The following is a 60,948-nucleotide window of genomic DNA, read 5'->3' on the forward strand; positions in this document are numbered from 1 at the left end:
ATTCTTGATACACACAGAAAACTGTTGAGCGTGAAAAACCTCAGCAGCATTGCAATTCTTGACACACTCATACCGGTGTCCCTGGCATCTACTACCATAGCCTGTTCAAAGTTACTTCAATATTTTGTCTTGCCCATTCACCCTCTGAATGGCACACATACACAAGCCATGTCTCAATTGTCTCAAGGCTTAAAAATCCTTCTTTAACCTGTCTCCTCCTGTGTATGTACACTGATTAAAGTGGATTTAACAAGTGACATAAATAAGGGATCATAGCTTTCACATGGATTCACCGAGTCAATCTATGTCATGGAAAGAACATATTTAGTACACTGTGTATATACAGTATGATTGATGTTATGGTTGTAAATTGGTTTCCAATTCAGTCTATGACTGTGAGGAACCAATAACCTACTACTACTACAAAACACAGCATATGAGTGGTCTGCTAATGTACCTTTCTTGAAAGATTAGTGGAATATGTGTGGGTAGCTGGACAGGTAGGATGACTGACAGTGAACATGTGGTCACGTGTCAGGTGACAGAGGAATGGATGAGACTGAGGCAGGAATTCCTTTAACCATAAAGTGGTATATTTACTGAGTAGTGTGGATTCATGGACGCACAGAACTTCTGGAGCAGACAGAGTTAAGGAAGAGACAGCAGCGAGATCAGGCGATGGCGTTTTCCTCCTTTTATGGGGATGAGATCTGTCGGTCATTGCCACCTGACCTAATTAAAGCGCCCCTGGCCCAGCTGAGTAAGTGGCCATGAATTAAAGGATTATTCTACCAACTCCATGGGCCTTTTCTACATTTTTAGACCTTCAGAACTGTTAATAGCCCCATAACTGATCCAAATGGTTGCATAATGAGGCCTAGGCTGTATGCAGTTATTTCGGCATGACACAAAGCAGGATATTTGCGCGGTTATTCAAATTAGCCTTCATCACTGCAGTTCACGGCCTATAGACATTAATTGTGTACTCACTTGATAGCAATAATACATTCCTCATTGCACTGTGTTGTTGCCTTAGGTATTTTTTTTTTTTTTTAGGTAGTCATTTTCTTAAACGTTGGTCTATTCAATAGGCTAGTGGAACTTTGCGTGCCCGCAGAGTGCAGCCTGGAGGAGATCTCCAATTTCCTAATCTGTTTTTTCACTTTGACAAGTTAATATTTCTGGCCCTAATATATTGCTAGTGAATGGCCCAATATATAGCTAATAGCTTCTTACTACAGCTACACATAGGCTATAGCCTCCCTCTTCCAGCTATTCCCGTGCGCAATAGGCTATTCCTCTTCTCGTGAAATCCCAGGAAAAGCTGTGCTGTTTGTGCGACGCGATACTGTCCTATATCACATAGACTGTTAGGAATGATGTCACGGTTGTCGCAAGAACTGGACCAAGGCGCAGCGTCCGTAGAGTTCCACATCTTTATTTCCAAGTGAAACTTCGTCAAAACAAAAACAATAAACGAAACGTGACTAAGTGGTGCACAAACACAAAACAATATCCCACAAACACAGGTGGGAGAAATATCTACTTAAATATGATCCCCAATTAGAGATAACGATTACCAGCTGCCTCTAATTGGGAATCATACAAAACACCAACATAGAAAATATAAACTAGAACACAACATAGAAATTATAAACTAGAATACCCCCTAGTCCCGCTCTGACCTACTACACCATAGAGAAACAAGGGCTCTCTATGGTCAGGGCGTGACAAATGATCTGAGCAAACTGAACAGAATTCATACATTTTGTGTTTACTTAGAGAGCATCATAAAAACTATAGGACATTTTTGTTAAAACAAATTATACTATGCCTAATAGCCTATCTGAGGAACGAAGCAGGCTTGCTCGTGCTTATTGGTGTATATAAAACAAGGCTACAGCATAGGCCAAATTCAAGTTGAGGGGATAAAGTGCATTGGTGTTATGATCACTTTGGTCGGTTATGATAACATTGTTGCACTATTGAATTGCAAATAGTTGCAGACAGAGAGATGAGCACAGTGAAATATAGTGAAATATAATAATTGACAACCATTAATAATAATAGTAATAATAATAATAGATTTAATATATGTAGTGCTTTTCATTACAAACTGAATCTGTCACTTAAAAAAAAAAAAAAAATAGATGCGCAGGCTAAATGGCATTTGCTGTTGAATTGCTCCATTTAAATGCAAGTGTTTATATTATTATTCATTTTAAAAAGTATTCATACCCCTTGACTTATTCCACATTTCATTGTTGCAGCCTGAATTCAAAATGGATTCAATTTATTTTTTCTCTTGTCCAGAGCAACTTACAGTAGTGAGTGCATACAGTAGTGAGTGCATTTCATCATTTTTTGTTGTTGTACCTACTTAAGTATTCACACATCTGAGTCACTACAAATTAATATCAATTTTGGCAGCAATTACAGCTGTGAGTCTTTCTGGATAAGTCTCTAAGAGCTTTGCACATCTGGATTGTACAATATGTGCACATTATTATTTTTAAATTCTTCAAGCTCTGTCAAGTTGGTTGTTGATCGTTGCTAGTCAGCCATTTTCAAGTCTTTCCATAGATTTTCAAGTCGATTCAAGTCAAAACTGTAACTAGACCACTCAGGACTCAATGTCGTCTTGGTAAGTAACTCCAGGGTATATTTGTTTCAGCTTATTGTCCTGCTGAAAGGTGATCTTGTCTCCCAGAGTCTCTCTCTGAACCAGGTTTTCCTCTAGGATTTTGCCTGTGATTAGCTCTATACCGTTTATTTTTATCCTAAAAAACTCCCTAGTCCTTGCCGATGACAAACATACCCATAACATGATGCAGCCACCACCATGCTTGAACATGTGAAGAGTGGTACTCAGTGATTTGTTGTGTTGGATTTATCCCAAACATAATGTTTCTATTCAGGACATAAAGTTATTTTCTTTGCCAATTTTCTTTGCAGTTTTACTATAGTGCCTTACAGCAAACAGGATGCGTGTTTTGCAATATTTTTATTCTATACAGACATCCTTCTTTTCACTCTGTCATTTAGGTTAACTACAATGTTGTTGATCCATCCTCTGTTTTCTTCTATCACAGCCATTGTAACTGTTTTAAAGTCACCTTTGGCCTCATGGTGAAATCCTTGAGTGGTTTCCTTCCTCTCTGGCAACTGAGTTTGGAAGGACACCTGTATATTTGTAGTGACTGGGAGTATGCTCAAAGGGATATTCAATAGGTGTCCTTCTTTGAACCTCCCTGGTCTTTGTGGTTGATTCTGTGTTTGAAATTCACTGCTTGACTGAGGGACCTTACAGATAATTGTATGTGTGGGGTACAGAGATGAGGTAGTCATTCAAAAATCATGTTCAACACTATTATAGTACACATCGTTTTTATTGTACACAGTATTATGTGACTTGTTTAACAAATGTTTACTCTTGAACTTATTTTAGGCTTGCCATAACAAAGGGGTAAAATACTTATTTCAGCTTACATTTTTTTATTCGTTTGTATACATTTCTAAAAACATAATTCCACTTCAACATTATGGGTTATTGTGTTTAGGCCAATGACACAAAATCTCAATTGAATCCATTTTAAATTCAGGCTGTAACACTACAAAATGTGTAAAAAGTCAAGGGGTGTGAATACTTTCTTAAATATTATTTGCAGTTGTCACTATGACAATGAACACACCCTGAAAGCGCTGACTGATCTTGTGTTAACACCTTATTAATATGTCTACAACGTGTAGTAGTATGCGCTGATCAGTTGATTGACAGGTGTACTGTAGAATGATAAACGCTCTTATGGAAAAGTGTTTTTTTCACATCCATCTATGTCAACATTTGTAATTATCTGATGAAGAATTAGTTCCAGGATATAATCACTGCCACCTGTTGAGGTTAGCATAGGGCTAACATGTGCCATGGTATCTGATGGGACGAGCTACAATTTAGTGTTTTGTCACCAGCAAGTAAATTGATGATTTTAACTGGCTGATAAACATTTTGAGCCAGTGAAAATGGGTCCAGTGTGGCTCAGTTGGTAGAGCATGGCGCTTGCAACACCAGTGATGTGGGTTCAATTCCCATGGGGGATCCGTATGAAAATAGATGCATTCACTACTGAAAGTCACTTTGAATAAGAGCGTCTGGTAACTGTTTACATTTAAATGTTTGTAAGTATGGCCCCCTGGTGTGTTTTGCAGTGAGTTACTCACAAGGCACCGGTCTCTCATGTTTCATAATTTAAAATAATGTGACAGGTGAAATAAAGAACGCAATCTGCTGGTATTTACTTAAAAAGTAGCTACAAACATTCACATTTATAAAAAAAGGTCATATAAATAGTTTCAAAGGTATTGACGGTATTGAAAACCATCCCGTGGCAATTTTCAAATGCCCCGGTATACAGTATATATGGTATACCGCCCAAGCCTACCAAGGTGCATTGAAGCTGTTCTGGCTCGTGGTGGTCCAACTCCCTATTAAGGCGCTTGATGTTGACGTTTCCTTTATTTTGGCATGACTTGGCAGTATTTTACTGTAGTTGCCAGCTTGCAATACAATATTTCAACCACTAGCAGATGTGGTATGCATGTTCTGCAGGGAGGTGAGCACATTCTCATGTCTACTTAAATATACATTTTAGAAATGCCCACTTTTGCGTGAAAACTGGCACACGCACATTTTGGGGTATATTTTGTACGTTCGCACAGTTTATAAATCAGGCCCCTGCACACTGACTATGGTAAATTTGGTTAGACTTTTGATATCCCTATGGGGCTAGTTAGGGACCATCAGTAAATTACGCAAAGTACATGGGACAATATAAAACAAATTAATTAGCTCCAAATTTAAATTAAATAAAAACCTCAAACCAACTATAAATTGCAGAAATTCATATAGCTAGCCTAGGCTATTTCCAGACACAAGATCTGGTTAGACTGTTTCAAGTTATCTAGAAGGGTGAGTGGCTGTAACTGCGTAATGTTTTGGCAGAGTGATTGTACAAACGCTTCCCACGTACAAACACACACAAACAAGAGACACCCACATCAAAGCACGCTTCCAAGACCCAAATCTCATTCTCAGTTGCACTTCCTAATGAGTTTGATTGAAACCCAGGCTAAATCAGTAAGTTCAGCCCCCCTTTAAGACAATACATTACATATATCGTAAGACCTTACTTTGAAGGCCTATTTTTTCACATTACGCTAGCTTGCAAATATGTTTAAACCCTATAGGAATCCAGCCAGTGGGGATATCAGTTAGAACTTTTATTCACCCACAGCCTGAATTCAGAATGACTGCTAGGGCAAGAAAGATTACTAAATGAGTCTACCACCGTCTAAACTGGAACAACCATTTCAGTAATGGGTGCAATAAGTCCAACTAACAGATTAGATTCGTTTAGAAAAATGTATGTTATTTATCTTTGTGTAGCCTAAGATTCATTAATCAATCAAAGCACAAAATAATGAAACCAACAATTCAAAAAATAGAACTGCAAAGAGCATGCTGGGAAATATGATAATGATTGGTGCAGTTTTTGCCAGCTAGACCATGCTGGTCAGACCAGCTTGACCAGCTAGAAAAGCATGGACCAGCTTGGTCCCCAGCACCACCAGCTTGACCAGCTAGTCGACCAACATAACCAGCTAGACGATGCTGGTCAGACCAGCTAGATCATAATGGTTGGCCAACATATATAATAACAGTCAAAAGTTTGGACACACCTACTCATTCAAGGGTTTTTCTTTATTTTTACTATTTTCTACATTTGTAGAATAATAGTGAAAATATCAAAACTATGAAATAACACATATGGAATCATGTAGTAACCAAAAAGTTATATATTTTAGATTCTTCAAAGTAGCGACCCTTTGCCTTGACAGATTTGAACACCTTTGGCATTCTCTCAACCAGCTTCATGGCGAATGATTTCCCAACAGTCTTGAAGAAGTTCCCACATATGCTGAGCACTTGTTAGCTGCTTTTCCTTCACTCTGTGGTCCAACTCATCCCAAACCATCTCAATTGGGTTGAGGTCGGTTGATTGAGGAGCCCAGGTCATCTGATGCAGCACCATGACTCTCCTTCTTGGTCAAATAGCTCTTACACAGCCTGGTGGTGTGTTTTGGGTCATTGTCCTGTTAAAAAACAAATGATAATCCCACTAAGCACTAACCAGATGGAATGGCGTATCGCTGCAGAATGCTGTGGTAGCCATGCTGGTTAAGTGTGCCTTGAATTCTAAATAAATCACAGACAGTGTCACCAGCAAAGCACCCCCACACCTCCTCCTCCATGCTTCACGGTGGGAACCACACATACGAAGATCATCCGTTCACCTACTCTGCATCTCACAAAGACAAGGGGCGGTTGGAACCACAAATCTCAAATTTGGACTCACCAGACCAAAGGACAGATTTCCACTGGTCTAATGTCCATTGCTCATGTTTCTTGGCACAAGCAAGTCTCTTCTTTTTATTGGTGGTCTTTCGTAGTGGTTTCCTTGCAGAAATTCGACCATGAAGGCCTGATTCACGCAGTCTCCTCTGAACAGTTGATGTTGAGATGTTTCCGTAACTTGAACTCTGTGAAGCATTTATTTGGGCTGCAATCTGAGGAGCAGTTAACTCTAATGAACTTATCCTCTGCAGCAGAGGTAACTCTGGTTCTTCCTTTCCTGTGGCGGTACTGTATGTGATACAGTAGCTCAGAAGAGGAGTTTTATTGCCTCTATATCTCTGTTTTGTCTCTCTCTCTCTCTCTCCCTCTCTCTCTCTCTGTATTTCTCTCTCTGTATCTACTGTCTTTCTCATACTGACACACACACACACACGCGCACGCACACGCACACACACACACACACACACACACACACACACACACACACACACACACACACACACACACACACACACACACACACACACACACATCACTCTTTCCCTCTTCCCATGTTTAATGCTATATTTCAGAGATTTATAACGGTCGTTGATTCCTGTAGCAATGAGAAGCAGAGTCGCTCCATGGCGTCTACTGTCTGTGGCTCTGTCTCTGATATATATTCCGTTGACAGGACCCAAACAGCCACTGTTGCTTAAAAAAACAAACATATGGTCATGCTTAAAATATCAATCCCACAGAGATAGAGGATTTTCTTTACCACAACAACAATTACATCCCAACATCTCTATACAACAACAATTACATCCCAACATCTCTATACCAACACAGTGTGTATTGGTTAGGACACCCCAGGGTGGAGGACTGTGGAGAGACTAAGGTCCAGGGCTAAACAACTCCATTTCTGTTCCCTCAGCCTTCCTGCGTCCCCTTACAACCCTCATGCCTCCTGCATCTGGAGTATGTGCAAGTTAGACTGTAGGCCTATCTCTTCATTATAGCTGGTGTTGAAAGCTACAAGCGAAGATATGATAGCAGCATTGTTGAGGATTACAGATTTATTGCCCTGTTGTGATTTCAGTGGCAGTTTCCCTTAGGTTGAGCTGGTTTCAGTGGCGTTAGAATGAAATTGGGTCCCTGGCATTGCTAGCAAGTGACCATGCTGGGTCTTACAGTACACTAGGTGCCTGTGGCCTCTCAGTCCCTTGCCCTCCCCTGTGCCTACACTAGCTAGCTATTCCAACTCACACACTTAACACGGGGAGACGTTGCCCGGGCTACCATTTATTAATAGCAGGTAGGTAGGTTGATAGGTAGTTTGATAGGTAGCACCCCCTACTGTTTTGATAGGTAGAGGCAGGTAAGTAGGTAGGTTAAGAGGTAGCACTCCCTACTTTTTGTAGGTAGAGGCAGGTCATTTCAACCTGTATCATAGTTTACATGAGTCTAACAACTGAGGCAGAGCTGACCGGTTGACGTTTGTGGAAATGCATTTTGCCCTCATTACCATTAAACTTTTTTACTCCCTTTGCATTAAATACAAATTCATTATAACAAATGTAATAATGCAAGTAGGAGGAAACCTGTTATGCTTACTGTGTTTCTTTCCATGTGTGAAATAAGTATGGAGCAAATGTGCCCCCCTCTGGTCAGGTAATGGAATGGCTATATGCATAACACAAATACTGCCATACATGTCCCATTCAATTGTTTATGGCTGATTATCACTGCAGGTAATAACTCTGGGAGAGGGGTTGTCTACATTACCTTGTCTTTGTATGTTTGACCTTTTTGGCTTGTAGGCCCTAAAAATTGTCAAAGACTCCAGCCACTCTAGTCATAGACTGTTCTCTCTGCTACCGCACGGCAAGCGGTCCAAAAGGCTTCTAAACAGCTTCTACCCCCAAGCCATAAGACTCCTAAACAGCAAATCAAATGGCTACCCAGGCTATTTGCATTGACACCCCCCACCCCCGACACCGGTACCCCCGCACATTGACTCTGTACCGGTACCCGCTGTATATAGCCCAGCTATTGTTATTTACTGCTGTTCTTTAATTATTTGTTATTCTTATCTCTTTCTTTTTTTTAAATAATTTCTTAAAACTGCATTATTGGTCAAAGGCATGTACAGTGAGGGGGAAAAGTATTTGATCCCCTGCTGATTTTGTACGTTTGCCCACTGACAAAGAAATGATCAGTCTATAATTTTAATGGTAGGTTTATTTGAACAGTGAGAGACAGAATAACAACAAAAAAATCCAGAAAAATGCATGTCAAAAATTTTATAAATTGATTTGCATTTTAATGAGGGAAATAAGTATTTGACCCCTCTGCAAAACATGACTTAGTACCTGGTGGCAAAACCCTTGTTGGCAATCAGAGGTCAGATGTTTCTTGTAGTTGGCCACCAGGTTTGCACACATCTCAGGAGGGATTTTGTCCCACTCCTCTTTGCAGATTTTCTCCAAGTCATTAAGGTTTCGAGGCTGACGTTTGACAAGTCGAACCTTCAGCTCCCTCCACAGATTTTCTATGGGATTAAGGTCTGGAGACTGGCTAGGCCACTCCAGGACCTTAATGTGCTTCTTCTTGAGCTACTCCTTTGTTGCCTTGGCCGTGTGTTTTGGGTCATTGTCAAGCTGGAATACCCATCCACGACCCATTTTCAATGCCCTGGCTGAGGGAAGGAGGTTCTCACCCAAGATTTGACAGTACATGGCCCCGTCCATCGTCCCTTTGATGCGGTGAAGTTGTCCCGTCCCCTTAGCAGAAAAACACCCCCAAAGCATAATGTTTCCACCTCCATGTTTGACGGTGGGGATGGTGTTCTTGAGGTCATAGGCAGCATTCCTCCTCCTCCAAACACGGCGAGTTGAGTTGATGCCAAAGAGCTCCATTTTGGTCTCATCTGACCACAACACTTTCACCCAGTTGTCCTCTGAATCATTCAGATGTTCATTGGCAAACTTCAGACGGGCCTGTATATGTGCTTTCTTGAGCAGGGGGACCTTGCGGGCGCTGCAGGATTTCAGTCCTTCACGGCGTAGTGTGTTACCAATTGTTTTCTTGGTGACTATGGTCGCAGCTGCCTTTAGATCATTGACAAGATCCTCCCATGTAGTTCTGTGCTGATTCCTCACCGTTCTCATGATCATTGCAATTCCACAAGGTGAGATCTTGCATGGAGCCCCAGGCCAAGGGAGATTGACAGTTATTTTGTGTTTCCTCCATCTGCAAATAATCGCACCAACTGTTGTCACCTTCTCACCAAGCTGCTTGGCGATGGTCTTGTAGCCCATTCCAGCCTTGTGTAGGTCTACAATCTTGTCCCTGACATCCTTGGAGCGCTCTTTGGTCTTGGCCATGGTGGAGAGTTTGGAATCTGATTGATTGATTGATTGATTGCTTCTGTGGACAGGTGTCTTTTATACAGGTAACAAACTGAGATTAGGAGCACTCCCTTTAAGAGTGTGCTCCTAATCTCAGCTCGTTACCTGTATAAAAGACACCTGGGAGTCAGAAATATTTCTGATTGAGAGGGGGTCAAATACTTATTTCCCTCATTAAAATGCAAATCAATTTATAACATTTTTGACGTGTTTTTCTGGATTTTTTTGTTGTTATTCTGTCTCTCACTGTTCAAATAAACCTACCATTAAAATTATAGACTGATCATTTCTTTGTCAGTGGGCAAACGTACAAAATCAGCAGGGGATCAAGTACTTTTTTCCCTCACTGTAAGTGAGCATTTCACCGTAAGGTAACTACACCTGTTCTATTCGGCGCATGTGACAAATAAAATGTCATTTGATTTGATTTGTACACCTCAAAACAAGACAACAAGCTGAAACGAGCCACATACGATTCCCCACTTGGCAGCTTCTTGTCATACAGAATCATGTAATGCACACCTTCCGGCCACATCGATGCATGCACATTTGTTTCGAACGGCCATGATGGTGACAAACACACACACACACACACACACACACACACACACACACACACACACACACACACACACACACACACACACGCGCGCACGCGCACACGCACACGCACACACGCACACACACTCACACAGGCCCTGAGTGTAGTCTGCTCTGTTCAGATGGAAACACAAGGCTCCATGTTCCCTCTTTATAGACTAAGTCATCCACTGAGATGTGCTCTTATTAAGCCATAAAGTCTTACAACAGAGACGCTGGTGGCTCCAATAGCTCTGTCTGAGAGCAATCAGATGTCTTATCAGTTCATGGAAACGGCTGGACACGTCACAACACACATTATATAGGCATATAGGCTATTCACTGTAATACACTGCAAATAAAGACAACACAGCCACCAATTAGAGAAAAGCATGCCAGCATAACATTAAATAGGCTATAAAGTTATATTTGTCATAACTTCATGAAGTAACAAGAAAAAAACGTTAGGTGATTTAGGTGCTCTACATGATACACTTACAGAGCAAATGTGCCCCCTTCTGGTAACTTCCTGGATCACTTGTCTCTCTGTGTTGATACACTTGTCATTAGCTAATATATATATATATATACACACAGGCATTTATATATATTTATAAACTGGGTGGTTCGAGCCCTGAATGCTGATTGGCTGACAGCCATGGTATATCAGACCGTATACCACAGGTATGACAAAGCATTTATTTGTACTGCTCTAATTACGTTGGTAACCAGTTTATAATAGCAATAAGGCACCTCTGGGGTTTGTGGTGTATGGCCAATATACCACGGCTAAAGACTGTATCCAGGCACTCCACATTGCGTCCTGCTTAAGAACAGACCCTTGGGCCTTATTGCTTAAATATATCATATTCAGTTTTCATCACAAATTGCATGATGCTACTGTGGGCAGGTTGATGTCTGCCTATGTTATTGTGTGTTTAACAGTTGAGCAATGGTAAAACTTCAGTGCTCTCTGTGTGTTTTTATTGGCCAGTAAGGATCTTGGCTCCTGAGTGGCACAGTGGTCTAAGCCACTGCATCTCAGTGCAAGAGGTGTCACTGCAGTACCTGTTTTGAATCCAGGGTGCATCACATCCGGCCGGGATTGAGAGTCCAATAGGGCGGCTCACAAGTGGCCAAGCGTTGTCCGGGTTTGGCCGGGGTAGGCTGTCATTGTAAATAAGAATTTGTTCTTAACTGATTTGTCTAGTTAAGTAAAGGTTAAATAAATAAAACATATTAAAATCTTCCAGAGTACACAACAGATGTTGGTCATTGGCCAAACATTAACAGCTGCGTTTCATAACTCCGCCTCCCTGCTCTGATAGAGGCTATTTTGATCAAAGGCTGAAGTGCAGCTGATCTTCACAAGTTCATCTTTAACCTAACGGTGCTCCATTAGCTACCTCACCCACAGTGTAGACCTAGTCACTCAAAGTGGACCGTAGATATGTGGTTCTCCATGGCTATGTTCACTAGGCACCAAATGGAAGCAAGCGGCTGCATCAAGGCATACTATCTTAACGTGTCCAATAACAAGAAACTCTCGTTGATGTCGCAAAATGTTGTGCTACTGTTTGCTATGGTGTGTACTAATGAATACACCCCTGATTTCCATAACTTCAACAGCAGATCTTCCTTGTCGGCTTTTGAGGTGCCGCTGTTGCTAAGCAGTAATTGGCCGGGGAGCTGAGGAGTCTCCTGAATGGTTCTGTTCAGGCGATGGAATGGAACATTGTCTAATAGAGACTCCTCTCCTCTCTCCTATGCCCTCTGCTCACATCATAGTAGACACAAAGAGGTTGTATAAATCAAACACTGACTAGTAGTCTATGTTTTCCACTGAGACCTAGGAGGAATTACCTGAAGTGGTCTTGTATCTGTCAATCTGCACACATACTGCAGAAAGACGGACACACACATACACACTCATTATATTCTATGCACCTTAGACCATGTTTTTCATGGCATGTGTTGGCCGTGTACTGGAGGCTGGACTGAAAAGAAGATAAAATGTCTGGGTGTGTGAGAGGCATACATCCAGGAGCCCTGTGCACGATGACCACAGTGCTGCACTATTACATGCAGCAAGGCTTGGGTATCTCAGGCAGAACAGACCTCTATTACAAAATAGATTTTATTTCAAGAGAATAAATACCTGTGTTATCAGGTTCTTCGATTAATTATGTTATTTCTAACCAGGAAATGCAAATAAAAGGGAATCCTGAAGGGAATATTGTTTTATATGCCTCGGACTGCTAAGAGAGAAGGGCAACAAGCAGTGCAGCTGAGCGGCAACAGCAAAATGACACACTGGTTTTTATGGCATGGAGCAAAGAGAATTTATGGAATGGAGAAAAGAGATCCATACCTCATCCAAAGTTCCACCCTTTAAGCTGTTGTGGTTGATCTCTATCAGAAGAGGGGATAGTGCATGGTGTTTCATACAGACAAGAGGGAGGAGAAAGACGTGGCAACACACTCACTGACACACCGACACACGCACCTGTCTCACATACAGTACATTCATGCAGACATTGCCGTCACTCTCTCTGTGGAATCGCTGGTGGCAGACAGTTTGTGCCAAGATGCCCTTTTCTGACTGGCTCCTGGTTGGCACTCTTCTGGCACTTGGAGGTAAAAGTTTAGTTCTAACTTCCTGTGATGATTGATGTATCCATATTAATAAGTGCACAGTGCATGATTTCTGTGCGAAAGGCTATGCGAGAGGCTCTTGGTTGGTATAGGGTACATTAGAATTTGCCATCTGCTGTTTGTTTCATGCCTGTTGGATTATTCATTGGAATAGCTTTGAATGTAATTTGCCTGAGAATGAATCTAATGAGAATGACACTCTTATCAATGATGATGCATTCTGACATGTTGTTTAGAAGTCAATCTTTGGATTGCTTCTATTGTCTTGTTTGAGAGAACTATTGTGTTGCACTTGGATGTTATGAAAGGTATTATTATACACGATTTGTCTGGCTTCTCTCTTCTTTCTCTACTTGCAGAGGTTCTATAATTTGTAATTTTCTCACCATTGCATTTAGTCCTAATTTGCCCCTGGATGAAGTTACATAGATTTTTGGGGACAAATCACAGCGCTTACTGTAATGTCTGATTAAAATCAGTAACTGAACAACAACATTGATCTAGGAATGTGCTTACACAGCACTTTAATTGTCACATTCCAAGGTCTCTTCCTCATTTGTTTTTTTCTCATTTCAGGAAGCTGGAATGTCATTCATGCAGATGGTGGGTCTGAGAGGAACTGCTCTAAAATCCCGCCGGTATGATGATCTAGCCCAGATTTAGTGCTGTTATACCATGTGTCCTTGTATACCATGTCCCTTCTGGGGACTCAAATAAATGTGTAGTGAATGAGTGTCAGATCAGTCAATATGTAATCAGGTCAGACACACAGTATGCAGCCCTGTTTTTACAAATCTAAGGCTCACTCATTGGCATATTTAGCCTCGACCCATGTTTATAAAGAGACTCAGAGCAGGCGTTCTGGTTAGTATCAGGTCCTCCCTGTCCATATCATTTGATGAATTAATATTATTATTATCGAAAAAGGAAAAACTGATCCTAGATCAGCACACAGGAATCTACACTAAATATCACTCAATTCCACTGTTGTTTTACTTCACTCATTCAGTGTGGACATATATTGGGGAACTTGAGTTTTGGATCCCAGGAAACTCTCTATTTTGAGAAATCCACCCATCGTGACTCTGACTATCACGTTAATCATTTATTCATGTCAGTAGGTGATTCACATTTTAAGGTTGGAATTCAGCCCTCTGACTCTCTCCACTGTTTGTTCCAGTACCTGCCCTCCACCGTGGTCAACACTACCCTACGGCTGCAGGCCTTGAGGGAGGCTATGAGTTCCTTCAATGTCTCTGCCTATATCATCCCTGGGACAGACGCTCACCTGGTAGGAGTGTGTGTATGTACGCATATGTGTGCGCTTGGTGACCAAGTGTGTGTGTGTGTGTGTTGTGTGTGGTGCTGACAACATGTGTATCTCCTACAGAGTGAGTACATCGCCCCACGTGATGCACGGATGGCTTTTATGACGGGTTTCACAGGCTCTGCAGGTAGATCTCTAGATGTCCTTGCCTCCCTTATTTTTTCTCCCTTCCTTTCCTAATTCTCCTCCCCTCAGTTCTAAAATACCACACTCCCTTCCTCTCCTCCTGTCTCAGTTTTAGTCCTTCCCATTCATCTCACCGTTCTACTTCAGTTCATTTCTCACCCCCCCCCCCTCCTCTTCCCTCCTCCTCCTTAGCCTCTCCTACCTCCTAGTCCCACAATCATTCCACTCCCGTCCTCCTCTCCTGATACCCTCTCTTCCACTCCTCCATCTTCACTGCTTCTCCTTCGCACATCCATCAGCTCCCTGCCCCCTCCCCCACCCTCTCAGAGCCATTGCTGAGTGACAAATGAGCTGTGAATCAGGGAGCTTCCATAGACCGATCAGCCTGGTCTCATAGACTAGAAGTAACATAGTAAACTCAAATCTGGGACACTGAAATTAGTTTGAGATGTTACATTTGGTATGGTTACATAAGACAGAAGGTTACTTAAGGCAAAAATTAAAGGAGGGTGGTGGGTCAGGGTGGATAGGTGGGTATATAACGTGAACATCTAGAAACCCAAAGGTTGTCTGTTCAAATCCCATCAAGAACAACTTGAACAATTGAACAAATTAGCAACTTTTCAACTACTTACTTATTTTTAGCTACTTTGCAACTACTTAGCATGTTAGCTAACCCTTCCCCTGACCTCAACCCATTAACCTAACTCCTAACCTTAACCCTATCCTTAACCCCTAGCCTAGCTAACATTAGCAACCTAGCTAACGTTAGCTTTAGCCACCTAGCAAACATCAGCAACAACAACTTGGAATTCGTAACATATCATATGTATTGCAAATTCGTAACATATTGTACAAATTGCAATTTATAACATATCATACGAATTGTAATTTGTAAAATATCAAATTAAATGGTTGATGGACATCCACAAATTAATACATATCATACTAAATGGAGGGAGACAGATTTAGGTACACTACGTTAAGTCTACCCTTGAGACCAGGTTGGACAGATTGATGGGGAGATCTATTCCTGGACTATTGCACGGACATAAACGGATGATCAATGCCATTTCTGTACTAGAGCTCAGGCAGATGAATAGATCATTCCAAGCACAGTTAAAATTTCTCCCCTGTGAATAAGAAAAGGTATTTTATAGTATCTTTTTTTTTTATCCGGCAGATGTTCAGATTAGTCTGAGTCTGGCAGTTTGCGATATGTCAATAGAGGTCAACACCAGTATTACAAAGCTGTTATGATTGTGTTATGAAAATGCTTTGAATAATTTGGTACATTTTGTGATCATTGGTACTGTTGTACGTCCCTCTGGTATGTACTTGTCATATAAAGTGCCTTCGGAAAGTATTCAGACCCCTTGACTTTTTCCACATTTCGTTACGTTACAGCCTTATTCTAGAATTGATTAAATCGTCCCCCCCCCCCTCATCAATCTACAAACAACACCCAATAATGACAAAGCTAAAACAGTAAAAAAAATAATATTAGATTTACAAAAGTAATCAGACCGTTTACTCAGTACTTTGTTGAAGCACCTTTGGCAGTTGATTACAGCATTGAGTCTTCATAGGGATGCCACTACAAGCTTGGCACACCTATATTTGGGTAGTTTATCCCATTCTTTTCTGCAGATCCTCTCTAGCTCTGTCAGGTTGGATGGGGGAGTGTAGCTGCACAGCTATTTTCAGGTCTCTCCAAAGATGTTCGATCGGGTTCAAGTCCGAGCTCTGGCTGGGCCACTCAAGGACATTCAGAGACTTGTCCCGAAACCACTCCTGCGTTGTCTTGGCTGTGTGCTTAGGGTCGTTGTCCTGTTGGAAGGAGCACCTTCACCCCAGTATGAGGTCCTGAATGCTCTGGTGCAGGTTTTCATCTAAGATCTCTCTGTACTTTGCTCCGTTCATCTTGGCCTCGAACCTGACTAGTCTCCGAGTCCCTGCCGCTGAAAAACATTCCCACAGCATAATGCTGCCACCACCATAATTCACCGTAAGGATGGTGCCAGGTTTCCTCCAGACGTGACGCTTCGCATTCATGCCAAAGAGTTCAATCTTGGTTTCATCAGACCAGATAATCTTGTTTCTCATGGTCTGAGAGTCTTTAGGTGCCTTTTTGCCAAACTCCAAGCGTGCTGTCATGTGCCTTTCACTGAGGAGTGTCTTCCGTCTGGCCACTCTACTATAAAGGCCTGATTGGTGGAGTGCTGCAGAGATGGTTGTCCTTCTGGAAGGTTCTCCCATCTCCACAGATGAAATCTAGAGTTCTGTCAGAGTAACCATCGGATTCTTGGTCACCTCCCAAGGCCCTTCTCCCCCGATTGCTCAGTTTGGCCAGGTGGCCAGCTCTAGTAGGAGTCTTGGTCGTTTCAAACTTCTTCCATTTAAGAATGATGGAGGCCACTGTGTTCTTGGGGACCTTCAATGCTGCAGAAATGTTTTGGTATCCTTCCCCAGATTTGTGCCTTGACATAATCCTGTCTCGGAGCTCTACAGACAATTCCTTCGACCTCGGGGCTTCGTTTTTGCTCTGAAATGCACTGTCAACTGTGGGACCTTATATAGACAGGTGTGTGCCTTTCCAAATCATGTCCAATCAACTGAATCACCAGTCAAGTTGTAGAAACATCTCAAGGATGACAAATGGAATCAGGATGCACCTGAGCTCAATTTCGAGTCTCATAGCAAAGGGTCTGAATACGTATGTAAATACTGTAAGGTATTCTGTTTTTGAGGATTTAATAAATTTGAAAACATTTCTAAAATAGTGAGTGTGATAGGGACTGGGAGATTAGTCAAGATTCAGGGAAAGTTGAACGTAGCAAAGTACAGAGAGATCCTTGATCCAGAGCACTCAGGACCTCAGACTGGGGCAAAGGTTCACTTTCCAACAGGACAACGACCATAAGCACATAGCCAAGACAATGCAGAAGTGGCTTCGGGACAAGTCTCTAAATGTCCTTGAGTGACCCAGCCAGGGGACAGAGCTTGAAAGGATCTGCAGAGAAGAATGGGAGAAACTCCCCAAATACAGGTGTGCCAAGCTTGTAGCGTCAAACCCAAGAAGACTCAAGGCTGTAATCGCTGCCAAAGGTGCTTCAACAAAGTACTGAGTAAAGGGTCTGAAAACGTATGTAAATGTGATATTTCAGTTTAGGTTTTTATACATTTGCAAAAATTTCTAAAAACCTGTTTTCGCTTTGTCATTATGGGGTATTGGGTGAAGATGGTTAAGATTTTTTTTATATTGAATCAATTTTAGAACAAGGCTGTAACTTAACAAAATGTTGAAAAAGTCAAGGGGTCTCAATACTTTGTGAATGCACTGTAAGTTGCCTATGCATAAAAGAGTACAATAACTCTGACATGACCACACATCATTGAAACTGAACACAACCCTCCATGATGTGTAATGTAACCCTCCCTCCCCAGGCACAGCAGTGGTGACCCTGAACAAGGCGGTCCTCTGGACAGACAGTCGCTACTGGGTCCAGGCTGAACGCCAAATGGACTGCAACTGGGAGCTGGAGAGAGATGGTAAGATGCTTTGATGTGATTCATTAACCGATGCCAATGGAGACAGCTCGTCTTACTGGGGTCCGACATATAACCAAAAATACGTTACAGACAAAAGTCTTTACAATTGACATACATTTACAAGCATTAACATGTCCTTTGTGTGTGTCGTTTGTGTGCATGAGACTGTATTGCAAAGAAGAGCTGCAGACTGTGTTGACTAGACTAGAGCTGCAGACTGTGTTGACTAGACTAGAGCTGCAGACTGTGTTGCTTTCCTGTCTGCCTGATCCTTTCATTTCAAATCCCCATCTCTATCTGATGAAACTACGAAAGGAGAAAGGAATTACAGTCACAAACACATACACAAAAAAAAGTGTGATAGGCATGCAAGCCATCAAATAATCAATCAAATTAATTTTATGAAGCCCTTTTGATATCACCAGCAGCACAACGTTCTTTACAGAAACTGTACCCAGCCTACAACCCCAAAGAGCAAGCAATGCAGATGCAGAAGCACAGTGTCTAGGAAAAACTCCCTAGGACGCAATAACCTAGGAGAAACCTAGAAACCGAGTCTTCTTCTGGCTGTACCAGGTGGAGATTTATGGGTACATGCTGTAAGACCAGATCTTTTTTTTCAAAACGCTCAAACGTTCATAGATGACCAGCTGGGTCAGATAATAACCATGGTGACTGTAGGGGTGCAACAATTCAACACCTCAGGAGTCAATGTTAGTTGGCTTTTCATAAACAAGCATTCAAAGTTTCAAAGTGAAAGGTGCGGAGGGGGGTTAGCAGGAAGCAGCAGCAGGTAGGAAGTGAGGGGGTTGAGCAGCAGGTCTGGGACAAGGTAGCGCGAGCGCACCCGGTGTATTATCAAATATAAGTCTGAACAAAAACATAAATTCAACATGTCAAGTGCTGGTCCCATGTTTCATGACCTGAAATAAAATATCCCAGAAATGTTCCATACACACAAAAAGCTTATTTCTCTCAAATGTCGTGCACAAATTTGTTTACATCCCTGTTAGTGAGCATTTTATCCTTTGTCAAGGTAATCCATCCACCTGAAAGGTGTGGCATATCAAGAAGCTGACTTAACAGCATGGCCATTACACAGGTGCACCTTGTGCTGGGTGGGGGACAATAAAAAGACACTCTAAAATGTGCAGTTTTGTCACAACACAATGCCACAGATGTCTCAAGTTGTGAGGGAACCTGCAATATACATGCTGACTGCTGGAATGTAAACCAGAGCTGTTGCCAGATAATTTAATCTACCATAAACAAATTATGATTGGTTGCGCCCCTGCCCAGTCATGCGAAATCCATAGATTAGGGCCTAATGAATGTATTTCAATTGACTGTTTCCTTATATGAACTGTAACTCAACAAAATATTAGAAATTGCTGCATGTTGTGTTCTTTTTTATTATCAGTATATTATTATAATAGAGCTATGATAGAGGTAACCTTAAACAAACACATTGCCACGGCTCCCAAATGTCAAACATTCGTTTATGCAATCTGAACAAATGAAACTGTCTCGGCAAGGAAGATGACTGTTGTGACAATGTTTACTCAAGCAATTGCCTGGTCTGTCCTATTGTTGCTTCTGCTCCACAGTGTCCATCAGCAGTATAACTGACTGGCTGATTCGGGAGGTCTCGGACACTGACAACATCGGCTTTGACCCCTTCCTCTTCTCTATCCGTAAGGCAGCCCATAAAGATCCATGTCATACTTGACAGACTATGGCACTTTGGTTTAGCAAATAAGTATTCATGTACTATCAAATACATGGCACTATATATGCCACTTAGCAGATGCTTTTATCCAAAGTGATTTAAAGTACAGTAAATGCATACAGTATATGCTGTGTATGTGATCCCTGCAGGATGTACTACTGTATAATGGTTGTCTTTTCCAACCCCACAGAAACCTATGAGTCCTACAGCTACAACCTAGTTCCAGCCAAGCTAATGCTGAAGTCCATCCCTGACAACCTGGTGGACCGAGTGTGGACAGACAGACCCCTCATCCCTCCTGATAACCTCATCCGCCTGCCCGACAGAGTCGTAGGTGTGTGTGTGTGTGTCACTGTCTATCCATGTGTGTGTGAGCGTGTGCGTGTGATGAGTGTGTGAATGAGCGAGTAAGTTACTGTGCAGTTCCCTTATCTCTGGGCTGATGAATAGATAAATACCGGCAAACAGTGCAGAAAGCCATAGGCTCACAAACTGTCATAAACATCCCCTTTAACTGCTTATGGCTGGTAATCATTGCAGATTATTACTCTGTGGAAGGGGGAAATGAATGGGGTTGTTTCCATTAGTCTTGTCTCTGTGTGTTTCCCCTGATAATAAACACTTATAGTCCATGCCTGACTTGGTTCAGAGCTGTCCTGAACGTGTACCAGCAAATCTAATTGTTGGGGAATTGCGTACCAGCTCCTCTATTTCAAACAAAGCAACCTATCCCTGTCCCGGATTCACACACTGAAGCAAAACATGTTGATCAAATTGGAATGAAGACAAGATCTTCATTGAGTAGGAGCGTGGGCATTCATTTACAGATTTCGCTTTGTTCTACTTTATTTGACGCTAGTGTGTGAATCTGAGAGTGACAGTAGGCTGTCCTGGGTGTGCAGGCTTTTGTTCAAGCCCTGGTATAACCGCATTGTAGGCTAAACGTCATCTGCTCGACAGGACCTTGATAAGCAGACTTGAGTGTTTCAGGGCTGGATCATAAGCCGAGCCTGCACACCCAGGAGCTCTCCAGATGGAGGGTTGACCACATGTGGACAACATGTGACTAACTGTGCAGTTCTATGTGGGGGGCTAAGTGCCTTTATCAAGGGAACAATGCCAGGTGGTGGTAGGTCTACACGGGAGCAGACACAGCAGCTTCCCAGTGTCAATAATGCTTACTTTTGAACGTAGGCTATAATAATAGTCATGAAAATTTGGTGAAAATGGAGAAGTCGTGGAAAATGTGTTTAAACCATTAACAGTGAATAATCAGAGAGCTCTATAGCATAATGTAATTGGTGAATTTTGGTAATCGTAGTCTAATGGACCGATTTGGAAAAAGACAGCTCCTGCACTTATTCCATCCCAAGACATACACTGCTGAGAGTTCTGTTTTACCTTTTTGTTTTCTATTATCATGATTAGACAGCAGTAGGGATGTGTGAGTAAAATCACTGGGGGAAGCCAAACCAGGGGAAAAAGCCATATTACAACCTATGTGTTGTGATAATTGCGTTGTTTGCTCTATAACCTGGTAGTTCATATGCCTTTCAACCGTGATATACTGTATAGGCCTAAGGCGGAGAGAATAAGAAGACATTGGCAGAATAAATTCAACCACACCTTTGTTTCATCACTAAACCGGAGAGCAACATCTGTCTGGTGAAGTCCACAAAGCATATTGCATGTAATAGACAGTTACATGACCTGCAGCATGGTCAAGCAAGTTAATGTTTCCAACATTGTTGGACCACGAATTTCAATTTCAACATCATCAAATCACGTACGCTTAATCTAATGCAGTGACAACTAAAATATACCAAAAGCAATTTAGTCCAATCAACGTAAGCTAAATATGATGTGGCTGTTCGTGGTTCTGATTTCTCTGTGTGTGGGTGCGTGCGTGCAAGTAGAAAAAACACGTCGACCCACCCTACTTGTAGAGAAACGCGAATGCCACCCTCCTCTCTTTCGTGTTGCCGAAACGATCTGTCACTCTGTCATACAGTACACGCTTTTATTTTTTTGTTGTCCTAGGGTATATCTGGCTAAAATGCTTGCTCGCTAGCCTAACTTCCTTTCATGGGCAACGTTAGCTAGTTAGCATTAGCCTTCTACATTTCAATTTGAGTAATTTAGCAGACACTCTTATCCAGAGCGACTTACATCTAGCTACATATTCAACATCCATCCTCTCAGGCCAGGGGCACATTGTATGAATGTATGGTTGGATCAGAATCACCGTTATAATCATTTGCCAGTACGGAGAATTAAAGGTTAAACATTTCTTTTAATTATTAAGTAAAACCACAAGTCCAAATCCCTATCTCCATCTATTGCTAATTTAGGAAAGGGCCTATTTTAGCTAGCTAGCTAGCCAGTTTACTTTAGCTCAACGCTGATAGGCTATTATTTTATACTTTTTTTTTTATCAAGGAAGGCCAAAGCTCGCTGGCTTCCCTTGCATTCAATGCTACAGGCGGCAACAATGTCATACTCTTTTTGACCAGACAGAATCAGATAGATGGCCTACAAATACAGAAAAAGAGGGGCACTATTTCACTATCTCGGATGCTTTCCCCGGTGAGATAGATTCAGCCTCTTAGAAATTGAAGGAAAATCATGAAACACAGAGAGATGAAAAATAAATATATTGGTCAATTTGTTGGGGAAACCTGGCTTCCCTTGGCATCCATGAATACACTCCACTGTTAGACAGTAATTTTATGGAGGGATCATAAAACAAACGGCCTTTATGGTGACCCAGAGTCTGATTGTGTTTTCTCATCTGGCGCCGACACACACCTGTTTGACAGAGAGGACCTGGCAGATGAAAGTGGAACACATACGGACTCAGATGACAGACAATCCTTACAAGCCCACCGCGGTCCTGCTCTCTGCTCTTGATGAGACTGCCTGTAAGAATGTCAAACCTGGAAACTCCTTATTCATATTCATTCCCTTAACATTTCATTATTTGAAGTCCTCATTTAAGTCTTTTTATCTGCTCGGTTTCAGGGCTGTTTAATCTGCGTGGTAATGATGTCCCCTACAACCCCTTCTTCTACTCCTATACACTACTGACCTTGAATGAGATCTGGTGAGTCTGAAGTCCTAGTCCGCACGTGCTCAAACGTGCTCAAACGTGCCCCTTGAGTACCATAAAAGTTGTTAATTAATTTGTCTCTCCCTCTCAGGTTGTTTGTACACAAAGACAGAGTGACAGAAGACTTGAAGTTATACCTGAACGCCACTTGTTACCTGGCACACTGTGTGCAGTTGTTAGAATATGAACAGGTGCGGGTAATGCTGAAGAACTACATGACCACACCTGGTGTGAAAGTGTGGATTGGAACAGAGTACACCAACTATGCCCTGTATGAGCTCATCACTCCAGAGGTGAGGACAGGGGTGGGATATAACCTATTATTATACTCCTCACTGACTGGTAATGGTCCATTCAATGTGTGGTATATTCATTTATCACACCTCCCTACACTTTACTGTGGAAGAAAGTTGTTGTTGTGTCGCATTTCATGTACATGAGTATGAACTGAGAGTATTAAAACCATATCGCTCTACCCCTTTGTTTTAGGAGAAGTTACTGACCAGTGCCTACTCTCCGGTGCTGACCACTAAAGCGGTGAAGGACGAGACAGAGCAGCGCATCCTGAGAGATGCTCATGTATGTGACTCACACACCATTCAAAATCCTATTTTTCCTCACCCCTAACCCTAACCCTTAACCACAAATCCTAAACCTAACCCTTAAGCCTAAAATAGCATTTTAACAAATTCAAGACATGAAAAAAGTCCTGACTTTTCAAAACTATTCTTGTTTTCCTACCTTGTCAGGACATTATGGTCCTGATAAGGTAGGAGAACATGTACGCATGCACACACACACACACACACACACACACACACACACACACACACACACACACACACACACACACACAGAGAGAGAGAGAGAGCTGGAAACTCAAGACTCCCTATTCCCTCTCTTTATTGAGTTGTGCTCTTATTAAGCCATAAAGTCTTACAACAGACACGCTGGTGGCTCCAATAGCTCTTCAGATGTGTTATCAGTTCATCTCGACAAGCCATACTTTTCCATATCGGGATTGTTATATTGGAGGCAAGATTGCATACGTTAGCATTAGTGCTTTCAATACCCTTCATGGGACATCCTGTCTAAGATACCCTGATTTTCTGTCTTCTATCCATGACCAATAAAGTCAGTTTTTATGATTGGCACCAATAAAGCCCTTAAATGTATGGTTCTTACAAGGGTGTGTTATTATAAATTCTTCCGTTCCTGCCGTCATGGCTTTCAGCTAATGGGGATCCAGATAAAGATACAGATCTGAGCGCGGCAGTAAGATATGACAGACTGTTGGCATTCACATTTAATATGGGCCAAAATGTCAATGTGTTTGGATGAATTATGACTCTGGATGGACGTTGTCCTTTGAATCAGATCTAGTAATCAGCTTACACACCCTAACCTCAACCATTACACACCCTAACCTCAACCCTTACACACCTTAACCTCAACCATTACACACCCTAACTTAAACCATTACAAATCCTAACCTCCACCAGCTTGAAAATCCTAACCTCAACCACTGTGGGGAAAAACGGAATGCTGATCTGAGATCAGGTGCCGTATGTATCAAATATCTCAGAATAGGAGTTCTGACTTAGGATCAGTATTATATTTTAGATCACAATTAATAAGATTACATGAACCTGATCCTAGATCAGCAGTCCTACTTTGAGATGCTTGAAACATACAGCCCCAGAGTTCAAGGGTAACGTCATCCTACTTCTCAGTTGTAATAGGAGAATACCTTGCGTGGTTTGATTGTCCTCCCTTGCTCTCCGTAGGTGAGGGATGCCGTTGCAGTCATACAGCTACTGATGTGGCTGGAAAAAGCTGTACCAGAGGGGAAAGAGACAGAGATGACAGCAGCATATTACGTCAATGAGTGTCGCAGGTGGGGAGAAGACGCACACACACATGCATGTATGCACACAAACGCAAGCACTTAAGCACACACACACACTTAATCGCTAACACTGTCTTTGACACTTGACAGCAAGCAGAAGGACAGCAGGGGGCCAAGCTTTGAAACCATATCTGCCAGTGGGCCCAATGCTGCTCTGGCCCACTATAGGTATCTAGAGCTTTTCTTTTCCACCTTGTCTCCTAATGTTTTTGCTTAGTATCTGCCTCACTGTACCACTAACTATTGTTTTGTCACAAACATTGTATTATAGCCCTTCTAATGCAACTAGCAGAAAGCTTACTGTTGATGAGATGTACCTGGTGGACTCTGGTGGACAGTATCTGTGAGTAGAAAAGCTTATTCACTATAGCTGAGAATGTAGTTATCACCATAGAATTACAAATAACACATTAGATTAGTAACTTAATAGGATCTCTATGGTAAATATTTGCAGTTTATTCTTCAGTTATTATCCACATTGATTAAAATGTGAGCCATGACTTGTTCTTCTTGTGACCATAGAGATGGGACCACTGACATCACACGAACTGTTCACTGGGGGACCCCCACCGACATGCAGAAGGTACAGGTGGCCCTATGGGGCTAAGTAGCTTTATATATATACAAGGGATGGGCAACTTTGATGGGGGTGGGGGCCACAAAAAAATCTGAACTCATCACAAGGGGCCGGAGTGGCTTGCGGGTCTGCGTACCCACATCCATACCCGCAGTCTGAGCCGGCCCTAGCCTTTTGGGGGCCCAAGTGAAATTGTGTTACCTCCGTCAAATGAATATGTAGATATATACCTTCATACCTGATATATAACTTTATGTCGCCTATAGTTATTTAATATGTCTATTCTCATCATTTCAAACCAATTCTCTGGTCTACACTGTTCTTTCACTCCAAAGGAGGCCTTCACTCGTGTGCTCATGGGAAATATTGAAATCTCTCGGACCATCTTCCCCTCAGGGACAAAAGGTGAGTGCAATGCAATGTACAACTGCACAGAAGCAAATGGTCATTCACGTCACACTGTCAGAGGCTACTACTGGTGGATATGTAAAAGCATACGTGCAATGTTCTATACAACCACAAGAGGGCACTCCTTTTTCACTAGTCCCTTAGCAAGGTGATTTTTGTGCTTATTTTACACAAAGTACATTGTGTCTGTTTGAGGCCCTGTTTGTTGAATACTTTGAAAATACATCAAATCAAATCAAATCAAATTTTATTTGTCACATACACATGGTTAGCAGATGTTAATGCGAGTGTAGCGAAATGCTTGTGCTTCTAGTTCCGACAATGCAGTAATAACCAACAAGTAATCTAACCTAACAATTCCACAACTACTACCTTATACACACAAGTGTAAAGGGATAAAGAATATGTACATAAAGATATATGAATGAGTGATGGTACAGAACGGCATAGGCAAGATGCAGTAGATGGTATAGTGTACAGTCTATACATATGAGATGAGTAATGTAGGGTATGTAAACATAAAGTGGCATAGTTTAAAGTGGCTAGTGATACATGTATTACATAAAGATGGCAAGATGCAGTAGATGATATAGAGTACCGTAAATACATATACATATGAGATGAGTAATGTAGGGTATGTAAACATTATATTAAGTGGCATTGTTTAAAGTGGCTAGTGATACATTTTTACATAATTTCCATCAATTCCCGTTATTAAAGTGGCTGGAGTTGAGTCAGTATGTTGGCAGCGGCCACTAAATGTTAGTGGTGGCTGTTTAACAGTCTGATGGCCTTGAGATAGAAGCTGTTTTTCAGTCTCTCGGTCCCTGCTTTGATGCACCTGTACTGACCTCGCCTTCTGGATGATAGCGGGGTGAACAGGCAGTGGCTCGGGTGGTTGTTGTCCTTGATGATCTTTATGGCCTTCCTGTGACATCGGGTGGTGTAGGTGTCCTGGAGGGCAGGTAGTTTGCCCCCGGTGATGCGTTGTGCAGACCTCACTACCCTCTGGAGAGCTTTACGGTTGTGGGCGGAGCAGTTGCCATACCAGGCGGTGATACAGCCCGACAGGATGCTCTCGATTGTGCATCTGTAGAAGTTTGTGAGTGCTTTTGGTGACAAGCCGAATTTCTTCAGCCTCCTGAGGTTGAAGAGGCGCTGCTGCGCCTTCTTCACAACGCTGTCTGTGTGGGTGGACCAATTCAGTTTGTCCGTGATGTGTACACTGAGGAACTTAAAACTTTCCACCTTCTCCACTACTGTCCCGTCGATGTGGATAGGGGGGTGCTCCCTCTGCTGTTTCCTGAAGTCTACAATCATCTCCTTTGTTTTGTTGACGTTGAGTGTGAGGTTATTTTCCTGACACCACACTCCGAGGGCCCTCACCTCCTCCCTGTAGGCCGTCTCGTCGTTGTTGGTAATCAAGCCTACCACTGTAGTGTCGTCCGCAAACTTGATGATTGAGTTGGAGGCGTGCATGGCCACGCAGTCGTGGGTGAACAGGGAGTACAGGAGAGGGCTCAGAACGCACCCTTGTGGGGCCCCAGTGTTGAGGATCAGCGGGGTGGAGATGTTGTTACCTACCCTCACCACCTGGGGGGGCCCGTCAGGAAGTCCAGGACCCAGTTGCACAGGGCGGGGTCGAGACCCAGGGTCTCGAGCTTGATGACGAGTTTGGAGGGTACTATGGTGTTAAATGCTGAGCTGTAGTCGATGAACAGCATTCTCACATAGGTATTCCTCTTGTCCAGATGGGTTAGGGCAGTGTGCAGTGTGGTTGCGATTGCGTCGTCTGTGGAGCTATTGGGTCGGTAAGCAAATTGGAGTGGGTCTAGGGTGTCAGGTAGGGTGGAGGTGATATGGTCCTTGACTAGTCTCTCAAAGCACTTCATGATGACGGAAGTGAGTGCTACGGGGCGGTAGTCGTTTAGCTCAGTTACCTTAGCTTTCTTGGGAACAGGAACAATGGTGGCCCTCTTGAAGCATGTGGGAACAGCAGACTGGGATAAGGATTGATTGAATATGTCCTTAAACACACCAGCCAGCTGGTCTGCGCACGTTTAAATGTTTTACTCACCTCGGCTGCAGTGAAGGAGAGCCCGCAGGTTTTGGTAGCGGGCCGTGTCAGTGGCACTGTATTGTCCTCAAAGCGAGCAAAAAAGTTATTTAGTCTGTCTGGGAGCAAGACATCCTGGTCCGCGACGGGGCTGGTTTTCTTTTTGTAATCCGTGATTGACTGTAGACCCTGCCACATACCTCTTGTGTCTGAGCTGTTGAATTGCGACTCTACTTTGTCTCTATACTGGGACTTAGCTTGTTTGATTGCCTTGCGAAGGGAATAGCTACACTGTTTGTATTCGGTCATGTTTCCGGTCACCTTGCCCTGGTTAAAAGCAGTGGTTCGTGCTTTCAGTTTCACGCGAATGCTGCCATCAATCCACGGTTTCTGGTTTGGGAATGTTTTAATCGTTGCTGTGGGTACGACATCGTCAATGCACTTTCTAATGAAAGTCTTTCCTTCTTTGAGATCGCTGATCTCACACGACTGAAAGATATATTACAAGCGTTTCGCTACACCTGCAATAACATCTGCTAAACACGTGAATGTGACCAATACAATTTGATTTGATGAGGGATTCTTTACTTTCATGGTTGTGTTAAATCAGTGATTACTTCAAGAGAGGAATGAAAAATACATGTTTTAAAGTATGCCAACAAGAAGTGGTTGTAAAGGTTTGAAGGATGTTTGACACCAGGGCACGTTAACGCTTTTGTTTATCAACAGGTGTAAACATGGAGATGTTGGGGCGCCGGGCATTATGGGAAGTGGGTCTGAACTACGGCCACGGGACGGGTCACGGCGTGGGAAACTACTTTGGCGTCCATGAGTGTATAATTGCTTGACTTATTGTTTATTTTGAATCTTTAGTATCGTTTTATGATACTGATAATCAGAGTTGTTGTGATTTCATTGTAGCAATCACACTGTATTATTTTCACTTTTTTTTTTACAATTCTCAATGCTAAAAAAAATCCTTGAATCCACTATTGAAAATAACAGAAGGAAATTAAAGTAGCTGTACAGTATGTGACCATACAGTGGGGCAAACAAGTATTTAGTCAGCCACCAATTGTGCAAGTTCTCCCACTTAAAAAGATGAGAGAGGCCTGTAATTTTCATCATAGGTACATTTCAACTATGACAGACAAAATGAGAAAAAAAAATCCAGAAAATCACATTGTAGGATTTTTAATGAATTTATTAGCAAATTATGGTAGAAAATAAGTATTTGGTCACCTACAAACAAGCAAGATTTCTGGCTCTCACAGACCTGTAACTTCTTCTTTAAGAGGCTCTTCTGTCCTCCACTCGTTACCTGTATTAATGGCACCTGTTTGAACTTGTTATCAGTATAAAAGACACCTGTCCACAACCTCAAACAGTCACACTCCAAACTCCACTATGGCCAAGACCAAAGAGCTGTCAAAGGACACCAGAAACAAAATTGTAGCCCTGCACCAGGCTGGGAAGACTGAATCTGCAATAGGTAAGCAGCTTGGTTTGAAGAAATCAACTGTGGGAGCAATTATTAGGAAATGGAAGACATACAAGACCACTGATAATCTCCCTCGATCTGGGGCTCCACGCAAGATCTCACCCCATGGGGTCAAAATGATCACAAGAACGGTGAGCAAAAATCCCAGAACCACACGGGGGGATCTAGTGAATGACCTGCAGAGAGCTGGGACCAAAGTAACAAAGCCTACCATCAGTAACACACTACGCCGCCAGGGACTCAAATCCTGCAGTGCCAGACGTGTCCCCCTGCTTAAGCCAGTACATGTCCAGGCCCGTCTGAAGTTTGCTAGAGAGCATTTGGATGATCCAGAAGAAGATTGGGAGAATGTCATATGGTCAGATGAAACCAAAATAGAACTTTTTGGTAAAAACTCAACTCGTCGTGTTTGGAGGACAAAGAATGCTGAGTTGCATCCAAAGAACACCATACCTACTGTGAAGCATGGGGGTGGAAACATCATGCTTTGGGGCTGTTTTTCTGCAAAGGGACCAGGACGACTGATCCGTGTAAAGGACAGAATGAATGGGGCCATGTATTGTGAGATTTTGAGTGAAAACCTCCTTCCATCAGCAAGGGCATTGAAGATGAAACGTGGCTGGGTCTTTCAGCATGACAATGATCCCAAACACACCGCCCGGGCAACGAAGGAGTGGCTTCGTAAGAAGCATTTCAAGGTCCTGGAGTGGCCTAGCCAGTCTCCAGATCTCAACCCCATAGAAAATCTTTGGAGGGAGTTGAAAGTCCGTGTTGCCCAGCAACAGCCCCAAAACATCACTGCTCTAGAGGAGATCTGCATGGAGGAATGGGCCAAAATACCAGCAACAGTGTGTGAAAACCTTGTGAAGACTTACAGAAAACGTTTGACCTCTGTCATTGCCAACAAAGGGTATATAACAAAGTATTGAGATACACATTTGTTATTGACCAAATACTTATTTTCCACCATCATTTGCAAATAAATTCATTAAAAATCCTACAATGTGATTTTCTGGATTTTTTTTTCTCATTTTGTCTGTCATAGTTGAAGTGTACCTATGATGAAAATTACAGGCCTCTCTCATCTTTTTAAGTGGGAGAACTTGCACAATTGGTGGCTGACTAAATACTTTTTTGCCCCACTGTATATGTTTGGATTTGACTAATCTCAATTCCGTCACAGGGCCTGTTGGCTTTCAGAGCAATAACATTCCATTCCGGGAAGGCATGTTCACATCTATAGGTAAGATCTTACCAAATCAAATGTGTGTCCTTATCTTCAATTAACATCTTGAGGTTTGTCAGAAGGTTCATGTAGATTTTTTTAGATGCCTTTTTGACTTGAATGAATAGGAAGAGAATGGAGACCTTTATTTCATGAGCAGGCTGTATCTCTTGCAGAACCAGGATATTACAAGGAAAATGACTTTGGGATCCGTATTGAAGATGTTGTCGTCATCGTGCCAGCTCACACAAAGGTAGATAAACTATTGAACTACAGCGTTTTTATTTAACATGTGGAAATATCAGATAAGTGTGGGTAAATATGAATAACATTTAACAATGATGGGGATGTATTAAAGCTGTGAAAAGATTCTAGCTATCCATAATATGACGTCAATTATCAGATGTAAAAGGTCTGACAACTACGGTGCATTTGCAAAGTATTCAAACCCCTTGACTTTTTCCACATTTTGTTAAGTTACAGCCTAAAATGGATTAAAATGTTAAAAAATCCTAATCAATCTACACACAATACCCCATAATGACAAAGCAAAAGCATTTTTTTCTCAACATTTCTTAAAAATAAAAAACAGAAATAACTTATTTCAGACCCTTTGCTATGAGACTCGAAATTGAGCTCAGGTGCATCCGGTTTCCATTTATCATCCTTGAGATGTTTCTACAACTTTATTGGAGTCCACCTGTGGTAAATTCAATTGATTACACATGATTTGGAAAGGCACACACCTGTCTATATAAGGTCCCACAGTTGACAGTGCATGTCAGAGCAAAAACCAAGCCACGAGGTCGAAGGAATTGTCTGTAGAGCTCCGAGACAGGATTATGTTAAGGCACAAATCTGGGGAAGGATACCAAAACATTTCTGCAGCATTGAAGGTCCCCAAGAACACAGTGGCCTCCATCATTCTTAAATGGAAGAAGTTTGGAATCACCAAGACACTTCCTAGAGCTGGCCGCCCAGCCAAACTGAGGAATCAGGGGAGAAGGGCCTTGGTCAGGAAGGTGACCAAGAACCCGATGGTCACTCTGACAGAGCTCCAGAGTTCCTCTGTGGAGATGTGAAAACCTTCAAGAAGGTCAACCATCTGTGCAGCACTCCACCGATCAGGCCTTTATGGTAGAGTGGCCAGACGGAAGCCCCTCCTCAGTAAAAAGCACATGACAGCCCGCTTGGAGTTTGCCAAAAGTTAATTAAAGACTCTCAGACCATGAGAAACAAGATTCTCTGGTTTGATGAAACCAAGATTGAACTCTTTGGCCTGAATGCCAAGCGTCACGTCTGGAGGAAACCTGGCACCATCCCTACGGTGAAAGATGGTAGTGGCAGCATCATGCTGTGGGGATGTTTTTCAGTGATAGGGACTGGGAGACTAGTCAGGATCGAGGGAAAGATGAACAGAGCAAAGTACAGAGAGAGATCCTTGATCCAGAGCACTCAGGACCTCAGACTGGGGCAAAGGTTCACCTTCCAACAGGACAATGACCCTAAGCACATAGTCAAGACAATGCAGATGTGGCTTCGGGACAAGTCTCTGAATGTCCTTGAGTGGCCCAGCTAGGGGACAGAGCTTGAGAGGATCTGCAGAGAAGAATGGGAGAAACTCCCCAAGTACAGGTGTGCCAAGCTTGTAGCTTGTAATCGCTGCCAAAGGTGCTTCAACAAACTACTGAGTAAAGGGTCTGAATACTTATGTAAATGTGATATTTCAGTTTAGTTTTTTATACATTTGCAAAAATTTCTAAAAACCTGTTTTCGATTTGTCATTATGGGGTATTGGGTGTAGATTTATGAGGAAAAAAATTCATTTAATACATTTTAGAATAAGGCTGTAAAGTAACAAAATGTGGAAAAAGTCAAGGGGTCTGAGTACTTTCTGAATGCACTGTCTCCAAATGTGTGATTTTTTTACATGTGAAATGTCAGAAAATCATGTGTCTCACGTGTGAAATCGTCTTTGTGAGACGTGACTTTTCCATAAGGGATGCCAAAGGTTGTGTTCCAGGCTTCATGCATTGTATCAACCAATAGTTGTGTGTCACGTCATCAACTATGCAGTCCGACATCAGATTGCTATATTATATGCTGATACGTTAAACACATTTGTATTGATTAGCGATCCCCATTAGCTGCTGCCGCTACTCTTCCTGGGGTCCAAACACATTAAGGCACTTACATCACTGGCATGTTTCTGCAATGTAGTCCGCTAGGAATGCGTCCAAAGAGTGTGACAATCGTTGACGTTCTGCCCTTTGTGTATTTTTCTCCGGCAGTATGGCCATAATTACCTGACCTTTGAGACCGTATCATTGGTCCCGTATGATAGGAAGCTGATTGACACCTCTCTCATGAGCCCTCAACAGGTAAGAAACGCATGGTGTGTTGACACTTAACGTGTACACTCTGTCACGAGGCCTACTTACTGTAATGACAGCCGATATCGTAAACACATAATCAGCAGTCACGATAAAACATCCTCACCGCCATCACAGCTAGTGTCAGCTCAATTAACAACCGAACTAAGACTGACATGACGGCCATTATTCAATTACATATTTAATTTCCTTCATTCATTTCCTTTATTATATTTGTTATTTATTATATAGAATCCCACTTTGTAAAATGGCAAAAAGGGGTCAGTGGAGATTGGGTCAGTGGAATTACTATGTATGTATTCTGATATGATCTCTGTTATGCACGTTCGGTCGTTATTATGACTGCATTATAGTATGACTGAAGGTTCAGAAAACATTGAACGGTTCAATTCTCTGGGACATCTAGTACGATAGCATGAGGTAAATACACATTTGACTGGCAGGTTGAGGTGTATTCATGCTGACAGTGTGGGTTTCCTCTGAAAATCCCCCTCGTAGTTTACAGGCAGCTTCCAAGACCTGCAAGTTTTTATTTTTATTTTTTTTAGAAACCACGTATGACGTTTATCAGCAGTGATATTACTAACTATCTGAGGTCTCAGAGAAAACAAAGCCAGCACTTTCATGTTGTACATGTAGCCTGATCTGTAATCTATTCGTGTTTATGTTCAGCCGTGCTACTTTTTTTTATTGTATCTTGGTCATTTTAGAAACAGTGCTCATATATTATTGCAGTTTGAATTAAGTACACCTGTCACTCAAAGTGAATCTCACACTACTTCTGTACACACACGTATGACTACTGTGAAAGCCAAAACGGGTCACATATGACCTACAGTACCAGTCAAAAGTTTGGACACACCTACTCATTCAAGGGTTTTTCTTTATTTTGACTATTTTCTATTGTAGAATAATAGTGACGACATCAAACTATGAAACAACACATATGGAATCATGTAGTAAACAAAAGTGTTCTAGGCAGAGTTGCAAAGAAAAAGCCATATCTCAGACTGGCCAATAAAAAGAAAAGATTAAGATGGGCAAAAGAACACAGACACTGGACAGAGATATGGCTTTTTCTTTGCAACTCGGCCTAGAAGGCCAGTCGCCTTTTCACTGTTGACGTTGAGACTGGTGTTTTGCGGGTACTATTTAATGAAGCTGCCAGTTGAGGACTTGTGAGGTGTCTGTTTCTCAAACTAGACACTCTAATGTACTTGTCCTCTTGCTTAGTTGTGTACCGGGGCCTCCCTCTCCTCTTTATATTCTGATTAGAGCCAGTTTGCGCTGGTCTGTGAAGGGAGTAGTACACAGCGTTGTACGAGATCTGCAGTTTCTTGGCAATTTCTCACATGGAATAGCCTTCATTTCTTAGAACAAGAATAGACTTGACGAGTTTCACAAGAAAGTGCTTTGTTTCTGGCCATTTTGAGCCTGTAATTGAACCCACAAATGCTGATGCTCCAGATACTCAACTAGTCTAAAGAAGGTGAGTTTTATTGCTTCTTTAATCAGGACAACAGTTTTAGGCTGTGCTAACATAATTGCAAAAGGGTTTTCCTTTTAAAATGATAAACTTGGATTAGCTAACACAATGTGCCATTGGAACACAGGAGTGACGGTTGCTGATAATGGGCCTCTGTACGCCTATGTAGATATTCCATAGAAAATCAGCCATTTCCAGCTACAATAGTCATTTACAACATGAACAATGTATACACTGTATTTTTGATCAATTTGATGTTATTTAAATGGACAAAATATTGCTTTTCTTTCAAAAACAAGGACATTTTTAAGTGACCCCAAACTTTTAAACGCTAGTGTATGTGGGAGCTCTGTTGGAAAACTGTTAGAAAAGCATTCCAGGTGACTAATTCATGAAGCTGGTTGAGAGGGTGCCAAGAGTGTGCAAAACTGCCATCAAGGCAAAGGGTGACTACTTTGAAGAAACTAAAATATATTTTGATTTGTTTAACACTTTTTGGTTACTACTTACTACATGATTCCATATGTTTTATGTCATAGTTTTAATGTCTTCACTATTATTCTACAATGTAGAAAATAGTACAAAATAAAGAAATTAGAAAGAAATTGGCCTGCCATATAGAAGGCTTCTGTCTATTTGAGTTGGTCAGTCCGCGTTGGTAATCCTGACGAACGCGGCTTTAAAAAAAAAAAAAATTGTGTAGTGGAGCTATAATAAGTGATACTCTCCACTTTCTGGAGGATCGAGTTTTGAAATCAGTGGAATTAGAGTATGATAGCTAAAGAGATGTAGAAAACAACTGTCTCTGGATTACATCTTCAAACTAAGGGCAACCGTGGCATGGCATCCGTGACAGGGAAACGCGTCCATCCTACATGATGATGTAAGATCTAGAAGTCTAGCTAGCTACATTTTCAGATATTACTCATTTCTAATTTTGACAGAAAGTGGTTTCATTTCATGCTAAAGTGTACTGTTAGCTAGCTAGCTAACGTTAGCTGGCTAGCTCCCTAGCTAACGTTACGTGTATGACGTTATTATTCAAATCCCAAAACCGTTTGCTTTGCTAGTTAGAGCCTAATGTTAGCTAGCTATTGTGATCACTGCATCCAAAGGGTATGGATACAGCTTTCGAACAAAGTTTTACATCATTAGTAAAAATGTGATCAATACATGTGGATGATCTTGTTCCAGATTACCAGATTACAGGCATGGGTTACAGTGAGAAGCTTCTTCTTGAGTGGACAGCTTGAAAACCAGTCAATATTCAGGTCCCCAAGAAAGTAAACCTCTCTGTTTACATCACACTACATTATCAAGCATTTCACACATTATTTAGATACTGACTGTTAGCACTTGGTGGCCTATAGCAACACCACAAAAGAAAATACTTTAGATGTGCCAGGTGAACCTGCAACCTCAACACTTCAATAACACTTGACATAACATCTTCTCTAAGCATTTAGGGCTCCCGAGTGGTGCAGCGGTCTAAGGCATCTCAGTGCTAGAGGCATCACTACAGACCCTGGTTAGATCCCGGGCTGTAACACAACCAGCCGTGATCGGGAGTCCCATAGGGCGGCGCACAATTGGCCCAGAGTTGTTTGGGTTAGGGGAAGGTTTGGCTGGGGTAGGCAGTCATTGTAAAATAAGAATTTGTTCTTAACTGACTTGCCTAGTTAAATAAAGGTTAATAAATTACAGGGATATGTCTCTGAATTGACTGACCTTCATCTCTTAAAGTAATGATGGACTGTCGTTTCTCTTTGCTTATTTGAGCATAATATAGACTTGGTCATTTACCAAATAGGGCTATCACCCCTAACTTGTCACAACACAACTGATTGGCTCAAACGCATTAAGAAGGAAAGACATTCCACAAATTAACTTTTAACAAGGCACACCTGTTAATTGAAATGCATTCCAGGTGACTACCTCATTGTAACGATGTGCGCTGAGAGTGAGTGTTTTAATTAATAAATAAACATAACATGAACAACGCACAGACATAACACAGAAACAATAACGCCTGTGGAGGGAACCAAAGGGAGTGATGTATATAGGGAAGGTAATCAAGGAAGTGATGGAGTCCAGGTGAGTCTGATGACGCGCAGGTGTGCGTAACAATGGTGACAGGTGTGCGCCATAACGAGCAGCCTGGTGACCTAGAAACCAGAGAGGGTGCACATGTGACTCTCATGAAGCTGTTTTAGAGAATGCCAAGGGTGTGCAAAGGAGTGGCTACTTTGAAGAATCTCAAATATAAAATATATTTTGATATATAATATATATATAATATTTTGATTTTGATATTTTGACTTTTTTTGGTTACTACATGATTCCATATGTGTTATTTCATGGTTTTGATGTCTTCACTATTATTATACAATGTAGACGTTTAAGATGAGGGAGAACAATTATTTTTTTATGAGCATGGCCTTATTTCTATTGAGTGCATGTATGTGTGTCCGTGCCAGCTTACTGTGGTGTGTGGCACTGGGTTGCTGCTCATTTGCCCCCCTGACCCAGTCTCCATTGTTCTCCTCTTCAGCTGCAGTGGCTGGATAATTATTACCTGACCATACGTGAGCTAATGGGGGCTGAGCTGGACAGGCAGGGCCTGACAGAGGAGAAGAAATGGATGCTGAAGCACACAGTACCTTTCCAGAGTGCCACTGCTTCTGCTGCCGTCTCCTCCCTCAGCCTGACCCTCACCGCCTTGGCCACCGCCCTCCTCCACAACCTCCTCTGAGGAGCCTCCATCCCTACGCTCCACTTCTCCTTCCATCTCTCAGTCCTTCTCTCCCTTCATCTCATCGCACTCTCATCGCATCTGTTATGGCTAGTATTATTATCTTAGCTGTCAGCCTGTGCAGTGCCCGTGCATAGTAAATGTATTGTTGTCGTTCAATGTTTGATTTGAATGAATGTTTTGCTTGGTACCTTTTAGTTTTTTTCAATTTGTTTATTTCATTATTTGGTGATTATGTTCAGCTGGTTTGTTTTGTCATTTTTTGATGTGTCCAACCTCTCTGTGTTTCGAATCAGTTTTTTAAATTTGCATCCCAAAAGGGGGTCTTGGCTGTAGACAGTGTAAATTGATTTGTAATTTATTAAAAGAGGATTATTTGAACGTTTGAGTACCATTTTGTTAACTGACCTGTTGTTCACTACTTTACTTTCTGTGTAGAATGATTGAAATGTATATCAAGCATACTGTACTTTGTCCCTGAAGAAAAAGTTTAACCAACCAAACTAAATAGAAAACACTGCATTACAAGACGGCCATGATGACAGGGCAAGTGTTGTATTGTAATCTGTGCCTGTTAGCACTTTGTGAGGGACAGATAATTGGGGTCATCATCACATGCTGTGTTAATCAGTGTCTCTAAAAGCAGATATTGTCACTGTCTGATATGAGTCTCACCCCCCATCCAACCATCTGAACAGCTCTTGAGGTTCGTCTAGCTTTACCACATGTGAAGAACTAGTGCCAGCGAGATGGGGGCCGTTGCTTAGCAACAGACCTGTCAAGAGCTGCAAGAAGGTGTGAATGTGGCTTTTACGAAGACGTCCGCCCTGCTGCAGGCTTTTTTTCGACTTGCATCCCTCCCGTATAGGAAAACAAGTTTTCATAAGAAGAGAAAGATGGCTTGGCTGTGCTGTATTTCCATTGTTGTTGGTTAGATGACACTGTCCATTTAACTCTCTGTGTGTTTGAAATGGTTGGGTCTGTGGCTATGGCCACTGGAAAAAGAGGAACAATGCAATTACTAATATTTTCCTTACACAGAGACAATGAGCTCATATTTTCAACTAATGTTGAAAATATGAGCTCATTGTCTCTGTGTAAGGAAAATATTTCCCTGGGACCTGAACACAGTTCTAGTAAATGTACTATATCTTAACTTTCACATTGTCCCTAAATGAAGTGTATACTGTTGTGTATACTGTACATCCTCTTGGATTGCTACTGTTTATTCTTTCAATGAAACCAGTATGTCTTATGCTGAATATTGTTTATTTATGCTTTTGTCCCTCAAACGTTTGTACAAACGTGCAAAAACCTCAAACTTGTTGCCAACCTTCGGAAACTAAACTAGGGCATCCTCCAGTCATGTCGTTTGCCAACCCTCCAAAATAATAGGCTACATTTAACACATATCTACTTCCTTTTATGTCTATTACCGCATAGGCCTACTAATGCTTGTTTTGTCCTACATGCAAAGGTAAAATGTATACGCATTTTCCTGTGGATTCTATTTCTAGTATTTTCTTTATCATCCATTAGTTGTTTTTATTGGTTGTTATTGGCTCAAAGTAAAAGTTGCCCTTGAGTTGCAGGGTCAGGGAGATGTCCCTAACCACTGAAGCAGGGATCAATATGTTCTATCCCCCTAATGGTTAAAGTTAGTATTGAGGGGCAGGGTAATCTGGTCCTAAATCAAGGACAACTTCTACCTTGAGCCAATAACAACCAAGGAAATCAACCGATGGACGATAAAGAAAATACTAGAAATATAATCCACAGGGAAATGCGTGATTTGACAGACCACTCTGTATACCTTATCAAGGATCAACATTGATGTGTTTCTGGTCGGGCAGGCTGTGTGTTTCTCCTGTGTCAGGGATTTACACCTGCCCAGCAGCTTCAGTTTCTAAATGTGTCATCTCTTGTTGGCTTTCACTTCCAGGGTTCAGGTCTGCTCTGATAAAAATACTTCGGGTATTTTTGTGAAGCTGGCTCAGTGCTCGAATCCTCAACTAGCATCTCTATCATACACAATCTCAAGTAGCACCTCTATCAGACAGAAATCACTATTCTGGCCAGCAGTTCGTATGACTGGCATGACTTGTAACAGTGCCCAACAACAAGTGAATAGCACTTTGAAAACTCTAATGATGAGCACTCATAGCAGATAGGATGTGGAGGAGTGAATGCCAAAAGGGATGGCAGCTTTCAAGCCAGGGTTGGGTTTTACTCCCGACCCCAGTACTGTATTTCAGTAGGCCCCTACTGTATGTTAGGGTTAAGAGGAAGAAAACCTCCACTACTCCTTTTACATGCAAAATATGATTCATTTCTTGCACTCTGGTGGATCTGCCTTTCTTGTTTTGCAAGAGGTAAATATAGAGAGAAGGAGGGAGGCATGAACTTGTTTAACCCATTCATAGACACTAACTGCCGTTAGTGCCTTTTGAGTGTATTCTGGGGAGTTTTGTTAAGAGATTAAGATGATTAGGATGCTTGTTCTGAACGTTAAAACGCGTCACTTGCGGTAACATTTTGGAAACATGAATCTATCATCGTAATGGCAGGTTCGAGAAAAATTGCCTTTAATAAACATTTCATGCAATTAATACCACACAAATGACAGAAATTACAAGCTAAGAATGGACACATGTAAAATCAAATCCATTTTTTTTTGGTCACATACACATATTTAGCAGATATTGTGGGTGTAGCAAAACACTTGTGTTCCTAGATCCAACAGTGCAGTAGTATCTAAAAACGATTCACAATAATACACACATGTAAAAGAATGGAATTAAGAAATATATAAATATTAGATTGAGCAATGTCAGAGTGGCATTGACTAAAATACAGTAGAATAGGATACAGTATATAAATATGAGATGAGTAAATCAGTATGTAAACATTATTAAAGTGACTAGTGTTCCATAAATTTATATTTAACTAGGCAAGTCAGTTAAGAAGAAATTCTTATTTACAATGATGGCCTAAGAACAGTCTGCCTTGTTCAGGAGCAGAACGACACATTTTTACCTTGTCAGTTCGGGGATTCGATCCACCAACCTTCTGGTTACTAGCCCAATACTCTAACCACTAGGATACCTACCACTTCTGGCCATTAAAGTGGCCAGTGAGTCCAAGTCTATGTATATAGGGCAGCAGGGTTGCGTAACCCTATGTGTTCATCGTATCATATTTCTCCAATCCCAAATCAGTGTGTGTTGTTTGATACGAAACTGTCCCTGTTTGCAAATAATTAAATCTGAGACATCATTAGGAATCTGAGCATGGTACTTTTGAAAGTTAGGCCTACATTCCCACCCCAGACAGAGTAGGCCTACCGACACAGAAAAATTGTCATCTTTAACTGTTGGCTACTCTTGTTTTCCATGGCTTAACCCCTATTTTATGTTAGCTATCCCCTATTTTAGACAAATTGGATTAGAACAATTACTTTTTCTGACTATATCAACCAGTGGAGGCTGATGGGAGGAGCTATAAGTGGACAGGCTCATTGTAATGGCTGGAATGGCATAAACGGAACGGTATCAAACGGTGTCGAACCAGATGTTTGACTCTGTTCCATTTATTCCATTCCAGCCATTACAATGAGCCCATCCTCCTATAGCTCCTCTCACCAGCATCCACTGATATCAACCTTTAGTTTTGTGAACTTAAGAGATGAATCGCCACTTTCACCAACAATGTACGTCCAAAAAGCCTGGCACGCAAGTTTATTAAAATAATGAAAATGGAGAAGAAAAAAAATATAAGCAAATGTTGAGTTTCTCTGTCAAACCCAAACCAAAGCGCCTACAGAAGTTTGCTTCTCCACTTCCTGTGTGGTCATGTGTCTTCCTCTCAGTCTCTGTGCTCCACTCTGTCAAACAGGAAGTCACTCTTTTTGCCTCTACTGTTTTGTCAGAGTTCTCTAGAAGTGACACCAGAGTGACAGGAGCTGCTGAAGTCTGCGTTGGTGCCCGTCTCTCCACTGTTTGACCAGAAATAATAGCAGGAGGAACCATAGAGGAACAATGTTACGGCGTAAACCTTCCAACGCCTCAGAGAAGGAGCAGGTGCAGGAGAAGGTGCAGAAGAAGAAGGTGAGGAGGTTCGGCATGTCTGTGTTTGGATGGGAGGATTGTGTCTGTGAGTAATGATGATACAAAGTACAATGACAAGAGGAGAAGCGCTGTCTGAACACTGCAAAAAAGGGCTTTGGACTGCAACTTTTTTTTCTTCAAAATGAGCAGTGAAAAATCAAGTGAAAAAAATGTTTTTTGCTAAAACGAGAACAACACAACGTGTTCATCTTGTTGATGAATGACCACATGATGGACAGTAATTTAGAGTGCTACTTTCTCTGGCTCATCCCCTTGTACTAACTCAGACACTGATGATGGTGAGAGGCACATTCGCCTATTGTCTGTATGTGCAGCAAACGCTGACAGGTTTTGCAACACAGGCTTAGAAGAAGAAACCTTTGTGGTGACCTGAAAAAATTATTCTGAAACTTAGAACTGAAATAGATGGAAGCCTTGGTTGTCAGGGTTAAAAAGACAGTATTGCTTCTCATGGCACTAAACCTTAGTTCCTCTAATATTGCTGTATGATTCATTGCTATTGGCCATGGATGTAGCAGCTAAGTTCAGTTTGAGTCATACTTAGGCATTTTGTGGCTTCTCGCTCTAAAGCTCTACTGGCTTGGTTGGGTAACAGCTATTCTCCTGTGTTTAACACCAGTGCCCTTGTTTTCCATCTGCATGCATATTCTACGCTTCTATCCAAGTTTCATCATTACACATCTCATCACCTCACTGCTCCTCACCACCATGACACGCAATAGTTGAGAAATAGATAAAGGTCAAACTGAATGCAAAGACTATTGTTCAGGAGCAGATATACTGTATCTGAAAAGTGGGCTTCAGTGGGTTTTGATGCTAGACAAGGCAAATTATTTGCTCCTCAGCAAGATCACCTAATGGATATTAGATGATACTAATGCCTATCATAATAAAATACACAAACTCTATCTTCTCTGAGAAGTTCTTCAGTGGCATCAGGGAGAGACGACATAGACCACTATTGCCACCAAGGCTGTCTAGATACCTGCAGCGATTGGATGCTGACAGTTGCCCAACATGTACCCACATTCTGTGGATTTTTAGATAGGGGCAAGAAGGAGAGGTGGATATGAACATAGGCCATGGTGTCATATGGAAAGTAAAGGCTGCTTAGGGTATAGTGGGGTAAGTTGAGACGCCCTTGTTTCTAGGAAACCATACACACAATGTTTAATAATTTCATGGAGTCTGTGAAGAACAAAACATGAAAAAGGGGTCAGCAAGTTAGGTCCAAAAAAGAGTTAGAGGTTTCAGGATGCATGTTTCTAAAGCATAGTAGATATTTAAATATATTTCTATACATCAGTTGGTGTCTCTAAAAGCTTCAATATGAGGTCCTAAAGCTAGCATGAAAGTCCATCCTTGTACTGTAGCTGTGTGGGTTAATATAGTCCAAATGTTTGCCTTGGGGTAAGTTGAGCCAATAGCAAGTTGAGCAAATTGAAGTTATTTCTTCCCAGGTGTAATGCAAGGCATTATTGCTGGGATATGAGGTAAAAAAAAAAACGGGCCTGGACTATGTTAAATAGTGTTTTAAAAAGTATTAAGTGTTTGTTTGGTGTTAAGCCTGTGTTAATTAAAAGACAAAATGGGGCCTCCCGAGTGGCGCAGCGGTCTAAGGCACTGCTTCGTAGTGCTAGAGGCGTCACTAGAGACCAGGATTCGATCCCGGGCTGTATCACAACCGGCCGTGATCAGGAGTCCCATAGGGCGGCGCACAATTGGCCCAGCGTCGTCCTGGTTAGGGGAGGGTTTGGCCAGGGGGCTTTACTTGGCTCATCGCACTCTAGCAACTCCTTGTGGCAGGTCGGGCGCCTGCACGCTGACCTCTGTCGTCCAGTTGAATGGTGTTTCCTCCGACACATTGGTGCGGCTGGCTTCCGGGTTAAGTGGGCAGGTGTTAAGAAGCGCGGTTTGGCTGGTCATGTTTCGGAGGACACATGACTCGACCTTCGCCTCCCAAGCCCGTTGGGGAGTTGCAGCGAAGAGACAAGATCGAAATAGGGGAGAAAAAGGGGGTGTGATTGCATTGAATGGTGTTTGAAAAATAAATATAGACATGGTTTTAAAAAGGTAGTAGTAATATTTAATTCAGTACAGAAATTTGTAGGCGGCTTAACTTACCCTGTCCGGTGGCTCAACTTGCCCCATATACCCAGGATAAGTTGTGCCAAGAGACCACCTTTTTTGGACAAGTTATGTTTTCAAAACTGTAATGTTTACATTAATTATTATTTCCAGGGATACACAACATCCTGAAATTTTAGGTATGTAGCTTTGTTAGAAAGAATACAATAATTCCCTTCCCTCATCTCTTGACGGAGTGAATGTAAAAAAAATTATTCTCAACTCTGCCCTATCGCTATAGGGAACTCCAAGTGGAAACTGTTCGACCGCATCAACGATTTCTGTATTGATTCTCAGTACAGTATCAAATTGAGAATCAATCATATGTGTAATCACAGATGGGACTATTTTTGATTCATAACTGAAGTGTATAATTAGAGATGAGAACAGATGTAAAGGCTAATTAAGGGGTGTATTGAAATGCATTGGAAAGACTAGAGATGGAGGCATTGAGCAAATAGAAGCATACTAGTCTATAAAACAGCAGACATGACTTCAGCTTTTATCTTTGCCATATTTTGGGAACAGTATTCTATAATGTTATTGACTGCGTCTAAGCTTTGTAGATATGTGTAAGCCGTGTCTCATGCTGCATGCTGGTACAACCTGGTTGGGATCAGCCCACTGTATTGATTAGTGATTCAGGAAAGGTACAAAATGTACTTTTTAATACAGTCACCTTTGGGAGCAGCAGTGTCCTTTTGACCTGTGGTTAGATATTGATCAGGATATACTGTAAGGATACATATCCCATAATATATGACTAAATATCCCATGACGACCTGCCGAGCTAGCGTTATGACTAAGCCTGTCTGATATAGAGATTTATTCTGTGAATCTCGACTGATAAGGACGTGATACCACGTATAGTGAAACATCAGTGTGAAAAGTACTATCTCAGAGTTGATTTCAACCAACAACACAAACAATAAACTCTGTACACAGCTGTTTCTAATGTTCTGAGAAATGTTTATCAGGTACATTTAGTTGAATGTAGGCGCTTCATAAAATAAGAGGAATCGGTTTTGTTAAGTTCTCATTTTATTAAACTTGATGAATCAGAGTTTGTCATTACTGTAAGTGCTCAACAGGAGGCCTGAACCATAACCAGGCCTAAACCCCCAAAGAGTGGCCACAGTGGTATTTTGGCTCTTCTTCTCAGCTGTATCTGATAGTTTCTTCTTCCTCAAATCTAAAAAAAAAAAGTTTCCAAAATGATAAATGCAACCATGTGTTCTCTACTGTATTTAGACATCATGCCAAGGTTCTATCTCCTCCTGGCTCATTGTCTCTATTACAACTGTCCGCGTATTTTACGAGAAGAACTCTCTGGGTGCCAAAATATCGTTTTTAAGACCACATGACTTGAATGTCGAGATTATCTTTTTTATGACTCAAATGTGTATTTCTCTAGGTCTCCCCTACATGAATCATCTGTGTCCTCCCTCTGTCTCCACAGCTCACCCTGCAGAGGTCCAGCAGCTTCAAGGACTTCATGAAGCCCAAGTCCCCAGTAGTGGTGGACAAGGAGTTCAACTTGGACTACACAGTAAGTTCACAGTGAGACTGACTGTCTTTGAACCCGGGTCTCCAGTATGCTGTGTTAGCCCTCTGAGCTAAAGCAATTCTTCAGGCCTTAGGGAAGGTTACATGAGCATGGTTCACCGAACTACCTCTATTAAAAACAAAAGCCTCTCCTGTCTTCCATTGGCAGCCATATGTATTCACATAATCCCATCAGGTTACAGTTTAATAGCAAAAATGGATTAAATAAATACAGGGAGGTTTCACAATTCAATCTCTTAGTTTACTGAAATTCTAAAAGTACTTGTTCCTCGACGGAGGACATACTGGTTAACGTTCATGCAACAACTGAGTTTCAACCATACCCACATTCACACTAAATTGTCTATTGAACACAAAGGGAAAACTGACATCAGTGTTTGAATCTTTAACGATAAATGGAAGTTTGCAGTTCATGCTTCCCAAAAATTGCTAAAAACAAAGAACTGTCGACAACTGATACCAACTATAGCCGAGTTCTGTACTTCCTCAGTTTCACGTTGATGACAATATAATCAAACTTGAATGGATAGCATTTATTTCTCTACTGTATTTTAAAAACAGTACGACTGGAAGTTAGACAGAGGGAGAAGTTTAGAAGAGGTTTTCAACAATGAGAGGAAGTTCAGAGGATGAAGCTTAGAGCTGCGTGTAAATCAAACCACATTGAGAGACAGAAGGACAGAAATACCAGAGCAGGATGTCCTCTGTAAAAGCTAGTCAAGCAGAGAACCGCTGGCTGCTGTGTCTTCCAGACAGTCTGCTGCTTTTCAGCCAGATCTCATTCACTACAACTAATCCACCTCCGGAAATGAATAAATAATGAGATATGCAATGTTCTAATGATTTTGTAGGTGCGTGCGTGCATCCATGCTTTTGTATGTGTTTCTGCATTTATTTTCAAGTTTTGCTCTGTATGTATGTGAGAAATCTGCAGTATGTGTTTACAGCACTTGTGGTGATGTGGTCTGTTGTGCTGAAGATGGGGTTGTAATCTTCCATGTTCACCATACAGCCATACTGACACAGCACTGTAGCCCTGTGGGGAGGAGCTAGTATGACTCACTGTGCCATGCTCTGCTCTTCTCTCTCTCACTGGGCCTTCTGCCGGTGACACACACACAAACTGTCATCACAGCCAAGCTTCACTGAAAGTACTCTCCCCGACACAGCATCCCAATCACTGATTCACGTCACACTGCAATCTGTTTGTGTGTGTGACGCGTGTGCATGAACCATTCTAGAGCACATCATCACACAAGTTACATTGATCACTTACATTTTTGTGTATGAAATCAGTTAGGTTAGGTGTAGGGCTGTTATGGTGACCGTATTACCGCCACACCAGTGGTCATGATCACAGTGAAATTCATGGTCATGGTAACTAGGCTTCTCCAAGCTCTGTTGCTGATGGTCATAAGTAGCCGACCAAACTTGCTTACTGCCTGGTACTCAGCACTCTATTGTTCTTCTAATCACTCTGGCGTCAATGCAAATGTGATCGAAAATCAAATCAAACACTTCATGAGAGCCCATGAACTCATGTTGCGCAACATTTATATAGGCTATGCAATTGCGTGAGAAAAGAGTTGAGATGCCTCTTTAAAAATCCCATCAGCTTTCTAAAGGCTAGGCCTACTATATTTATTTCTCAAGTTTCCTAATGTTAAGCATATTGCTTATCTTTTACAACAGGAGTATAGCCTACCTGGGTGGCATGAAAATGAACCATGGGAAAAGAGTCCTACATTCGCTTTTTAAGTTAATATTTTATATGTATTTTTCCCCCCTGCCCCTGTTGTGTGACCGATGTATGATAATGGTTCATTCTAAATCAAACTAATTTCACAAATATATTATTTAGTAAATGTAAAGACAAGATTAAATTAATAATAGTCTGATGGATGACAATATTAACCTATCACTTATGAATGATGCCCAGCTTGTTCAGTAAGGCAAGAAACAGTGCATTACTTTTTACTTGGCAACTTTTTCAAATCATAGTCGCCCACCTCATGTAGCTTAGCCCATAGTCCTATATGTCTGGATAAGGTTTGTATCACAACTAAGTGACCAAATAACTTCTTAAAATAAGTAGATTCTGGGGCCTCCAGAGTGACGCAGTGGTCTAAGGCACTGCGCTTGAGGCGTCACTACAGACCCGGGTTTGACCCCAGGCTGTGTCACAACCGGCCGTGACCGGGAGACCTATAGGGTGGCGCACAATTGGCTCAGCATCATCCGGGTTATGGGAGGGTTTGGCCGGGGGGGGCTTTACTTGGCTCATCGCGCTCTATCGACTCCTTGTGGTGGGAAGGGCACCTGCAGGCTGACTTCGGTCGTCAGTTGGGTGGCGTTTCCTCCGACATATTGGTGCGGCTGGCTTCCGGGTAAAGTGGGCGGGTGTTAAGAAGCGCGGTTTGGCTGGTCAAATTGGGGGAGTAAAAAATATATAATAATAATAATTAAGCAGAGCCTACCAGTGTAGAGCCTAATTGGCATAGATAGGCCGCACGTGAGTTTCAAGTTTGGGGAAGTCCATTTTCACCATAAAAATGCACCTTTATAATAAAGCATTACATGCATAATTGCATTCGCGGTCACTTTTGAGAACAGTGTTTTCCAGGTAATTGATTGCATTTTGGAACACTTGCGCTTATAGCCTACTGCCGTGTGCACATTGCTGCGCTTATAATGTGAAGAAATAGCCTAATAGTTTAAAAACTTCTTGGTGCACAGATCCCGATTACGGGATCATTTTCCTAAACAACCACTGAATTGCAGAGCGCCAATTCAAAAATAATACTAAAAATATTTATAATCATGGAATCACAAGTGAAATATACCAAAACACAGCTTAGCTTGTTGTTAATCCACCTACCGTGTCAGATTTTGAAAATATGCTTTACAGCGAAAGCAATCCAAGCGTTTGTGAGTGTATCAATCAATGCTACAACAGCTAGCCTTAATTAGCTTGGTCACGAAAGTCAGAAAAGCAATAAAATTAATCGCTTACCTTTGATAATCTTCGGATGTTTGCACTCACGAGACTCCCAGTTACACAATAAATGTTATTTTTGTTCGATAAATATTAGTTTTATAACAAAAAAACGCCATTTGGGTTGCGTGTTATGTTCAGAAAACCACAGCCTCGTTCCGTTCCTGAAAGGCAGACAAATTCCCAAAAGTATCCGTAATGTTCGTAGAAACATGTCAAACGTTCAGGTTATACATACACTTATGTTTTGTTCGAAAATGTGCATATTTAGAGCTGAAATCAGTGGTTATACATTGTGCTAACGTAGCTACTTTTTCCCACAACGTCCGGATTTTTTTCTGACACTTTTTCTGACACACATATTCTGACCAAATAGCTATTCATAAACATAACTAAAAAATACATGTTGTATAGGAAATGATAGATACACTAGTTCTTAATGCAATCGCCGTGTTAGAATTCTAAAAATAACTTCATTACGACATCCAGCTTAGGTATGGCGAGAGAGTACCCAAAAGCTGGGCGCAAACGACTAGTTCACATGTTCGACAGATATATGAAATAGCATCATAAAATGGGTCCTACTTTTGCTGATCTTCCATCAGAATGTTGTACAAGGTGTCCTTTGTCAAGAACAATCGTTGTTTGGATTTAGAACGTCCTTTTTCCCTCTTGAATTAGCAAGCGCACTAGCCAAGTGGCGCGAAGCTCTCCTTTCTGAACAAAGGCACACAACGCAACACGCCTAACGTCCCGAATAAATTTCAAAAATCTAATAAAACTATATTGAAAAAACATACTTTACGATGATATTGTCACATGTATCAAATAAAATCAAAGCCGGAGATAGTAGTCGCCTATAACGAAAGCTTTTCAGAAGGCAATTCCAGGTCCAACCTCGCGCCTTCCTGAAAACAGGAAATGGGTGACACGTCATTCCAAGAGGATTCATTCCACTTCAGACCAAGATAAACACTCTATTTCTTCTCTCACTGCCTCTTGACATCCAGGGGAAGGTGTATGACGTGCATGTATACTAATACGTATCATGCCCATTTATAGGCAGGACCTAGAAGAGAGCGTCGATTTCAGATTTTCCACTTCCTGGTCAGGAAGTTTGTGCCAAATGAGTTCTGTTTTACTCACAGATATAATTCAAACGGTTTTAGAAACTAGAGAGTGTTTTCTATCCAATAGTAATAATAATATGCATATTGTACGAGCAAGAATTGAGTACGAGGCCGTTTAAATTGGGCACGTTTTTCCCTCAAAGTGAAAACAGCGCCCTCTGTCCTCAACAGGTTTTAAGAGAGTGGTTGTATTACTTTGGGATCTATCGCATCCCACAACTGTCCCAGAGCATGTTTGGAATATTATTTCTCGCACAGAGGGACAAGGTGACCAATAGAATAGGTACATTTTGTACTATGGGGGATAGCAGATTGACATAGGCTAGTGCTTTTGCTGTTCGTAAGGTCTACTCATCTTGTTGGCTGACAAAAAGTAAATGTGGACAGTTCTTCTCACATTTTCAATATGCGCCTCGGAATTCGATAAGGAGGACACGCACAGTTGCGTCCCAGATGTGTCTGTCTGCACTTGTAGCCTACTTCGGAGCTGAGATGCCTGTGAGAAGGACCAGATCACGTGATGGACATTGGCTAATTAACAAATAAGGCACAAGGGGTTGTGGTATATGGCTTAATACCACGGCTAAGGGCTGTTCTTAGGCACGATGCAACTGCTATTATAAACTGTTTACCGATGTAATTAGAACAATAAAAATACATGTTTTGTCATGCCCGTGGTATGTGGTCTGATATATCACGGCTGTCAGCCAATCAGCATTCAGAGCTCAAACCATCCAGTTTATAATAAGAATTGAGATACCTGAGAGAGCCATGTGAGAGAGGTGCTTTGAAGCACAACGATTGGCAGCCGGGAGAAGGGAATTCTAATTATTATATTCAGACCAAGAGCACAACGGCCACTTTGGCCACAAAAGGCATGGATTTTTTAAAGGGGCATTATGGCCACACAAGGGGGATGCCGCCAGGAAATTCGAGGCCTGGTGAGAATATTATCAAGTGCTTGTCAAATTGTGAATGAGAGACTGATGAAGTGTGTGTAGCCTGCACAAGAAACAAAGCAGAGCTTTGCATGCAACTTTTCAAATCACCATTAGAGTAGCATCATGCAGCCTTAGAATGTATTCAATTGTATTGTTCATACTATAAAATATAAAATAATGCCATGGAATTCTAAGCAAATCTTGTCTTCTAAATGAACTACTGTAGCTCACAATATGGTATAGCCAGATCCGGGCCTTTATAAAAGGGCATCTCAGAGTATGCTAATCTGTTTTTCTGAAATAGACGACTTTTTTTTTTTTTTTGCATTTTCCAATTAACAACATTCAAGACAAACGTGAAAAGATATTAGACAACAATAGGACAAAGTGACAATAACAGATGAGCATAACAAAGAAAGAAAAAATAAAACAAATTCTAATTATATATACAAACATACAATAAAAAAAATATATAATGAGACATTGGATCATATGGTCACCTGCCGTAGGCTACATATTATACGTTACGTGTGAAACATTATATAAGGATAATATAGAGATTCATTCAATGTGATGTGGGGGGAGATTCTCCATATAGTCAATAAAAGGTTGCCAAATTCTGTAAAATGTATTTAACTTATTCCTCAAGCGGTAAGTAATTTTCTCCAGTGGGATACAACTATTAACTTCTGATAGCCACATTGCAACTGGCAGGGGGGAATCCAATTTCCATTTCAAGGCGATACATTTCTTGGCAATCGCTAGCAATATTTCTGTTAGCTTTATAGTATGGCTTTGCCTAAGATTGGTGTTAATAAAGTTGCCCAGTAGACTACATTTTATTCATGTCATGTTTCTTTAGACTTGTCTGAAATAAAGAATGGATTTGTTGTGATGGTGTAGGTTATTTTAATAGGATTTATTAGACTTTTAAAATGTATGCTAGATGTTCCAAAGGTCTGCATCAGTGGCTTATGCATGGAAGACAGGAGATGCTAAACCTGTTTATGTTAATTAACGCTCAATTACCGTGAGACCGGCAGCTATTTGCTTGACAATCCCCGGCTGACATAACTTAATGACCGCCACAGCCCTAGTTAGGTGACCCTGTGCACTTCATTTGTGATCCACATAGATAAAAACAGCACACAACACCCACATCTTGCAAAGACAAACTTAAGTAAATGTTGAAATGGTAAACAAAATGAACCTTTTAGGTGCCAGAGGATATGCCTGTGGACGATGCAGTGAAGAGTGGCAGTAAGCAGGGGAAGAAGTCGTGGCGTAACGTCATCTCACGCACCATGACCCGCAAAACTTCCAAGACGGTACAGAAGGCCCTGGCAGAGGAGGGGGTAAGTGTAGCGTGATATACTACAGTGCCCATAATGCTATATGGTTTGGTCTTACCAAAGATCGTTCCAAAGCTTACAACGTGATGTCTGTCTCCTTACCAATAAATCATCATAACTGACAGGTTGTCTAATAAAATGGCAATTAAACTCAGAAAAAAAAGAAACGGCCCTTTTTTCAGGACCCTGTCTTTCAAAGATAATTCGTAAAAATCCAAATAACTTCCCAGATCTTCATTGTAAAGGGTTTAAACACTGTTTCCCATGCTTGTTCAATGAACCATAAACAATTAATGAACATGCACCTGTGGAACGGTTGTTAAGACACTAACAGCTTACAGACGGTAGGCAATTAAGGTCACTAAAGAGGCCTTTCTACTGATTCTGAAAAACACCAAAAGAAAGATGCACAGGGTCCCTGCTCATCTGCGTGAACGTGCCTTAGGCATGCTGCAAGGAAGCATGAGGACTGCAGATGTGGCCAGGGCAATACATTGCAATGTCCGTACTGTGAGACGCCTAAGACAGCGCTACAGGGATACAGGATGGAGAGCTGATCGTCCTCGCAGTGGCAGACCACATGTAACAACACCTGTACAGGATCGGTACATCTGAACATCACACCTGCTGGACAGGTACAGGATGGCAACAACAACTGCTCGAGTTACACCAGGAACGCACAATCCCTCCATCAGTGCTCAAACTGTCCGCAATAGGCTGAGAGAGGCTGGACTGAGGGCTTGTAGGCCTGTTGTAAGGCAGGTCCTCACCAGACATCACCGGCAACAACGTCGCCTATGGGCACAAACCCACCGTCGCTGGACCAGACAGGACTGGCAAAAAGTGCTCTTCACTGACGAGTCACAGTTGTCTCACCAGGGGTGATGGTCGGATTCGCGTTTATCGTCGAAGGAATGAGCGTTACACCGAGTCCTGTACTCTGGAGCGGGATTGATTTGGAGGTGGAGGGTCCGCCGTGGTCTGGGGCGGTATGTCACAGCATCAACAGACTGAGCTTGTTGTCATTGCAGGCAATCTGAATGCTGTGCGTTACAGGGAAGACATCCTCCTCCCTCATGTGGTACTCTTCCTGCAGGCTCATCCTGACATGACACTCCAGCATGACAATGAAATTCCATAATTTGGTGTTTTGTTGATGGTGGTGGAAAACGCTGTCTCCGGCACCGCTACAGAATCTCCCATAAGTGTTCAATTGGGTTGAGATCTGGTGACTGAGACGGCCATGGCATATAGTTTTCATGCTCATCAAACCATTCAGTGACCACTTGTTATCTGTGGATGGGGGCATTGTCATCCTATGAGGGCATAGCCATGGTAGATAAAATAATTGCCTGCCCAGAATGTTTATACATGACCCGAAGCGTGATGGGATGTTGATTGCTGAATTAACTCAGGAACCACACCTGTGTGGAAGCACCTTCTTTCAATATACATTGTATCCCTCATTAACTCAAGTGTTTCCATTATTTTGGCAGTTACCTGTGTCTAAATACTGTACACCTTTATATGAATATTTTCAAAAGGTTGATAGTGCCTCCCCCTAGTGGTCACATTTCAAATAGCATCCAAACAAAGGCTTTCACAACTAACTCATTCTACCAGTGGTGTAAAGTACTTTAGTACTTGAAAGTATTTTTACTTAAGTCGTTTTTTTGGGTATCTCCCGAAATAAAACATTTTTTTCAAGTGGCGCAGCAGTCTAAGGCACTACATCTCAGTGCTAGAGGCTTCTCTACAGACCCTGGTTCGATTCCAGGCTGTATCACAACTGGCTGTGATTGGGACTCCCATAAGGCGTCGCACAATTGGCCCAGTGTTGTTTGGGTTTGGCTGGGGTAGGCCGTCATTGTAAATAAGAATTTCTTAACTGACTTGCCTAGATAATTAAATAAATGAAACAATTACAATGTACTTTCTACTCCATACATTTTCCCTGACACCCAAAAGTACTTGTTAAATTTTTTATGCTTAGCCGGACAGACAAATTGTCCAATTCACACACTTACAAAGAGAACATGTCGTCATCCCTACTGCCTTTGATCTGGCGGACTCACTAAACACACATGCTTTTGTAAATTACATCTGAGTGTTGGCCATAGCACCATTTTCTTGTTCGGAAAGTGAGCCGTCTGCTTTTTCTAAATGTAAGGAATTTGAAATGATTTATTCTTTTACTTTTGATACTTAAGTCTATTTAGAACCAAATACTTTTAGACTTTTACTCAAGTAGTATTTTACTGGGTGACTTTTACTTGAGTCATTTTCTATTAAGGTATCTTTACTTTTACTCAAGTATGACAATTGGGTATTTTTTGCACCACTGACAAGGCTACGCTACAGCACAGTATACTTTGGAGTGACTTTTCTAATGTGGGGTCCCCAGACAGCTGTCTGTGGGTGTACTATAGCCCCATGTTAGGGCCAAGAGATATAAACTAAATATATGTATATACACAACACACTTTATTTATATAACGAATATATGTCTATGGTTAGGGCATATTTTGACCTGGAGGCTCTGTCTGTTGTTGAACACCTAAATAATATCCTTTATGTATACAGGGGGAAAGTGGTGAGGAGAGTTCCCTGTCTCCCACCACAGACTGGATGTCAGGCCTGACAGCAGGCAATAGGACATCTGTGTGCTCCAATGGCTCCGAGGACACTGTCCACAGCCCCATCTCTCACCAGCTCTCTGGGTGTAAGTTAAGATAGGTTAAATAAACTATATCTAACCAAGCCAAGTATCTAACCAAGCCAAGTGATTTCCAGTGATTGTCTGACTATGGGTGTTGTGTATTACAACAGGTGGGGACCGCCAGAGCCTGGACAGTGGCTACAGCCAGAGAGACAGCATGAGGCTGGAGGAGACCAGTCCTCCCTACACAGGCCCTTTCTGTGGTCGTGCTCGTGTCCACACAGACTTCATCCCCAGCCCCTATGACATAGAGTCCCTCAAGCTCCAAGTAAGTAGCTTGGTTTAACCAGACTGATGGTCCACTTAGCCTCTTTGGGCTAGGCGTGCCGCTAGCGCCCCACCTCGACAACATCCGGTGAAATTGCAGAGCGCGAAATTCAAAATACAAAATTCGTAATATTTAACGTTCATGAAAATACAAGTGTCTTACATCGTTTAAAAGCATAACTACTTGTTAATCCAGCCACTTTGTCAGATTTCAAAAAGGCTTTACGGCAAAAGCACACCATGCGATTATCTGAGGACAGCGCCCCGCATACAAACGTATTAAACATTTTCCAACCAAGCAGAGGCATCACGAAAGTTAGAAATGGCGATAAAATAAATCACTTACCTTTGAAGATCTTCCTCTGTTTGCAATCCAAAGGGTCCCAGCTACATCACAAATGGTCCTGTTGTTCAATAAAGTCCTTCTTTATATCCCAAAAAAGTAAGTTTAGTTGGCGCGCTTGACTCAGTAATCCACCGGTTTTCCTCGTTCAAAATGCATACAAATGAATCCCGAAAGTTACCAATAAACTTCGTCCAAACAAGTCAAACAATGTTTCTAATCAATACTCAGGTACCCTGATATGTAAATAAATGCAAATATTTAAGAAGGAGAATAGTATGTTCATTACCAGAGATAAATAACGAAGTGCGCGCCCTCACCGATGCGCTCCACAACACTACAGCCAAAATGGGAGCCACATACAAAAACTACAAATTCTAGCTAATTTTTCAAAAAACAAGTCTGAAACTCTTTCTAAAGACTGTTGACATCTACTGGAAGCCCTAGGAACTGCAATCTGGGAGGTATTCCATTCATATTCCCATAGACAGCCATTATAATGAGTGGTGAGCTCAAAAAAATAAAATCCCGGATGGATTCTCCTCGGGTTTTTGCCTGCTATATCAGTTCTGTTATACTCACAGACATTATTTTAACAGTTTTGGAAACTTTAGAGTGTTTTCTATCCAATACTACCAAGTATATGCATATCCTAGCTTCTGGGCCTGAGTAACAGGCAGTTTACTTTGGGCACGTCAGTCATCCGAACTTCCGAATACTGCCCACTAGCCGCATTCAGACTGGTTTAACCAGGCTACCAAGTAAGGCCCTCCTGAAAGAACTTGTTAACAGATTGTGAAATAAAATAATGATTCCTTAGTCATCCTCCATGGCTGAATCTATATGGGGGCCAATTGTACTGAGCGCTGACCAGATTAGACATGTAGCTATTATTAGAGTAGCTCAGTGAAGTATAGAATTACACAGACCGACTTCACATACTGTATACCACAAAATGTATGTGATCATATACTACTTAACTGGAATGCAGATAATGCTTGGATCGAGGTAGTCATCCACTGTTTCTCCTGCAGAAAGGTGACAGAACCACTTCACATAATACTACAAAATGTACAGTGCCTTCAGAAAGTATTCATACCCCTTGACTTAATCCACATTTTGTTGTTGCAGCCTGAATTCAAAACGGATTATATATATATGTTTTTCTCTCACCCATCTACTCACAATACCCTATAATGACAAAGTAAAAACATGTTTTTAGAAATTTCTGCAAATGTATTAAATTAAATTACACGTAGTCCCCCTGTGGCCAATTCAATTGTTTGGACAGGATTTAGAAAGAAACACACCTGTCTATATTAGGTCCCACAGTTGACATTGCATGTCGGAGCAGAAACTATACCATGAAGTCCAAGGAACTGTCTGTAGATCTCCGAGATAGAATTGTGATGATGCATATATCTGGGTAAGGGTATAAAACAATTTCTAGAGTGTTGAAAGTTTCCAAGAGCACAGTGGTCTTCCTAATTGGGAAATTGAAAAGAGTATTGAACTACCCAGACTCAGCCTAGAGCTGGCCGTACGACCTAACTGAGCTACCGGGCAAGAAGGAACTTGGCCAGGGAGGTGACCAAGGACCCATGACCACTCTGACAGAACTTGGCTGGGATGGGAGGACCTGCCAGAAGGACAACAGGCCAATGGGCTTTATGGGAGAGTGGCCAGACACTCCTGAGAAAAAGGCTCATGACGGCACATGAGAGATTCTGTGGTCTGAAGAAAACCAGGCACAGCTCATCACCCGTCTAACACCATCCCTACCATGAAACATGGTGGTGGCAGCATCATGCTATGGGGATGCTTGTCAGTTGCAGGGCCTGGGAGACTGGTAGGGATAGAGGGAACAATGAATGGAGCTAAATACAGACAAATCCTTGATGAGAACTTTCTTCCGATTGCAAATTACCTTAGACGGGGAGAAGATTTACGTTCCAACATGACAATGACCTCAAGTATACAGCCAAAGCAATGCTAGAACAAGAATGTGAAAGCCCTTGAGTGGCCCAGCCAAAACCCCAGACTTGAATCCCATTGGAAATCTATGGAAAGACTTGAAGATTGCTATTCAATGCCACTCCCCATCTAACTTAAAGCTGCAATATGTCACTTTTTGGGTGAACTGACCAGTTATAGATCTGTCATTCTCATTGAAAGCAAGTCTAAGAAGCAGTAGATCTGTTCTATGTGCACTATTTCTATGCTTCCCGTTCTTAAGTTTCATTTTTGCATTTTTTTTAATTAAGATTTTTTAAATTTTATTTTAAATTTTATCCCCTTTTCTCCCCAATTTTCGTGGTATCCAATCGCTAGTAATTACTATCTTGTCTCATCGCTACAACTCCCGTACGGGCTCGGGAGAGACGAAGGTCGAAAGCCATGTGTCCTCCGAAGCACAACCCAACCAAGCCGCACTGCTTCTTAACACCGCACTGCTTCTTCCTCCAACCCGGAAGCCAGCCACACCAATGTGTCGGAGGAAACACCGTGCACCTGGCCCCCTTGGTTAGCGCGCACTGCGCCCGGCCCGCCACAGGAGTCGCTGGAGCGCGATGAGACAAGGATATCCCTACCGGCCAAACCCTCCCTAACCCGGACGACGCTAGGCCAATTGTGCGACGCCCCACGGACCTCCCGGTCGCGGCCGGCTGCGACAGAGCCTGGGCGCGAACCCAGAGACTCTGGTGGCGCAGCTAGCACTGCGATGCAGTGCCCTAGACCACTGCGCCACCCGGGAGGCCCCCATTTTTGCATCTTTTACTTACGGTTTTGTACACCAGCTTATGGAAAATATATTTCACTGCGGTTAAGATGGTACAATGATTCTCTACACTATACTTGCTTGTTATGTCATATAAACTGAAATTAGCTATACTATTATCATTTTAGCAACCAGGAAATGGCAGAGTTAACAGAGCTTGAGAATATCTGCAAGGAAGAAAGGGGAGAAAATCCCCAAATCTAGATGTGTGAAGCTGACACAGACATACCAAAGATGACTCAAAGCTATTATCGCCGTCAAAGGTGCTTCTACAAAGTATTGACTCAGAGTGTGTGAATACTTATGTAAATTAGATTTTTGTATTTCATTTTCAACTAATTTGCTAAATAATCTAAACATGTTTTCACTTTGTCATTATGTGGTGTTGTGTGTAGATGGGTGAGAAAAAAATCTGTCATCCATTATTTAATTCAGGCTGTAACATAACAAAATGTGGAATAAGTCAAAGGGTATGAATACTTTCTGAAGGCACTGTATGTGGTCACATTGTATTATATATCGAGTTTGAATCGAGGTATTCATCATCCACTATTTCTCCTGCAGAAAGGTGACATCATTCAGATCATTGAGAAGGACCCGGTGGGCACATGGACAGGGAAGCTCAACAACAAGGTGGGCACCTTCAAGTTCATCTATGTCAACATCTTACCGGACGAGGCCACACCGCCCATGAGGAAAATGTGCTCCAGCAAGAACCGCTTCTCCAAGGCCAAAAACAAGCCCCAGACCCTGGAGGAAGTTCTGGAGAGGATCGGTCTCACCGTAAGACAGTCATATCCTCTTAATCTCATACAGATTCAAATAGACAATTGGCTTAGAGAACGCAATCAAAGAGCAATCATTATTAACTTAGATCAGTTCAGATTTGGAAAAGGATTAAACAGAGTGCTGTATAAAGACATTAGTGAAACTGGATAAGTATCTGACAACGCATCTCATATAATTGCGTTGCATTCGAAGCTCTCAGAAATCCCTGTCAAATAAACAACATTTATTTTTGGATTATTGTGCAATACTAATGCTAATGTGATGATTCTCTCTGTTGTTCAGGAGCTGGGCTCTTTGCTGTCTATGCACGGCTTCCAAAGCCTGGAGGACTTTGGCGGGCTGAAGGAGTCCCACCTCAACGAACTCAACATCACAGATGCTGAGCAACGTACCAAGATTCTGACTGCTACTGAGCTGCTGCGTGACTGTAGGTCCACACTCATTTCCATATAATAACATACTAGATCACACAAGAAACACTATAGGGGGCCCATGATTACAAAGTAATCACAGAAAAACTAAGCACACAGATGCAATGCTTTACTACAGGTAGATGATGCCATAATGTACCTGTAAGCGATCACCCCATTGTATGTATTCATTTCTCATTTACATGGGAGCATAGCCTCCTATGTGGTACTTCAAGATGTAATGTGATGCAGGACATTTTCAGCAAATCCAGTGCCATCTTCAGCTTTCTCTCCTTTCTTGGAAAATTGTTACCTAATTAGCTTAATTTCATGAGCCAAACTGTACAGTAAAGGTACAACATTCCACTCACAAGTTACTGCATTGTCCTGTAGGAAACCCCATTTGGCCCTCATAAACACTTTGATATGGGAGCTCTCTTCCCTCCAGTCAGATAATTAGCCCTCATTTAAACACCTGTTTCCGACCAGTTATGATCCATATCATTATGGCTGTTTCCTCTGTTCTGAACATAACTGCTTGATTGGCTGTTAGCCTGAGGGGCTAGCAGCTTCACCGTGCTTCCCTGTTTTAATTACGTACACTACGACTGGGATTCAAACTAACCACACTGCGCTGACGTCGCACTGCACTTGACTTTAAAGGCAATTTCCCTGACATTAGAGGCACATACATACTGAAACAATGCATTTGGACCAAAACTGAAATTGATGGGATCGTTATCTACGCTGTATTGATGCTGATGATTGTTTTGTCTTTGTCCAACTCAGCGGATGACGAGTCTGAGCCAGAGGAGGAGGGAAGTAGCACTGAGGAGAAGGGTGACGTACCCAGGGACTCTGGCTGCTTCGAGAGCACAGAGAACATGGAGAACGGGCGCCATGAACCAGAGGGAGAGCCTGGTATGGAGCAGAAGTCTAACCAGGAGCCAGAGCAGCAACAGAGCGAGGATGATCAGCTGAGTTCTGTTGAGGAGCAACTGCAGGAGCTTACAGTGGATGAGGAGATCTCCTGAGAACTGAAGAGAACCTTGGTTGGTTGACTTTACTAATGGACATTTATCAAAAGCCAACGACAATTGGTTGATTTATTCAAACCATCAGAATAGTGATGAAATCAGGATTAAGCCATATATACTGCAAGGGAGTGTCTTTTAATTTGTTGCCCCCATACTTTTGAAACAAAAGAGCCATAGGGACTGCAACCGTAGCATGCGCTCCACCAGTAACTATTGAAAATGTTTTGGAAGAATGCAAGACCTTTGAAAGTATCTATTTTTTGTTGAAAGCTTGGTGTGGTCAGGCTGTAAATACAAAAGTGTTATCCTTTTCCCTGATACCATGGCATTTGAGCAGCTCTGAGTGGATTTTATATATACTGAGAGAATTAATATCATCTTTCCAGGGCAATATTAAGACGCTATTAAGGGCATAAAAACTGTAATATTCTTCTGTGTGTTTCGGACTTGATATAGTCACGCAATTCCTATTTCCATCAATGGACAGGTAAGAAATTACTTTCCTGTGTCTTTTTCTTAATCCTTTATTCTTTCATCTTTAATCTATTACTTTTGAACATTTTAGGTATTTTAATTTGAAATGTTTTCAATGTGTAATGCTTTTGCTTGAATGTTTTTTTTTTTTGTTCAACCGTTATTTTGGAAATAGACAACCAATTCTTGAATATGACCTATGAATGAATGTTTCGATAGTATGTGGACTGTATATAACGTTTTAGACATTTGACAGCACCAAAGTCATATCTCATGTGTTCAGAGTTGCTGTATATTTGGTTTGACCTTTTTGTTGTGTTGATCAAAGTTAATATCTGTATGTCTGTCATAGTTGTTAAGTTGACTTTTCTGTATTCAATTTGAAATAAAACACATTTTTATACCAGTGTAGATTATTAAAATAACTGATTGTGATCATATCTTCCTGGCCACCTCCGAAAAAAGGAATTGATTGGTTGGATAGGCTATGGCGATCATGACATCAGCCGGTCAGGAACAAGGGCAGGGGTAAAAATACATGTCATCTGTATGCGCTTGAATAGTGAATGGAGGCCACTGGCTAATCCAGTTATTTCTCTCCACCCATCAACCCATAGCTTCTGTGCGACAGATGATATTCTGCCCAAACTCTGCATGCCATTGGCTGTCTAACCCTGTTCCTGTAGCTTCCCAGTGCTTAATTT

The 60,948-nt window shown here is 41.8% G+C and overlaps 2 protein-coding genes across 2 annotated transcripts; both read left to right on the forward strand.

The window, feature by feature from the left end:
• The first annotated feature begins 12,840 nt into the window (after positions 1 to 12,840).
• On the forward strand, positions 12,841 to 37,569 carry xpnpep2 (X-prolyl aminopeptidase (aminopeptidase P) 2, membrane-bound). Its single transcript, XM_039012050.1, has 21 exons — positions 12,841 to 13,020; positions 13,615 to 13,676; positions 14,219 to 14,329; positions 14,429 to 14,492; positions 17,939 to 18,043; positions 19,651 to 19,737; positions 19,963 to 20,106; positions 22,592 to 22,693; positions 22,794 to 22,875; positions 22,973 to 23,174; positions 23,371 to 23,460; positions 24,669 to 24,778; positions 24,881 to 24,958; positions 25,062 to 25,133; positions 25,313 to 25,373; positions 25,703 to 25,772; positions 28,561 to 28,665; positions 30,516 to 30,575; positions 30,734 to 30,810; positions 32,849 to 32,938; positions 36,988 to 37,569. Exons 1-21 carry the CDS (start codon positions 12,912 to 12,914, stop codon positions 37,186 to 37,188), a joined length of 2,082 nt encoding a protein of 693 aa, XP_038867978.1. The 5' UTR covers positions 12,841 to 12,911; the 3' UTR covers positions 37,189 to 37,569.
• Positions 37,570 to 41,128: 3,559 nt separating this feature from the next.
• On the forward strand, positions 41,129 to 60,630 carry sash3 (SAM and SH3 domain containing 3). Its single transcript, XM_039011764.1, has 8 exons — positions 41,129 to 41,294; positions 44,902 to 44,991; positions 51,292 to 51,429; positions 54,010 to 54,148; positions 54,256 to 54,413; positions 58,099 to 58,317; positions 58,606 to 58,750; positions 59,523 to 60,630. The coding sequence occupies exons 1-8, from the start codon at positions 41,226 to 41,228 to the stop codon at positions 59,765 to 59,767; spliced, it is 1,203 nt and encodes a 400-aa protein (XP_038867692.1). The 5' UTR covers positions 41,129 to 41,225; the 3' UTR covers positions 59,768 to 60,630.
• Positions 60,631 to 60,948: the final 318 nt, after the last annotated feature.

The sequence above is a fragment of the Salvelinus namaycush genome, chromosome 17, assembly GCF_016432855.1.
Source record: "Salvelinus namaycush isolate Seneca chromosome 17, SaNama_1.0, whole genome shotgun sequence".
Taxonomy (NCBI): Eukaryota; Metazoa; Chordata; class Actinopteri; order Salmoniformes; family Salmonidae; genus Salvelinus; species Salvelinus namaycush.

Excerpts from the sequence above, each read along its gene's own strand:
- xpnpep2 (XM_039012050.1), top strand. The coding sequence starts at position 12,912 with ATGCAGACATTGCCGTCACTCTCTCTGTGGAATCGCTGGTGGCAGACA. Across the intron at positions 23,175-23,370 it reads ATGAGCTCATCACTCCAGAG|GAGAAGTTACTGACCAGTGC; the intron begins GTGAGGACAGGG and ends CCTTTGTTTTAG. Across the intron at positions 30,576-30,733 it reads AGGCATGTTCACATCTATAG|AACCAGGATATTACAAGGAA; the intron begins GTAAGATCTTAC and ends TATCTCTTGCAG.
- sash3 (XM_039011764.1), top strand. The coding sequence starts at position 41,226 with ATGTTACGGCGTAAACCTTCCAACGCCTCAGAGAAGGAGCAGGTGCAG. Across the intron at positions 44,992-51,291 it reads AGTTCAACTTGGACTACACA|GTGCCAGAGGATATGCCTGT; the intron begins GTAAGTTCACAG and ends TGAACCTTTTAG. Across the intron at positions 51,430-54,009 it reads AGGCCCTGGCAGAGGAGGGG|GGGGAAAGTGGTGAGGAGAG; the intron begins GTAAGTGTAGCG and ends TTATGTATACAG.